The sequence below is a fragment of the Ceratotherium simum genome, chromosome 27, assembly GCF_057802395.1.
Source record: "Ceratotherium simum simum isolate JZ-2026a chromosome 27, ASM5780239v1, whole genome shotgun sequence".
Taxonomy (NCBI): domain Eukaryota; kingdom Metazoa; phylum Chordata; class Mammalia; order Perissodactyla; family Rhinocerotidae; genus Ceratotherium; species Ceratotherium simum.
The window spans coordinates 40,771,512-40,843,385 of record NC_141926.1 but is presented as its reverse complement, the minus strand read 5'-3'; the positions used below and the strand labels follow the sequence as shown (position 1 = coordinate 40,843,385).

At 37.2% G+C, this 71,874-nt stretch overlaps 1 protein-coding gene and 1 long non-coding RNA gene across 3 annotated transcripts; one reads left to right on the top strand and one right to left on the bottom strand.

The window, feature by feature from the left end:
• The first annotated feature begins 11,603 nt into the window (after positions 1 to 11,603).
• On the top strand, positions 11,604 to 30,512 carry LOC147913486 (uncharacterized). Of its 2 annotated transcripts, none has more exons than XR_015548685.1 (4): positions 11,604 to 11,921; positions 12,854 to 12,981; positions 22,892 to 22,985; positions 30,128 to 30,512. It is a non-coding gene; the product is annotated as an uncharacterized LOC147913486 (long non-coding RNA). The 2 variants fall into 2 exon arrangements; XR_015548684.1 differs by lacking the exon at positions 30,128 to 30,512 and adding an exon at positions 23,082 to 24,206.
• HTR1F (5-hydroxytryptamine receptor 1F) lies at positions 27,397 to 28,524 on the bottom strand. Its single transcript, XM_004440071.3, has one exon. It carries the CDS (start codon positions 28,495 to 28,497, stop codon positions 27,397 to 27,399), a length of 1,101 nt encoding a protein of 366 aa, XP_004440128.1. The 5' UTR covers positions 28,498 to 28,524.
• Positions 30,513 to 71,874: the final 41,362 nt, after the last annotated feature.

Genomic DNA, 71,874 nt, shown 5'->3' with positions numbered 1-71,874 from the left:
CAGCAGAAAGGACAGCGTGCCTGTGCAGAGTCCAGTCCTCCAGCAGCCTCACATGCTTCTGCTTGCTCTCTTACACAGTTGTGCTTTCTCATTTTTGCGACCCTGCTACCACACTGTAAACAAGGCCAGGCCAGCCTGCGGTCCAATGAGAGACTGCAGGGAACAGAATTAAATCATCTCGGCTGAAGCCATTCTAGACCAGCCAGCCACCTGCTGACCAACAAGGCTCACCTCAGAGACTCTCAACTGCCTAACTTATTTTTAACATCTATTTTTAAACAATTTTTGTTAAAGTATAACAGATATACAATCAACTGCACATATTCAACATAGATAACTTGATAAGTTTTGACATATGTGTACACACATGAAACCATCACTACGATGATTTACAGATGTATGCATCATCCTCATTTAATTCTATCATGATCAGAGAACATATGCTGTATAATTTTAATTCTTTTGGATTAATTGAGACTGTTTTTTGGCTCAGAATATGGTCTTTCTTGGTAAGTTCCATTTGCCCTTGAAAAGAATGTGTATTCGGCTATTGTTGAATGAAGTATTCTATAAATGTCTATTAGGTCAAAGTGGTTGTACTCTTTTAATCTTCTATGTCATCTATCAGTAAACTTTTCTTTAAAGAGAAAGATAGAAATATTTTAGGCTTTGGAGGCCATAGAATCTCTGTCACAATTATGCTACTCTTAAGGTGGAAGTTGAAGTCATTTATTTGAGATATTTTTTCTTTTTTTATGTTGGCACTTAGTACTATAAATTTCCCTCTAAGTAATGCTTTAGTGGTGTTTCACAAAGTTTGATATGTTGGTTTATCTTCATTCTGTACAAAATATTGGCACCTGGTGCCATAAACTTCTCCCTAAATACTACTCTTCCATTACAGTGTGAAAGCAGCCACAGACAATACATAAATGCATGAGCTTGTCTCTAGCCCAATAAAATCTTACAAAGCCAGGTGGGACAGACGAGGGGGTGGATTTAGCTCCAAGGCCATGGATTGCTGCCCTCCCAGAACAGAGGTCATTGCTGATTTTCCCTCTAATTGTTCCAGCAGTTTTTGAGAGAGTGGTATTGAACTCGCTGAATATCCTCATGGATTTGCCTATTTCTCCTTACAGTTCTATAAATTTTTGCTTCCTGTATTTTGAAGATCTGTTATTATGGGAATCAACATCTAGGAATGTTTTGTCCTCTTGATAAACTGACAATGTTATCATTGTAAAATGACATTCTTTACCCTGGTAAAATTCTTTGCTCTGAAATCTACTTAGTATGATATTAATATAGCTCTTCTAAATTTCTTTGATTAGTAATACCATGACATATCTCTTTCCATTCTTTTAGTTTATTTGTATCTTTATATTTGAAGTGTGTTTTTTGTAGGCAGCATAACATTGGGTCTTAATTTATTAATCCAATCTGACAATCTCCTCCTTTAATTTGGACATTTAGACAATTCACATTTAATGTGATTATTAGTGTGGGTAGGTTAAATTTACCATCTTGTTATTTGTTTTCTATTTGATTCACATGGTCTTTGCTCCCTTTTCCATCTTTTTCTCCTTTTATTTGGTTTAATTAAATATTTAATGTGATTTCATTTCATTTCCATTGTTTCTTTATTAGCTATAACTTATTGTTTTGTCATTCTAGTGGTTGCTTTACGTTCTAGAGCCATACACCTTTACTCTATCACTGCCTACCTTCAAACAGAGCTGAGGAACTCTACAATAGGATACTCTCCTTCCTCCCCTCCTCTCCCTTGTGCTTTTGTGGTCATACATGTTACTCGTATATATGTTATAAACTCCACATTACATTGTTACTATTTTTGTTTGAACAACAAATTATCTTCAAAAAAATTTAAATAACAAGGAGACACTCCTATATTTACCCATGAATTTACTATTTCAGGAGCTCTGCGTTCCTTGGTGTGGATCATATTTCCATCATTGCTCTTCTAACTGAAGGATTTCCTTTCATGTCTCTCATGGTGTGGGTATGTTAGAGATCTTTCAGTGCTGGTATGTCTGAAGATGTCTTTATTTCACCTTCATTTCTGAAACATTTTCACTGGGTGTAGATTTGACAAATTTTTTCTTTCAGCACTTGAAAATTGTTGCTCCACAGTCTTGCCTGCATTGTTTCTGACAGGAACTCTGCTGTCATCTGAATTTCTCTCCCTCTGTACATAATGTGTCTTTTTTGCCTGGTTGCTTTTAAGATTACCCTGGTTTTAAGCAATTTGATTATGGTGTGCCTTGGTGTAGTTTTCTTCATGATTTTGGTGCTTGGGGTTTGTTGACCTTTCTGGATCTGTGGCTTTATCGTTTACACCAAATTTGGAAAAATTTCAGCAGTGTTTCTTCAAACAATTTTTCTGTCCCCTTCTCTCTCTCCTCTTGTTCTGGGGCTACAAGTATGTGTACATTAGTCTGCTTCAATTGTGCCAGAGCTCATAGCTTTGTTCATCTTTTAAAAAATTCCCTGTTCCCTGTGTTTGTTTATTTATTTATTTTTTAATTGATATCATAATAGTTTATAACATTGTGAAATTCCAGTTGTACATTACTATTTGTCAGTCACCATATAAATTTGCTTCTTCACCCTTGTGTGTTTTAATTTGGATAGCTCTTTTTCTGTATCTTTAAGTTTACTAATCTTCTAATCTTGTCTTCTGAAATGTCTAACCTGCCATTAATCACATTCAACATTTTCATTTCACACATTATAGTTTTAATTTCTAAAAGTTTGGTTTGGGTCTTTTTAAATATCTTTCATGTCTCTACTTAATTTTTTGAATGAATGAAATACAGTTATAATAATGTTTTTAATGTTCTTGTTTGCTAATTCTAACATATGTGTCCATTCTGGATGGGTTTTGATTGGGCGGTTTGTTCCTCATAATGGGTCTTATTTTCCAGCTTCTTTCCACACCCAATAATTTTTTATTGGATGTCAGACTATGTAAATTCTATGTTGTTGGATGTTGGATATTTTTACATTCCTATAAGGATTCTTGAGCTTTGTTCTGGGTTATGATTATATTACGTGAAAACAGTTTGACCTTTTGACTCTTGAATTTAAGATTCTCAGGTGAGACCAGCTCAGCGCTTAGTCCAGTACTAGTTAATCCCTCCAGCGGAGAGGAGACGCTTCCACGTACCATTCCCACAGCTTTATGCGTCATGGGGCTGCCTTCTCTGGCTGGTGGGGACAAGCACTTTTCCTGGCCTTGTGGGAGTGGCAGGCACTGTCGCTTCTACTCCTTTCGGATGATTCTTCCTCCAGTCTCGGGCAGCTCCTCACATGCAGCTGCTGATCAGTCCTCAGCTGACACTTGAGGAGGTACCTCCCCAAGTCTCTAGGGTTCTCTCTATGAAGAGTTCTCTCCCCTCTGGGACTGTGTCCTGTGAACTCTCGATTCTCTGCACGCCCTAGAATCTCCATGACATCTCACCTCCGGGAGTACTCTGGGATCTGTCTCAGTTCCCCTCCCTGTGCCATGGCCTATAAAGCCCCTCAAGTCAGTGTGGGGGGCATTCAAGCGGCTTGCCTTGCTTGTTTCCCCCTCTCAGGGTTAACTGTCCCTTGCTGCCTAATGTCTTACGGTGTCTTGCAAACTGTCGTTTCATGCATTTTATATATTTTTAAGAATTATTTTAGGCAAGAGGGTACTCTGGGCCTTGTTTCTCCATCTCAGCCGGAAGCAGAAGTGCTTTATTGTTTCAAGCTATGAGTTTATAGGGGTGGGAGATGGAGAATTTTTTACCTATAGCAGCTAATGGAGACAAATACCAACACTAACTGGCCACTGTTGCAGGATGCTAGTAAACTTATTATTTTGAAACTTAATTTAAAAAAAGGGAACCAATCAAGCATTTATCTTGTCTTTCCTATATGAACTTTATTACTGGATAAGCAAACAGTGAATGAGGGTAAGTTTCTCTTTATAGAAATACTCCAGTTAATAAATTAAGATGGAACAATAGAATTGGAATTTATCATTTTGCTACTCCTAATGCATTAATGGATCTAAGCAATGCCCATGAGTGTCTGCCTACATCACAAAAGCAGATAGTATGCTTTCTGTTGGAAGAACACCACACCCCCTACGAAGCAGCTTCACCAAGAAGACCTCATATGATCCAACCAGCACTGCACAGGAGATATGGAAAATGGGAACATAGTAACAAAACTCATCAGCAAAATCCAGACTGTGGGAAACTCTGTAGGACAAATGGTCAAGTGTTTTTCAATAAATAGATTGCAGGGGAAGAAAAGAGGGGAGAGCGCCAGAGAGGGAGCCTGTAGATTAAAAGAGAATTAAGAAACTTATCAACCTGTGGGAGATCAAAATTTGGCCACCCTGAAATCTATCTCTTTACCTTGGTTGTTTTCTCTAGGGACATTTGACCTCCCCCACTAACTGCCTAAAGAATTTGACATGGTGGCTCCTTTCTAGAACAGATCTATCATGATGGCTGTAAAGATAACATAGGGTAAATGTTACAATAGGAAAGGCACCAACAAGCCCCTCTTATCAAAAGTTCTGTCTCTGGCCACATTCTCTAGATGACCCTGCGAAGAGTTGCCAGACAATCATTTACATTTATAAGGGAAATCTCCATTTGTAAAGATATCTCCCTCTCTGTTTGGAGAAGAGAGGGGGATGAGCTCATTTCTAGTGACTTATCAATGTGGAAGGTGAGGCCTTGGGGCTGTATAATAAACCTTACTCTTGTTTACTGTGCTTTAGTGGTAATCTCCTATAACTGACTCCCCCCACCCCCAAAATCCTCCTTTGTCATTAGCTGAAAATGATATTTAAGACGAAAATTTCTGCTATTGTGTTGAGAAACGCAGTGTTCCTGCTTTCTCCCATGTATACATGTTATTAAACTTGGTATTATTTTCTCCTGCTAACCTGTCTTGTTGATTATTTGGCCAGCCAAAAGAACCTTAAGGGAAAGGGCAGAGGGTGATTCTCCCTCTTCCCCCGACAGTTTTGGCATAGTTGGCAGGATCCACACTGGCTGGCAAGTTGCCTTCTCTGGCTGGAAGACCTGCCTTCTCCCTGGACTACTGCAGATGATGAGATATGGGAACGCCTGACGAAAGCCGGCAAAAGGTAAGACTTCTTACCATGTCAGCCTCCCGGAATCTCTATCTGCGGAGTCCGGCGGAAGGAAATGGTGAGAACTTTTTCTCTTTCTAAATTTAGATTGGCAGGAGAAAATATTTGGGAAACTAGTTTCTTGGGCTTTTAGTGACTCTTGGTTTAAATTTGGTAGAGTACTCTTGGTTATGATCTTGATCCCTTTTCCTCCAGAGGTAGTCTCTGTTTTTCTCTTTTGTCTGTGTCTTTTGTCATAAGAAGGAAATACCATAGGGTAGGACGCAGGCATAGGCCCTATAAGCCTGCTCTCTGGGCCGGCCCCACAGACTGGTGAGTTTGCAGGTCTCACCAGACCGGCGTCTACAAACTTTGCTGTGGGTAAAAAAAAAAAAAAAAAACCAGATGAGGTTTTTCCTTCTGTCTTGTTCTGTGTCCTGAGAAAACTTGGCTTTGTGACCAGTGAGAATATTCTCCTTGGTCTCCACCATACGGAAGGTGCATTTACCGGGGTGCACCTTGGTGGCCAGTCGAGTAGACTGGGGTTCCGAACTGTCTCTTTGTCCGGCTGTGCCAAGCTCTCAGGGGAGTTTGTCATAAAGGGCCCAGTTCATAAGGGCTTTTGTCGTCTTAACCATCGTTGCTTGTTAGTGCTGGAAAAATCCCATTCCAGTATCGCCTGCCCGGTGTCACAGATTAGCGGGTCTGTGACTGGAGGCATCCCACACTATTGTGGGAGACCGGAGACACCGTTTTCACTACACCATCCTTACCGCCTATGCAACGAAGGTCTTTACTTTTTCTGAATATCTTTGGGAGTGAATTCTGTGGATCATGGGGGCTACATCATCTGCGCCCTCACCAGGGACGCCTCTTGCGTCCATGGTAGATTTATTCTAAGCGTGGAAAGTTACCTCCGGGTCTTTCCTTAAAAAGGCTTATTGGTTCGAGTCACTATTGGAATAAATATACAAATGAAGATCCTACTCGTCAATGGCCAGACGATGGATCCTTTGAATTGGAAAAACTTCTAAATTGGGGGAAAAAAAAATGTTTTGAGAGCTCTCACATAATTATTTATTTGGTACCTAAGAAAAGGCCAAAAAAAAGGAAGGAAAAAAATTTGACTAGCCTTAAGACCTTGACTCAGGTTACAATTGAATTGAAAACATAAAAGTATAAGTGTTGATAAGATTATAAAGGTTGGAATGTTTGAGCTAATTTTATATAAAGAGGTTACATCAACCTTGCCTGAGTATGTTTTAAAATGTCTGACTGGGAATGCTCCCCTGGTCCAAAATTATAAGACCAAGACCTATTGATAAAAATTTTAATGATAACTATGTTTAGAGTTATAAGAGGTGATGAAATTTACATGAAATTTTGTGGAAAAAGACTGATGTTATTTCTATTACAGAACTGGTTAACAAAAATAGTAATTTAAATGATGGCTAATTTTATCTAATGTCTTATGAAGTCTTACAGGCAATCTAAATAATTATTGGGAACAAGTAAATAGTTGTGAAAAAGATAAACGTTGGATGAACTTTAAACAATATTTATGTGTTATGGTGGTTACAGCTTCCAAACTCTTTTTGGTGACTTAAAACTTTAGCGTTTTGCTAAAATTTATGATAAAAAAATTCTCTGAGTATCATCATTTCCAAATAAGATAAGATATTAGACATTGATTGCTAAATGTACGTTTGTCTACTTTTGGCTTTTCATTACAGGAAAACTAAAAGGTGTTTTGGGTCTATTGGTAAACATGTGTTTTATTAAAAGATTATACTATAAAGTAACATGTTTCTAAAAGTTATGAAGTGTTTATAAATTTTCCAAGCCACAAGATACTAATGTAAAAAAAAGTTTATAACTGTTTAGTTTTTACTTACAAATTAAGGTTTCTAAAGGTTAAAATTTCTAATTAATATATGTGATTGAAGCTACTAAATATTAAGAAAAATATGTCTGTGTACAAAGAAAATAAGATGTATAAAAAAGGTGCAAAAAATGGAAATATTTTGTTTGTTTGGTTAAGAAAGATAAATTTGTCCTCAAGTACTAGAAGAGAAAAGAAAGACATGGGACAAATTCTGAATGTAAAAAAAAGGTTATAGAAGGTTTGTGGAAGAGGAATTCTGGAAAAAGAGTTTTTGCATGGTCAAGTTGGCTAAGATTGAAATGAATTTAATTAAGTAAATGAGTTTTAATAGCAGAAGTAAGCTGGTGCAAAATTAAAATTTCTTGTAAAAAGATAATTTGCTTAAACTTGATAAAGAGGTTATAAAAGGTTTTTCTTTACCTTTGAATAAGTCTACCTAAAAAAAAAAAAAACTGTTAAAATAATTTCCTGTATTCAAAAGACTGAGGTCTCTCTATTAAGGCTTTTTAGACTATTAATGCTCTGTTTGCTTTGACTTTTTATATTTTTGACAAGCTCCCCAAAATTCATATCTTAAATAAAGTCTTTCTTTTCTTTGAAAATTTTCAAAGGGCCCTGGAACTTCTCAAAGAAATTTGCTCTCTTCCTATAAGGAAAAAGATACTAAACTTATTAGGCTTATTCAGTATGTTAAATTACATGGAAAGCATTGTCAGACAAGTGATGATAAGCCTGCTTAGGTGGTATTTTGTGGGTTAATGTTATTGATATAGGCGTTTTAAAATTGTATAACATTACTGAAATTCTGATCTGTCCTGGTTATCAGTCATAATTCTGGTTATTATTATTTTAGAGTGTTGTATGTCACAAAATTAACCAAATTTCCTTGTCAATTGCCATTTTGAAGTCTTGTTGTTTACAGACTTATTTCTTTACACCAATGCTTTTGCAAAATTTGTTTCATCTTCAGAAAAGTTCATAGAAAAGACTTTAACACTTACTCTAGAATACAAGTTTCTGACAAACTTTCTGATCATAAAACTGAACTTGGTAAAAAATTACAGAAATCTGATAGAGAAACTGACTTCATGAAGCTGCTAACAAAAAGATTGGGATCAAGAATAGATTACACAAGACTGAATGAACTGATAAGGATGATTATAATTTTTATGATTTTTCATTTGAAGTATTGCTGAATTTTTAATGTTTTGTTTTTTCAGATTTAAGGAAAACTTTTTCTCTTTTCTCCTGAGCTAGCTATGACATAACAATTTGGTAAATGATACTTTTGTAAGTAAAATTGAAATATTTATCTTTTTCTCTCTACCTGATCCCTCAAATTTAAAAACTCTTAGTAAGTGAGTATTGTTGTTTTCATGAAATATAGTTATTTGCATAAGTTCAATAAGAATCTGTTCTCCTTATAACAGGACACAATTAGAAACACTGGTTATATTACCAAGGCAGTGACTAGAACATCATATTTGCAATATAACCATACAGCTTTTGAGAAATGAAGATTGGACTTTATAGAATAAAGCCACGTAGAAATATTGGCCTGGTGCCTTTATGTTCCAAGCAGCACTTACCAGGATAAGTAAAGAATGTCACTTATCTGGCAGGTACAAGGAACCTCAAAATATTTTGGAGAAACCTTGGAAGAGAAGAATTCACCCAAATCTATAGGCATTACAGACAAAGTCTGATGACAAAATCCTTGGCTTGGCTTTCCTGGCCTCCAGAGACCTTTAAAGTTCAATCTGAGATTCCTTATAAAAAGTTCCAGCAAAGCAGATTTAAAAGAGCCTATGTGATCAATTACTATTCTTGCTGTACTTATGTAAATAATTGGGCCAACTCTATTGGAACTAGACTTATTTTACAAACTAGTTAGTTTTAATTTGGCTATCTTAATAAAAATGAGGGTGATTTTAGAGAAAAAAAATTATATTTCAGTAAAAACTATTTCAGTATAAATTTGCGGATATTAGATCCTAGATTTGTTAATTGTCTTTTGAGGTTTTTGTTTTATATCTGTTGACTAGACTAGATCCTGATTTCTTCTAGTCTCCTGAACTATCTGGCTACAGATATCCAAACTAATGTTTTTGATTTTTCCCATCATTTTCATTTAAAATCACTGAGAACTAAACCTGCCCTTTTCCTGAAGCCTTACAAACTAAAACTGATGGACTTGATATAAACTTGAGATGACCTGACGACACCATATGAGACATTTTAAACTACAAAAGATGCTTTGACGCTGACATCTAAAATTCTTCTTCACTGGCTGTCCTCTAAACTCAAAAACTGCTTTACAACTTGCTCCAACCATTAACCTTGTTTTTCTTTTATAAAAATGCTTCTATTAAATACTTGATTGCTTACTTCCACAATATAGGCTTAACCTTGAGAGCCCACCTACATCACCACCTTCCAAAAAGAACTTAATTGAACTGATCTATTATCAGGACTAAGAAATGGGTTCAGTGAGATGAAACAATCTACCAACTCAGCTTCTGGACTATGAAACTTCTTTAAGTTTCAAAAGGACTGTGAAACTTGTAGTTTCAAAGGCGGGACTGTGAGAGATCAAAATTTGGCCACCCTGAAATCTATCTTTTTACCTTGGTTGTTTTCTCTAGGGACATTTGACCTCCCCCACTAACTGCCTAAAGAATTTGACATGGTGGCTCCTTTCTAGAACAGATCTATCATGATGGCTGTAAAGATAACATAGGGTAAATGTTACAATAGGAAAGGCACCAACAAGCCCCTCTTATCAAAAGTTCTGTCTCTCTGGCCACATTCTCTGGATGACCCTGCGAAGAGTTGCCAGACAATCATTTACATTTATAAGGGAAATCTCCATTTATAAAAATATCTCCCTCTCTGTTTGGAGAAGAGAGGGGGATGAGCTCATTTCTAGTGACTTATCAATGTGGAAGGTGAGGCCTTGGGGCTGTATAATAAACCTTACTCTTGTTTACTGTGCTTTAGTGGTAATCTCCTATAACTGACTCCCCCCAACCCCAAAATCCTCCTTTGTCATTAGCTGAAAATGATATTTAAGACGAAAATTTCTGCTATTGTGTTGAAAAACACAGTGTTCCTGCTTTCTCCCATGTATACATGTTATTAAACTTGGTATTATTTTCTCCTGCTAACCTGTCTTGTTGATTATTTGGCCAGCCAAAAGAACCTTAAGAGAAAGGGCAGAGGGTGATTCTCCCTCTTCCCCCGACAAACCAATGTATCTTATTTAAATTGATTTGAACTAGAAAGGAAATGACATTCATGAGTAAACTGGTAATTTGAATACTGACTGGCTATTTGCTATATGAAAAATTTATTATTTTGTTCTCAGTTGTGACAATGGTATTATAATTATCCAACAAAAAGAGTCCTTCTCTTGCAGATACATATGAAATATTTATGGATGAAAGGATATGACGTCTGGGAATTACTTCAAAATAGTGTGGGAGGGGAAAGTGGGTGTGGATCTAGATAAAACTACTTTGCCCATGAGTTTGGTAATTGTTGAAGCTGTTCTGTGTACTTTTCTATATTTGAAATTTTCTATAATAAAAGTAAAAAAGAGGATAACGTCAGGTAACGCGTGTGTGACAATGAGCACTGTTTTCTTAGGTGGAGCAGGGAAGGCCTCTCTTAGGCACTTTTGAGAAGAAGCTCGATGGGAATGAAGTAGCAAAATGAGGATTAAAACAAGTAAATCCATAGCATTTTTCAGTTCGGAAGCCACTGATGACCTTTACTATTTTTAGTGGAGTGTAGGGGATGGAGTTTGAATGCACTAGCTGAAAATGACCAAGAGGAGCCAGCTTGATTCTTTCCAGCAGCTTAGTGTCAAGGGAAGAGGAGAGACGGTGGCCTCTCTCTCCCTGGAGCAGGAAGACACCAGGCATCTCTGAACTAGCACAGGATCTGCCATGTCTCTGCCTGCAATTACCATCTGACTGTGAGCCCTCTTCCTGGGCCCACTTTCTCTGATCCTGTTTCCCTTTGGCTTCAGGTAGATTTTTCCCTGCCCAGCTGTCCTCTTCGGTCCTGCACAATTCCTTTAGGGAGCTGCCTTGAAGTCCCCTGTGGCATACCAGGTACCACAGAGAGGGGATTGCCAGACTCTTGTGCTGCTGGAGGCTTTTTTTCCTTCAGCTTTTGCACAAATCTACTCTTCAATTGCTTCCTCCTGCTGTCTGTTCTTCCCTCTCATGACTTCTGACTTCACTGTTCACTTTCCATTTTCAACCTTGCCTTGCCTTTTAGACTAGACTTTCAGCATTGTTTTCTTATCTATAATCTTGCCTACTTGTTTACCGAGAACTAGATCCTTTCTGTACACGGCTTTGGGCTGCTTATCTCACCCCAGTCCCAGGACCCATGCTGCTTACTGAAGGTGCAGCAGTGGAAACCCCACATGAGGTTGTTAACCTCCGGTTCTGGATCACCTCGTGGTGAAGCCATGGCCAATTCATGCCCAGATGCAAGTCCCCCATGGCTAGCCAACCTGGTGCTAGAGGCAGAAGAACATTAGTAAGTGGAATCCCTGGACTCGTGGACGATTAACAGTGCCCGGGGCAGAACTGCAGGCTCTGCATCGAGGCCCAGCCCCCGCTGCTCTGGAAGCCCTCAGAATTCTGTGGTTTATCCTAAGGCAGCTGCTGAAGCATTTTCCTAGCAGCTCAGCCCTGTTCCTCTCAAATGTTCCGTGTGTGACATGGCAAGTGTGCATAAAGCACTCCTGCTGAAGAACGCAGTACTGTGATGGCATCTTGAGAAAGGCACTTGGGATCTAGTTTCAGATGCAACCCGAAGGCGCTGCTGCTTTTCGTGGAACGCCATTTGTACCGGAAAGAGTGACTGGCAGACAAACCACAGGTATTCAGATGTGGGCATTCGGCAGATATTTTCTCAAAAATGAATGAAATGAGCTTGTCACTTCAAGGAAAGCAAACTGACAATATTTGTTGCCAATGGTAACTTTCAAGTTTTCAAGCAAGGGAGTGCACCTTACACATATGGGGGTTGTTTTAGTATTTTTCCTACTTAACCTTTCTCTACAATTATCCAAATTGAAGGCCAGAAAACGGCCTTCAATTAAGTGACTCTTGCCATATGGTGTTCAGTGTCTACGATGATTCACTTGTATAATTCTTGTTGTGGTAAAGGGATTATTTCCTGTAAAATTGGATTTCAGCGCCAAGAACTACACTTTTAAAATGTGACTTAGGAATTTTATTATCTAACCAGTAAGGGGCAGCAAACAACAATGCTTGTTTGAAATACTAAGCTATTACCTGAAGTTAATTTGGAATTTGTCCTCTTATTCTCGTGTTCAATGCATATGTCTCTGACCCCTTACCCACTCTTAGGAGTGATGCTAAGCCAGAGACACTGAGGATGAGAGAGACATCCAAAAGGGAAAAGAGTAAATGGTAACATTTAAAATATAGTTCTAAAAAAAAGGATAACATCTGCCAGTCCTTTGTGTTGACAAGTGGTGAATCTCGCACAATTTCTGGGTTGGGTCCTAAGTAACTGCCACGTACCAAGCTACGTAGCCACAAAAATTATTCCCAGTGCATTAATAAGAAGGAAAGGGTGAAAATAATATTTTGTATTAATTCTGCCTTTCTCACAAAAGACTGGTTTCTCATCTGAGCTTTAGTCATGTAGTTTTTTTAAAAAAAATTTATTTCATTTTAATGAGTATTTTTTGAGCATGTACTGTAAGCCAGGAGCCCGTCTAGGTACTGGAGACAAACGATAAAGTGAATACAATACCTGTCCTTCTGCTGCTCTCTTTTTAGCTGGGGGGAGTTACCAAACTGAGAAAGGGGCTAGAGGGAGAAGGGAAGAGGAGAAATTCTGAACTCCAAGTGTGAACGGAGAGTGAGACGCTCGTGAAAAGATGGACAAATGCCGAGTCCCAACAATGGTGAGATTTCTTCAGAAGCTTCTTTTGAATCTTTCACTGTTTTTTTCCAATCACAAATGCAGGTGTGAAAAGTGTAACTTTGCTTTTCTTATATCTGGATGAAATCTCTATCTTAAGACCCTATCTGCCTGAAGGGTAAAGCTTAATTATTTCCAACAAACTCTAGTGCTTTAGGGATTTCTGAATATTTCATGCTTTATTCAAATTCAGAACCTGCCCCCCGCAGCACTCTTTCTTCTCAGGTTTGGGAAAGTACATCTACTTCTCTTGTTTGATCTGTCTCAATGCTGTGCTGCAATCTTTGAAATGTAACTCATTTTATACAGTACTCACAGGTTCTTGTTCCATGCTGACAGCAGCATCCAGATGGGATCACAACCACATGATCTACTGTAGTGTCTTCCTGTGCCCCTAAGGCCCCTGCAGGGCAGCTGCTTCTCTCTCTCTGTCTCTTTTTCTCTCTCTAACGTCTGCATCCTATCTCGGGTCTCTGGGGAGAACTCTCATGCCAACACAGGCCACAGGATGCACACCGGGCCTCCATCAGTCCCATTTCTGGCCCCATATCTCATGCAACTATCTTTACAAGATTGCTGCTGTTCTCTTCTAGAATAGAAAATTCTGTGGGAACTCTTAGCTGCTCAGGGCCCAGAGGAAAGAAAGCTCAGAAACCCTTCACTTTCAGAGTGCCCTCAACACCTCCGCGTTTTTATTATCCACTCCCTTACTTTGCAACTTAATCACTGGAGGGACTGATTGAGACAAATATATATATTTTTAACTCTTATGTTATAATTGCATCAAGCCTTCCAAATTTGAAGGCCAATATTTAACATTTATTCCAGAGAAATTTCCTTGAATGAGGGAGTGTCAATTAATGAAAAAAAATGCAGGAAAAAAAAGTATCAAGTCATGTTTCACACACTGACCTGTATGTTCAACCGTGCTGTTATTTAAGAATCAAAACCAAACCAATACCTAACTTCTACCTCAAGCGTATTTCTGTTTTCCTTTTAACACTAAACTCCTGAAAAGAGATCTCCATTTCTCATTCATCTAACAAGTAATAGTTCCCAGTCTTACGGCATCTATGCAAAAGAAATAGAAATACTTTGAGATTTCATGAGCATTCTTGTTTCAAGTTCACTAATGTACATCTATCCTGGAAGATAGGGAGTTTTGTTTTTTCCAGAATTCCAATATTATCTGTGAGTTTTAAACTAGCCTGCAGAGGGCAGCAAATAGTAGTGCAAATCCTGTGTTTTAAACCTCAGGCTTGTAGTAGCAGCTGATTATGAATAAAGCATGAATGTTATTTAGTTCACATTATATAAAGCCAACACTGAAAAATTTTCTTGACATAAGGAAAATTTTTGTGGCTACTTTTTTTTTTCTTTTTTAATAAAAATAAGTCCTGGGCTGGTTGTTAGTGAAAAAGAAGTAGTCAAATTTATTTTCGGTACCACTTTATTCCTCTGGTACTTCTAGATCTTTCTTCCAGACAATCAGGACCTGCTCACTACCTCTAAGTACTGGAAAGCCTGGCTCTCCCAGTGGGCTATCACAGAAGTCCAGCAACCAGAATTATACCCCTCCCACAAAATAATTATCTTGTATTTCATTCCTACTTGTGTTTTCTTCTACCAGTAGTGATAATTTATACAGAATAAATACTCTTGTTACATGTACATTATTCTTCACAGACATATATTATTGAAATGTAAATATTTAAAGTGACCGCTATTCATAAAAAGAATAATTTTTATTGCAGGATAAGTATTTTTACAGTAAGTTTTATTTGGCTAAGGGCAGTGGAATGAAGCAAGATTCCCCAATACTTAAGTCAATGATCAAATAAATAATTACAAAAACCTACAAAAGGAGGGGAAGTTAAAATTTATGAGCAGCAACAAAACAAATAAAGGGTCACAACCTAATACCTTTGAGAAATGTGATCGACGCAAGACGCGGAAAAGACTGTCATATTGAATTACACTTCCTAACCTTGCCTTCACATCCCAGAAGAATTATTGGAAAAAATGTGTCTAGAGTATCCTAAAAATTCTCACTAACGTCATCCAATTTGGAAAATATGTAGACTGAGGAGTTAAGTAGGTAGCCCTGAGAAAAATAAAGGAGAAACCCAGAAAAATACAACCTTATATTGAGAATTCATTCATCAGAGATAAGAAGCGCCGATAGGCTTATTATCTTTAACGGAACTGCCCAACATTGCAGTGACAGCCGATCTAAGAATCCACTCGCGACAGAATCTCAGAAAAGAGCTCAGATGCCAGATGTTCAGCAAGGGTAACACTGCCTCCTCCGCAGCGGTGCTCCAACCCTGCCATCCCCGCATGCTCAGGCCCTTGAAGGAAAGACCAGCTGGTTATAGATGCGATCGAAGTGATTCAAGGAAAATGATCTATACTATTTTGACCTGGGCAGTAATCCCTGATGATAAGTGTGATCCAGGCAAAAATAAATCACATGGTGATTATGAAACTATAGTAGAGTAAAAAAGAACAAACAGGAAGGAAGGAAGGAAGGAAGGAAACAAGCAAGAAGGAAAGACACGTTTCATAAGATGCAAAAGTCTGGAAGTAAGCGAAACTCAGACTACAGAGGGAGAGTACCCATGAGTGTTTTATGCTATGTAATAACACCATAACAAAATAAATAATCCAATAAGAGAAGAGCTAAAAACCAAGATTATTAGGATTAAAAGGTTAAAAAGAGATTTTAGGAGAGGAAAATCTGAGAACCGACCCATAATTGTAGATCTAAAAAATAAATCGTAGCTCCCCTGCTATCTGAAAGATCGCTTTATGCCTCTCTGCTTTTACGGAAGACCTATATTAGCACCTGTTTTCGCTAACTGTAAGAAATCTGAAGAGATTAATGGCGTTCAGCGTTTGTTTTGTAGCGGGCACGGAGTGGCGCCGCCAAGCTCCTTCCCGGGGAACTACACTTAGCGTCTCAGCATCTCAGCATCCAGCGCCATAGCTTTGAACTGTCTGGGAGCATCTGTGCTTTATCTTGATTTATTTGGTAGATTATTTTTTGGGCCTGAAAACGCTCAAAAAATTTTCCCATATAAATTAATGGTAACTGCTTTTTGCTTTATGCCATTTCGGGTTACGAAAGGTTTCAAAGGAATGCTCTACTTTTGGATAGCGGGGGAAACCTGTACCAGAAACAGCAAGGGGGGAAATAAATTATCATAAGATAGAGAAAAGGCTTCAGTCATTGTAATGAATGCAGAAGAAAAAGCAAACGTAAAGCAATTTCACTTCTATTACCGGTAACACAGTGAACCGAGTACCTGAACTGATCCTATTGCTGAAAACAACTGAAACTGCTGAGCAAAAACATTTTAAAAATCTTAAATGCAGGCAAATGCTGCAAAAAAAGAGTAAAGACTACTGAGGCCAAAAATATGTTAAAGGCAGGAACTCTGAGAGGTAAGTAATGCCCTAAGGTTGGCTTTTTGCCTTAATGGCACTTGCTGAGCTCAGATGATCTCAAGCATTGATTTTTACAGTTTCAGGGATGGGAGACAAAGCTTACACCCTACTCAAGTTAGGGATTATATTAGGAGACCCCTTTAAAGAAAACTAGAACCCAAAGTGTTATACTCCCAGTTTAAGAATGAGCTAAGACCAATCTGGAACTGAGAAAAAAAGAAAATTGCCCATCTGGAAATTTGAACATTGAATCTTGATTCTGGTTGAAGGTGGAAACGGATTTCTCTTGAAATCTCATAGTCACAATCTGGCTTCCATTTAAGTTTGTATCCTGAATTCACATCACCTGGTATTATGAAACACACACACACACACACACACACACACACAAAAGCAAACAACTTCAAGTCAATAATTTAGGTTAAATTGATACAGTATTGATAATGCCCACAGATGCCTAACAGAAGGAAATGCTAATCCTTCCACGAAGGAATCCAACTTCATCCCAGGTCTCAAAGAATTTCCACAGGTAAAGTTCAAATGAAAATGAGAGCTCAAAGTAAAAAGAAAAAAAATCAATAAACACCTAGGGAAACAAGGCACCAAAAACAACATAAAGGCTCAAAAGTCTTCAGATGTAAGAATTGTCAGACAGAAAAAGTAAAAATAAGTTTGTTCAGAATGCTTCAAGATATAAAAAGGCATAAAATCATGAGTAAAGAATAGATGTGTGAAAAACCCAACATTTCTAGGAATGAACAATTAATAGAAATTTAAAACTCAATGGATGGTTTACATCAAATTGTCTATAACTAAAGTCCAGAGAGACAAAGAAGTAGAAAACATGAAAGAGACATGAAGGACAGAATAAAATGGTCTAACATATGTCTAATTGGAATTCTAGAAGGAGGAGAGAGAGAGAGAAGGGAGGGAGGATGAATGGAGTAGGGGTTATATTTGAAGACACTGAGAAGTTTTCAGAACTTGTGAAAGAAAATAAGCATTAGATCCAGGAACTCCAATGAACACCAAGGAAGGTAACTTAAAAGAAATCCAAATTTAAGATCCACCATAGTCAAATTGCGGATCATTTAAAGAAGAAAAACAGAAAAAAAAAAAAAAAGGAAATTCTTAAAAAGTTCTACAGTAGTTTTTTCAGAGGAAGAAATTTATCTAAATCTAATTTCCTGCCATGTCTTTAAGAAATACTTTGTCTTACTCTTTCCCCAAACACTTGGAAAAGAGCTTAGAGAAACCCATGCTGTAAATCTTATTCCTGAATAAGCCTTTTTCTTTTTGTCAGTTGGAAAGGTTCTATTTTAGTTGACAGTTGTAAGATCCTTTAAGACCAGTGTCAAGACGTGATACGAGCATCTACATCTTCAAAAGGCAAACGTGGTATTCCAAGGGTTCTGGTATCACTAAGTCAAATTCAGCTGATTTAAGATGACAAAGTACAAGATACAATTTGCTCTGAAGACTCAACAAAGAGATCGACTGTGTGGCAAAACGGTTACCTCCAGCCGAGCAGTAGGAAACAAAGACCCTGGTCTTTGCACAGACAGGTGAGTTCTGCGGGAACCGCGTCGCTGATGCGCAGCGCAGAGGTCAGCGTCCCCTCGGGGCCAGCGAGGCTCCTGCGATTGCGCATGCTCCAACTCCACGCCCGCGCTCTCGAGTGGGACCAAGCCCCAGGACGAAGGCTGGCGGCAGAAGCGGGTGTGGGCTTTCTGTCTGCAGAGGTTCGACAGATCTTGGGCTCCGGATTCCGTTTAACACCTCAGCAATCAGGTTGCAGAAACTCTGCAGAGCACCGCTATCTAAATCTCAGTTGTATATACTAAATTTATACCATAATCAAAAGAAGGAGGAGGACAGAGAGAGGGGAGGAGGAGAAGGAGAGACCAAGAACCCAATAACACCAAAGCCACGTCTCTCTAGGAAGTACAGTTATCCATTCACAGATATTTGGGAATAATTGCAAATGTTTGTTTGTTTGTTTTCCTATTGTTTCCTTCTAACAGTTTCCTTAGTAATTAACGAAGATATATCTTTCTCTGTGGAATATGTACAAACATTTTGTTTAACCTGCTCTATGACCTTTTCTTCTCTTCCTCAAGTGCCAACACTTCTTTCACTTCGTGTCTATCAAGATTTATTTTGAGAGGGAACAGTTGAAAGAAGCTGTTTCTCAGAATCTAATACATAATTACACGTGATTACACTCAAAACTGTTCTTGAAAGATTGGAACTCAGAATAAGGCGGTGCAGGGGGAAGAAAACTCCCATCGTTCTTTTCCATTTACACTTGAATGTTATTTAGTAACAGTATTTCAGTAACTACTTTTTACTGATTTTTTTTTTCTTTCAGGAAAATAAAAGGAATTGGCTTTGTTTTAAATGGAGTTTTAAAACTGAGACTGTAAATTCTTTCAGTGAAGTGAGGTGAAGGGCCACAAGCAGAGTGATGGCAGGTGGTACAGTCCAATGAGAGAGACTCGTTTTTTAGTTCAGGCTTCCACAAACACTATGGGAAAACACTTGTACACTTAAAATCCGTGTTTGCTACATATTTTTATTCTTCCTTTGTAGTTTTTTTAATAGAATGCTGTAGGATATTTTGAAATGATACAGTAAAGGCCAACACATTATTTGAAGAATACGATTTATTTCACATTTTACTATGTTTTGGGGCTAAGCAATGTCAAATTCCAGCATACATTTATTTTTATTACCCTCTTAACAGCAACAAACTGAATAGATTCTTATATTTCATAGACTATTAAAATTCATGCTTGAACATTTTCTATAATTTGGGCAATTGCTATTAAAACCTTTAAACTTAAGTGTTTTTTCATGTCTTTGTTTTTTACTAAAGATAATCACTATATGTTGTTTTTCATCAATGGGAAGATTTTGAGAAAGAAAATGCATTTAAAGTTTTGGCATTGGTTCAGTAGTGTACACATATGACTCTAGGTCAGCCATTATCAATGGAAAAGACAAGCATAGGAAGTCGATCACCCAACCTGCACCTCCACACGTTTTGCTTATGACATACTGTGAGAACAGGGAAAAGGACAGAGGATTCCTAGAGTGCGCATGCATTTATAACTGGAGTTATTTTTGTATAAGTATGGCAAGTAGAATAAATAGCATTTAAATCTTTAGATTGGTGGGAAGATATAATAGAAAAGAAAATCAAGCTTAACACAAAAAGTCATTGCTGAGTTCAGGTTTTATATTTTGAAACATCAGCATAAATGAAAACACAAGAGATTAAAATATGAACTTGCAATTCACCTTTTATTCCCTTTTATTAGGAGTGTGTAATTAGAACCTGAGCTTGTGGATGAACGGACAACCATGACACACAGGTCCTTTGGAGAACAAGGGGAGTTCAGTTGGGTCCCTGGAGCTAACACAGCGTGTCCCCCATGCTGGAGAGAGTGTCAGGTGCTTGCTGTAGAGTTCGGCAGTTTTGAAGAGTTGACCTTTCTATGTGTGGTCAGCCTAAGAGTGCTTGTACCACAATCATCTAGGATGGTGAGGTGGCTGTGGGCTCCTCTTTTAAGATGCTTGAGCTGAGTGAAACTGATAAGAAATATTTCTCCAGCTTTTAAAAATACACAGAATGATTTCTAGAATTCCCCAGGACGTAAGAACTGTTCCTTTTGAGTTGGAGAACATCTTGCATTTTCTAGTTCACTGCAGAGATACTTCCTACTCTAAGATGCTGCCCTCTCTCCAACCACACACAGACTGTGGAACAGAGGGAGACTAGGGCCGGGGAGGAAGTGTGAAGAGGACTCCCTGTCAGGTGGGCTGGAAGCCAATAGCCGATATTTTAATATGACCAAGTGTATTTATTTATATCTGTTTTAGAACAGCGATTGAAATACTATCTTTAGAAATAGGCAATTTAAAGCATTTTTATATAGGGCATATATGATATATAATTACTAAATAGTATATTGAAATTTATCATTATACACAGATATTTCCAAAAAATTAATGTTTTATGAATTTCAGTAAAATAGTCCCTAATCATTGAAAAATAAGGACTAGTTTCCTATTTTTACCAAAACACACATTACTTCTCAGTTTCCTTTTTGATAATAAACCACTTGTATTTCTTTGTATTAAACTTAGGAATAAAAATAAATCAACTGTAACTATATTTTAGTTGCTAGGACACAGTGAAATGAACCAGGCTCACTTAGACAAGGAGATCAGTATTTGAAAATATTAGAGACTGGTATGGAAGGAATGGAAAGAACCTATGTCCTCTAAGTAACTTACATTATTATTTTTAGTTGATGTAAAAACTAAACACTCATGAAGAAATTAGAGATATTAAAAATAAATAGAGAATTATTGAAGACAATATTGTGTCTTCACAATAGTGAAACTGAATACAGATTCAGTTTCAAGCGAGAAGGGGAATTTAATCGTGCTTTGGAGGATAAGTTGCTTAAACATCAAGGGCACATCAGGTGGGAGGGAAAAAAAAGCACCAAGAGCAATGGAGACGAGAATGAGCAAGGCATGTTGCGAGGACAATGAAGAGAGCGGCCAGACTGGAGAGGAGAGCATTCATTGGGGCGAGGGAGGATAGTGGGAAGTAAGATTTTCTAGAGGGATGTCTTTTGTTATTAACAGTAAGTCCCTAAAAGTCAAGCAAGGGAGTCTGGATACAAAGAATAAGCAATAGGGAGCCATCATTGAGTAGTTTCTTTAAATATTAATATTTTTATACAAATTAGTAGTGTTTTTTTCTTACACTCAGTACAGCCTAAAATGAAGCCTCCAGTCTTATTTTCTTCAACTTAGGATTCTCACTTCAAATGAAAGTTTCCCCTTCAGTATTTAAAGAATTAAAATAAAACCCTAATCCTGAAACATATGGGAAATCACCTCTGAATATATCAACAGAAGAAATTAATGCTGGACTAATTGCAGTTAAGATTTTAATAGGGTAGAAGGATTGAATTGCATCCTTCTAGAAAGCTAAACAAGTTTTGAAGATGCCGGGCATTCAGTAACAGGGATGGCAGGATAGAACAAGGGCAGGGACTGGTGAGGGCCCAGCAGCATTTCTGCAGCGTGGACAGGGTTCTTGGGAGTTACCACTCGCCAAGGGGACAGCCAGGAGCAGGAGGCCGTCAACAACTTGCTTCTCTCCAGACTTGGAAAAAGGCACGACGCAGAACACCAGGTTCCGTGTCAAGTGCACCCTGACTCACTCCAGACCCACCAGAGAGAAGAATAACAATCTCACTCACATTCTGCAGTCCTTTAGCACTTTTCAAGAGCGTTTGCTTTATGTCACTTTATCTCCTTCGTCTTTCTGCTCTAATCTGAGGCAAGCAGGGTAAATGAAACTTGCTCAGCCTCAAGTTAATGTGTAGCAGAATCAGAACTCCCATATGGCCTTTCTGATTTCAAATCTAGAGAGTTCTCTACTCCAAATTGCTGCCTCATATGTCAGGAAAAGCATTTATTCTTTGCCTTAGCAAAACTTAAGTAATATACTCATTGAAAATAGATTTTAATAGTCTTTTAAAAATAAATACTTTATAATCCACTCAGCAATGTTAATGTGATTTTTACTTCCGTTCAGCTTTTCATTAAGCATTTTTCATGTAGTAGCAAAATAGTTTTCTGGTTTCTGACTTGGCCTCTCCTAGTAAAATGGTGGTGGAATTTCATTTTCAGTTATTATAACTATGTCCCACAGACATTTGACTAGCTAGCTGGGAGCGTTCAGGCAGTGGTCTGTAGGAAAGCTCCAAACTGCACCTTTGTTAGAATAACCAAGAACCTGCTGAAGACAGACTCTGGGCCTCCACTCTGGGCTCACAGACTTAGAATCTTTGGAATCTGCCTTTTTAGCCAGTGTCTCAGGAGATCCTTCTGCACACTGCTTTGAAAATCTATTACTCCTCTTCCTTCCTGTTGAAAAATCCCCCTCCTCCTCCCATTCCTCCTTCACCTTCAAGTTCAACAGTATGCTATGCTAAGAAGATCGTTTCTTTTTTCCAGTTCAGTCCTTCTTAACCTCTGCAAAATCACACACACACACACACACACACACACACACACACTCTCTCTCTCTATTAGGGTCACAGATCCATTCGAATCCTAACCAAACCAACTAACACAAAGAGGAAATGTGTGCCTGCTGGGGGGGTGGGCGGTAGAAGCGAGTAAAATTTTCCTTTATTAATTGGCTTGCAATATAATATAATAATAATGATGATGCAATATATACAATATAACGGTATAAACAGTATACATTTAAGGAATGAATATTAATTACTTATAGTTTAGGAATATGAATAGAATATAATGAAAAGGATATTGGAGAGCATAGGAAGGTGAACGTAGCAAGCCTTGCTGTGTCCATGTGAACCAATGAGGTCGCTTTACTGCCCTTGCAGAGCTGGAAGCTCGCCACAGCCGGAACTGGAATTGTGATTAAACACAGGCTCTACTGAAAGGCCGCTTTGACGAGATTTATTGTTGCTACTGCAGGTAAAGATAATATTATACATCTGTTTCTCAGAAATTTTATGATTTCTGGCCTAACTAGAGAGTGTAAATTCTTTGAAAAATTTTTATCCTTTTCAGGTGGATTTCAAGTACTAACATTTTGTACAGAGAAGATCTTCTATATCAACAATCGGACACTTATTATAATGTTGGAAAATATTTCTCTCAGCAAGTTCCTCATTTTAAATAATGGGAGAAAACATATTGATTCACAAGACCACAAAAAATTATCACAATGTCATAAGAAAATATTTACTTTATTCATGACAGAGATATTAACTTGCCTTTAGAGAGATTTTCTGGCAAAATAAAGGTCTGAATATAATCATTTAGTTGTTAGGAGGATATTAGAAACACATTTTCTGAAACAAATTACTCTAATGTGGACACATTTTGAATTGAGCAGATTATTTTTGAAGGACTTTAGAATGCATTGAGGAAATTTGGTGGAGCAAGTCAACACATTTCTTAGTAATTGGCTTCCAATTAATTCTCCATTTCTTTTTGACATAAAACTCTTGGGTACGGAGGGACAAGCTTAAGATTGAGCCTGTGAATATGGGGATTATACTCTGCTAGGGGAATTTTAAAATTTAGAAAACTGACATAACTGGTATAAGCGAGAATTTGAAAGTGAGCCCAAAAGAAGCTTTTCTTCACTTGCGAGCAAGGAACATTTATACCCCAGAGCACAGGGGAGGGGGATCAAGTTCACCAGAAAAGGGAGAGAAGGATTGGTTTGGGAGTTTCAAAATGGGAATTGGTCCTTCATAAAGATTGACCCGTCAACTGCCAGGACCTGGATAGCCTGTTTATGCTGTGGATTTGACCCTGTGGGTCTACTGGGAAACAGAAGGAATACGCAAAACTCTTAAGTTAGGCAATCCATATTCTTACACCAGTCCTGCAATAAAGACCATATTTCACAAGCAGAAGTGTATTTTCAAACATGATTTGTACATAGCTCTGCTGAATGATAGAGTATTGGACTGAACTTAGTATCCAGTAGTTTGACTTCCTATCTTTCTCTGGTGTATTGTCTCACCGTTTACACATTCTTCATTCAAAAATATTTAGAAGAAGCAGAGCAAAATTAAGACCCCCACTTACTTTTCTGGTGCTGGTATATTTAAAATTGTAGCAAGAAGTTAACTTTCATTATCTAATATTTAACCACTCTCTATGATATTTACATTTTCTTCCTCTACCTTATCAGTTAAATATATACATTATTATATTTTACATTTGTTGTAAATGTGAAAATATATTTTTCTCTGTACAATTTTCTTCTTTTAGTTACTTGGAAAATTTTCATTGAGAGAATAAATCCTCTGTATTCAGGGAATTATATCGTGTTACATATAATCTGTTCTTCATAAATTTCAAAAAAAGTGCAAATTGCAGATTCTGAGCCCCTACATTACCTACCATTTAAGGATATTATGGAGAGATCACTCATATTTGGTCCTGAGGGATGGCATGATCAATACCTTCAGCATGTGAGGGAAACACATAGATGAAGTGATAATTACTGTAATGTGTTGTGGCCCCTTTGAATTAAAAAATGCTTCAGACACACAGAAATAATACATTTGATTCTCTGCAGAAGTCTGAAGGGAGATTTGACTTCCCTGTCACTTACAGTGTTATTTTCCTGGATTTGAGTTTCTGTCTAACTCAGAGTAGAGGGTAGAAGGTGCATTTGCGTGAGCCTCACCCTGCTTAAGATTCGTTCCTTTGGGTTGATGGGCTGTGTCTCTTAGAGTTCTACAATATAAATATATACATTTCTGAGGTGGGTGTAAATAAATTAATTGAACAGATTATTTTCACTCTAGCAAGGCCTTTGAATGAATAAATCAAAGAATCAAATTTTGGTGAGGAGGGGAAAGAGAAGTGAGGAGAGAATGATCCGGACTAGAGCAGGCTTTGGACTGTCAACACAGCATAAGGGCCGCGGGAAATAAAAATGAGAGAAGAGGACAAAAGAGGTGTTGGGAGCCTTAGATGAATCTCATCTATTTGTTAGTTTTGCTTGGACCAGACTACTCAGCAGTGCCAGTGAGCTCTGACGTGTCTTATGCCCGTGAACTCTGACGTGTCTTTATGTGTATATACGCCCACAACAGAAGTCGCCATTTCACTCACAGGTCCCTTCTCTCAAGTTCCTCATTTCAGTTGAGGAGGAGTTATCTCAGTGTCTCTCCATCTCATGTTTCTCCATCTGTCTGTTTATTAATGTATTTGCTACACCCTATAGATTCTGTTTGTTCCTTTACATTCCTGCTGCCAGAATCAAGTTCAGGATTTTATCACCTTTGCCTGGATTGTTGATTTGCTTTCTAACAAGAAGTCATCATCTCTAGTACTCTCTCTACTTGAATCCATTCAGATATATATATATTTTATAATTTCCCTAAACTTGTAATATTCCTGCTAAAAAGCATTAGTGATGACCCATTGACATACAGCAACCAAACTGACTATAGACTTCTTTCTGACATTCAAAGTCAGCCACAATAATAGCCAATTTCTCTTTTAATCTCTTCTTCTATTGTTCTAAATAGCTGCCAAACTCATTGCTATTTCATGAACATGCTCCACCAAATGCTTATAGAATTCAATCTGAACTCCTGATGTTACCACTACTTAGAGTGCGCTTTTCCATTTCTCTTGCCCAAATGCTGTTTATTTAATGTCTATTTTACATATATTCATTATGAAATTTTGCTGATTTTTCTCAGCCAGATGTGATCAATTTTTCCTTTGAACCATAATAACTATGTAAATAACTTCCAGGCCAGATCTTTCTTTTTTCTTATAGTGTTCATTTTTTTGTTTCAGTTTTTAGATTGCAAACATGTTAAGGAGACAAACTGTATTTTATTATTTCCTGTATCTTCTATATAGTATGTCTCAATGACTTATATAAAATGAGAACTCTGTAAATATTTGTTAGATTGAGAGTAATGTGTCATAGATACATAAAAAATTGATGTAATGCACTCTTAAGCACCCCACTGGGAAAGAGTATTTAGAATACACAGAAAGGTGCAGCATAAAAGAAAAGAAATGTATTATTTTTCAAATGATCCTGGTCAATGGTATGCCTTCCAAAACGTGGTCTCTGACCTTGCTGGTTCAAATGAAGTGAAATCTTCCCAGAAGCAGAGTTCTTTTGTTTTCAAACCTTTATAGAGATATGAAAGAGGAACTTATGGAATTGCTTTGGCTCACTAAACTAGGGGAGTGACTGGGAGATATATATATAATATATATTAAATATAATATACATATAATTGGCATAATATGAATCTTTGCCTGTTCATTTCTGCCAGTTGGAAAACCAGAGATTTTTTTGACGTCAGTGGAAAGTTCTAAGGGTTTCTACCACATTGTCTCTACTAAAAGGAAATCACGTGTAAAGGGAAGCTATGGAGCTGCTGAAGTGCTAAGCACCACGGACGTTTTAGTTAGCAGCTGAGCTTACAGACGTTAGCAGGAATGAAATGTATTTTATGCTCTTAAAAAACGTTAGGAGTATAATAACTCTGGTGAGTAACTCAGGGAACTTAGTGCCTCATATTTTGATTCCTAAATAAACATGGAGCAATTATAATACCTCTCCACAGCCCCCTCCTTGAGTAATTGCTACTAGTGTAAGGCTTTGATTTCAAATGTTGATAATATATGGTTAAGAAAATGTTCTTCTGGGAATTCATATTAAACAAAAATAGTATTTAAATATGCACAAATTCAGCATCCAAAATTATTTTGCAGTACCTAACTCACTTTATGAATACTCTTTACTATCTACATACACCAACAGTATCACCCTCTGACTTGTCCTTTTCCTCCTGTCATACTAAGGAACAGTCTTTGTTAGCTCCTTCCCTTCCCCTTTCACCCAGGGTAGGAGGCAGAAGGGACAAGAGAGGTTAGGCAGGAGAACTGTGTGCTCTGTGGTAAATTATATCTTTTCTATAAAATAATAGAATTGTATAATGAAACAATAGGAGTATATAGAAATTACGGATGGAGGTATGTTAATTGAACAATCTTCTGTAATTGCTGTAAGACACAAACCTGGAAAATCACTGCTCTTAATCATACATATATATTTCCAGTTAGCCTCTTAGGAACTTTTCATAGGCAAATAGTGTTTACAAACAATAAATTATTCTAATTTGGAGTATTCTACAATGACAGTTAAAAGAAACATCTTTAAATCAATAAATTTTATATTCATGTTGCTATTAAAATATAAATCATATTTTTATCATTTTAGCAGTTTTAATTTATTTGCTTCTAAAAGTTTAAATGTTTTATTATTTAGCATTCATTTAGTTACTTCACCTCAAAAAACTCCCAGCCTTTTAATAATGAACCTTCTTTAACGTCGACATCGCACAAGTTTTTGGAATGCTTTCTTGAAGTCTTCATTAAAGATTGTGTAAATCAGTGGATTTATAAGAGAATTGAGATAGCCAAGCCATGTCAAAAAATTGGACATTTCCTCAGAAATTTTACACTTTTCACAGACATTAACAACCAATTCTTTTACAAAGAAGGGAAGCCAACATATTACAAATGCACCCAAGATTAATCCCAGGGTAGTGGCTGCTTTGCGCTCTCTTGTGCCTAAGATCTTTTGCTTTCTCCAAGATTTCTCATGCTTGAATTCAGACTTGGGACTTGTCACTGTGCCATGAATTTTATCAAGGTCTGTTGATGGATCAGATAAAGACTTTTCTAGCACATATGGTGTGGAGACCAGTCTGGTGTTTTTCTCACCACTCTCCAAAAGGACCTGGCCATTCAGCTCCTCCTTGGCAATCCTACTTGCTTGTCTCTTGTGGTATAACGTCTTTGCTGCTTTATATATTTTATAGTAGAGGATCAAAATCAATGTTAATGGAATGTAGAAAGCTCCAAACGTTGAATAAATAGTGGAAACAATGTGGTCGTGTTTGATGATGCACTCGTCTTCTCGGCTAGTTCCTTGGTGCCTCCAGAATAGAGGAGGCATAGAGATAAAAATAGATATAATCCAGACGACGGTAATCATAATGCCAGCATGCTTGGGAGTCCTTTTCCTGGCATACTCAACAGCATCTGTGATTGCCCGGTACCGATCCAAAGCTATAGCAGAGAGATGCAAGATGGAGCACGTGCAGCATGTAATGTCAACACTCAGCCAAATGTCACAGGCCACTTGCCCCATAATCCAGCTCTCCCTCACAATGTACACAATGCTGAAAGGCATCACCAGGGCAGCTACAAGAAAATCTGTGACTGCAAGGGAGCAGATTAAATAGTTGGCTGGGTGGTGCAGCTTTCGGGTCACAATAATCGCAGCTATCACAAGGGAGTTGATGGTCGTTGTCATTAGCGCCAGCCCGGAGAGAGTGAGGGACACCAGAATTTTGGATGGCATTCTGTATAACAGTTCTTCTGAGGTCAAGTTTTGATCAGATGAGTTTAAGAAATCCATTTTTTTTTGTTTTGAAAGATTAATATAGCTGAAAACATGGATACCTGTAATGAAGAAGAGGAAAAACAATTCAGAGAAGGTTTCAAAGATTTTTCTCTCCTTTCAGAATAATTTTTAAAAAATATGTGTATGTTTTCCCAGAATATTCTTTGGAATAAAAAAATGGAGTTCAGATTACAGATTTTCTTTTTCTTTTCATTTAATATAAGAAGTCCAACAAGAACAGCAGCTTGAAAAAATATGGCTCAAATAAAACAATTTTTATGGGTAAATTATTAACCTTTTACTCAGTAAACTCTCTACCATCATAGAATTGCGTTTAAAACTGTATTAATCCTGCTACGTTTTTCTCTGTCTACAGCAGTAAAAGTTTAAAAGCACATCATTAATATATATTTGTGCATTATATAATGTAATATAAGAAAATATCATACTTAAAGCAGTATTTAAAATCATAAACAATTTTGTACTTGATTCCAAGTTACATTGAGAACATTATCATTGGGTTCATGGAGACTAAAGAAAGTTTTAACGTATTTTACGTCAGGATATAAAGGTTATAAAAAGGGAAATAAAGATAAAATATTTTTAGTATATCTCTAGCATTCCATGATCATTTTATGAAATTAGGAAAATGTCAGAGTATTTAGTAGTCTTTGTGGATATAAGTAGTTAATTTGGTTTAAAAAGATGAAATAAAATTAGTTGGAGTCAAATAACTGTACGACACTGCCCATTATTACAATGATATATATGACCAAATAACCCACTTAACAAGGTGAACTTGCCAGTAAGGAGAGCTCATAATGGTACTCACCCTGAAATGGAAATTATTCTTCTTTAAAAGTCATCATTGTAACGACCATGTTACCTTACTTCTGAAAGAGGACTCTACAAACATGGCTTGTAATTTTTATTTCAGTCCATGTTATTACTTAATCACAAGTCAAATAAGAGCAATTGGAATGTAATGAAATAAGATTAATCATTTTTATGATAGTTTTTTTTTTGGCCTCAGTTCTTAGTTCTTTCTTTAATAAGTTTAGCAGATACCTATATCTTAGGAAAAGACAGAGAGAAGATGGAAACCTGAAACTTTATTCTTAGTTATAACTATTATTATACCTCCATAAGCCTTAAATTAACTTTAAAGTGGCTATGTTTTATTTGTTGGAACTGATAGAACAATAATTTAAAATACTTGAGGGGCTGGCCCGGTGGTGCCAGTGGTTGAGTGTGAGTGCTCCTCTTCGGTAGCCCAGGGTTCACAGGTTCGGATCCCAGGCGCACACCAACGCACAATTTGTCAAGGTTTATATGGTGGCATCCCATATAAGTAGAGGAAGATGGGCACAGATTTAGCTCAGGGCCAATCTTCCTCAGCAAAAAGAGGAGGATTGGCAATGGATTTAGCTCAGGGCTGATCTTCCTCACACACACACACAAAATAAAATAAAATACTTGATACTTTTATGTCAAGTGCTTCCTATGAAGTGTGTATGTGTGTGTGTGTGTGTGAGTGTGTATGTGTGTATATTATAAAATCTTGGAGTGTAGCATACTTAATATTCTACTTGTGTTTGGGTTACCAGTACTAACTTTAATTTTTATTTTCTCATATTCATTGAAGGCAGGTGCTGATGGCTTGCTGCTAAGCAAATTGAGTGGCAGAAGAAATCTGAATCCTACTACCCAGAATATAAGTAGTTGTCCTGTGTGTACTTGGAAAGGAGTTGTATATCTATGTTATTTATATCAACACTTACCCAATTGTAAAGGGCAACTAAGACAACTCCAGATAAAGAATGGAGGCTCAAGTCTCCCTAGAAATTCTAAACCAGTGGTTCTGGAACTTAGTTTGCTTCAGTATCACCTGGAGGGCTTGTTAAAACACAGGTTACTGAGGCCCACCCTCTGGAGTTTAAGAGTCAGTAGGTCTGGGGTGGGACCCTCAAATCTGCATTTCTAACAAGATCCCCGGTGATGCTGATGCTGTTGGTCCTAGGAATCGGGTTTCTGGGGGAAATCAACATGGTGTTTCTCAGCTGTTTGTCTACTCCCTTTACTGCTATAGCATCTATGAGTTCCTCTCTGTTGAGAGCAGCTCTGACACTTGTGCTGTACAACTTTCTTACATCTCCTCTTCTCACATTCTTAACTTATTTATTGGAGTTTCTCAAATAAGTGATCTTACTCTAGCTTTCCTCCTGATATTTCCCTGACTATTTTTATTGCTGTCTTCGTGCAGCTCTTGGACCCCCGGCTTAGGCCTATGAACTCTCCTTCCCCCACATTGTGTCCACTCTTTTCAGACTGTTATGTGGGTTATGCACTGTGACCGTATTTCCTAAATCAGTGTTGGATCACAGGGCCTGGGACATAATGGTGAGCTCATTGGCACCGTCAGGACCGTCAGGGAAACCCTCCATGTGTGCTTTCAGTATTAGTGGACCTCACGGTCTTGAGCTATTTTCCCTGGAAACATCTTTAGGGTGTCAGTGGTCACAGGTGAAATGCTTACTCCAAACCAATTAGACATATTAGAAACATGGTAGATTAACTAATTTCTACCTTCTGATTTTTTCCCCATTCTCTCATCATAAAATTTGTATTATATACTCAATAAAAACCTAAATATTTTCTTAATTGGTTAATTCCTTTGCAGCAGTGTTTATTTATCATTACGGGAATTGATTTAAAAGTGCTGACACTTTCCATTTTATAAGCAAAAATAACTTTCCACTTGAATTTACCTGATAAACAGTTTTGGTATAAGAGCCTCTTCAAAAGGTAATCCTGAAATTACATTTTGAATAGAATATTAAACAAGAGAAACTGTTTGGAAATAGTTATGTGGGTTTCTATAATAAAAATTAATTCTATAGGAAAACAGACCAGCTTAAAATTAGAACGTGAATTATTTGATAATTCAACTGATTTCTCTAAACATTACACTGTAGCATTTCAATTAGCCTCAGTAAAATGGTACCTAATTCTAAGGGAAAAGTCTAAATGTGTCATATTCTATGGCAGTTTACAAGAAATCTCCCATTATTAAATTTAGAAAACTAATTAATCTGCTGATAGTTGTGTTTATAGAAAACAAAGAAATTGGAGAACAAATAAAGTCAATCACAATTGGGTTTCTTTTTCTTTTTGTCTTATTTTCCTTGCCATTTGCAATTAGGATTTCAATAAACCATCCAGTTTCATTAATTCAGACATAGCCTCTAATCTGATTCTTTCATATCCTTTACGTTTCCCACTGTGAGTCCTCATGGTGCTGGGGACCACCTCTGGGTTACTGGACACAGCCTGTGTCACACATGGTTCTCCTCCTCTTAGAACACAGATTGCATTCTGTATTTGCAATGTCTTCACTGGGAAACAGTCAGGATTACTCTTTAAGTAGAACTTGTAAACCCATCAGTTATATGTAGCCTTCTTGATAATAACAGAGAGAAAAACTTCCCCCAGCTTTACGCAGCATGAATATGTACCAATCAATTGATCTAGCCACATAATGCATTTTACTCCTCTGCTTACAAACAGTGTTTTTAATCTAGTGTTAATTTATATTCAGGTGTCTGATCTTGATGTCCAATTATATTGTTCTCATTCAGATTAAACTATAAGCTCATAGGGGCATAGTTTAATTTACTTTATATTGTAAATAACCTGGGGGGTCATACCCAAATAGTTTTAATAATAACATTGTGGAGAGGCAAGAAAGTAAAATTCAATTCCGTGGAGACCTCATGAGAACCTAGAAGTTGGCAGCTTCAGTTGGAATAATAATATTTGTCTTTTCTGAGTGTTTACTTCTGCAGGGACTATGCTAAGTGCTTTACATATATTAACCCATTGAATCCTCACTGCGAATCTATGAGGTGGGTACAGTTATTATCTCCCATTTCACAGATAAGAAGACTGAGGGGTAGAGGTTTAATAAACTCTACAATGTGTGGCAACAGAACAAATGATTGTGGAACAAACCCATTCCCTTCATCACCATTTTACTGTCTGTGAGAGATTGATTACTTTACTTAATGCTTCTGTTCTAATCATGAGATCTGTAAAGTAACTACTTTTTCTGTAAAATGAAGATTATGTTATAGAGTAAGAAGTATGTTCAAATAGAGACAGATACCCAATAGAATGAACTGCTCATTTCTTGCTGGAAATGTTTAAGATAGCGAACAGTTCTAAATGTATAAATCGTAATAGTAGGAACATGTTCAAAGTGATTTCAAAAATTGTTTTTTACTGCCTTTCCAACTCTGACACTTCCCTTCGGCTCTTATTATATTTCTTTGCTCCCATTTATTCCTTTAACACCTATTTATTGAGTGCTATTTATGTTCTGATTAATCTGCTAGGTGTAAAAGATACCGAACAAACCAACAAACCCACCCCTGAACAAAATGAAACAGCAAGACCACACATTGTTCTTGTCTTTAAGAAACTAGCATGGTAATAAAACAGCTAAACACATAATTATGATACAATAATACAGCACAATAGGGCATTATAGAGGTCCGTATCAAGTGTCCTAGAAATGCTGGTAAGGGAGAATTAATCATACCGCAGTGAGACAGTGAAAGCCTTTCCAGGTAGAGCGAAAAGGACGAGCAAAAGCAGAGGCATAAAAATGAGGGCTGCGTTCAGACCTATGAAGTCAGTAGTCCAACACGGATACTGCAAGGGTGCATTCGGACAGGGTTGGAGGTGAGGGATGAAAGTTAACTGAGGAGGACAATGAAGGGGCTGGCCTGCTATGATAAGACACAGGATTTTATTTTATAGGCAAGCAGAAGTCTTCGAAATGTTTAGAAAGGTAAGTGAAAGGATAAGATCTGTGTTTTGGCAGAGTGAAGTGTGCAGGTAGAGTGATGAGGCTGGAAGAGGGTGGTGCCCCTGCTCTAGGGAGGAGGCATAAGGAAAATGATGACAGAGCACTCATGGATGTAGCTGAAATCAGAACCTTTAGAAGGTCATTGGAATAAAACTGGTCTAGGTGTTTGTTATAATCCATCAGTGCGCCAAAATTATGGGTTATATCCTAAAGAAAAAGGTAAGTGAATTGATTCGGGATTGGATCTGGAATCGGGATGCAAACTGGTGTCAAAGGCAGAGGGAAAATGCTGGTGACGATGCTGGATCAATGCCAGTTTCAGAAAAGAGCAAACCAGAGAGGGCTGTTCCACGAGGAAACAGGCCAAGACTGAGTAATTTGAGGTCTTGATGAGGTTAAGGAACAGGGTTAATGTTGGTTTAGGTAATGTGCAAGCATGAAAAAAAAAGAGAGATTGTAGTTATGTTCAGAGCCTGAGATTGCAGGATTTCAAATTTAGGGAGTGATTCCAGGGTTAGGGTATGAAAATGTCAAGAGTTGCCCTAACTCCTTCATACCAGTGGAGACTTGCTTACAGAGAGCGATGTGGGTCTTCACACAGGTATTATAGCACTTCTGAAGTCAATAGAACATTGCTCACGTTTTCCATGTATATATATATAAATTTTCTTTTCCCTATTTCTTTATCACTACCTGCTAGATCCGGTCTCTAAGTTTCTTGAATTCTGATTCTTGACATACCCTGCTCAGATTTGTCAACTCAACTGCCTTTTTGGCTTTGGTACCCACCTCTTCCATCACAGTTTGCTTTAACTCTGCCCATATCCAACTTAGGTGGTGTGCCTCTGCTTCCCAGATGTCTGACCCAGTCTCATTCTCAGCCTATGGATCATCTTTCCTTAGTTTGTCCACTGGCTCCAATGATTCTCATTTCTCTCATACTCCAAATACATTCACCCACCCTGGACCCCAAAACTCACCCAGTCATGGCACGAGTCTTGAAGTCCATGATCTCATGTTTTGCATCAGGTCAAGAAGCAGAGGAGTCTCCTTGAGGCTGTAGTCCCTCTTGATTCAGAGACCTGTGAACTAAAAAAGACAAGCTGTCTGTTCCCCAGTTCCCAATGGTGAGTCAGGGACAGGATAATTGCAACAGACACCCCCTTTCAAAAAGATGAGGAAACGGTAGGCACGTAGTGGTCACTGATCTGATATCCGCCCAGACAAATATTGTCAGAGTGCTCTACTCTGAGGATCAGAAATATACCTTCATTAGGCCCACTGCTGCTCCCTAACTTGGTTCCCTAATCCACTGTTCTCTGTGGCTCTTGAATATCCCCTCCAGGTTCTTGATTCTGAAATAGTCTGGATTTACAGGTAAGTAAACTTCTCAGCCTGCTTTCTACCTGTAGAAAGTCTTCATTTTGAACTGTTTCCCTTTTAGTCCAAGTTAATGTAATTCTCTTAAAAACTTCATGTTTTCCTATGGATCTCACTGGAAGTCACTACATGCCCCAAATTCCACATGTATAATTTTTTCAAGACAGACTTCTCTCTACTTTGCACAGAATATTAAGGCTGTGGGATGACACTCTTAAGATTCTTAGAAGTCCTTTTGTCTAGCTGAGAAGCTCTGCTAGGCACTCCCTTAAACCTTTCTGAAGTCTTAATAAAGGATTTTACAGCCATACCCGTGGTCTGTTCTTTACCCTGAGGACATTTTTACTTTGAGAATCTTCTGCTATCTGGAGAGATTAGTGATGTGAAATAGCTTTGTTTTCCTACCCAACAAGTCCTGGCTCTTACCTATTTCTTCTAAATTTTGCTTGCAAACTTTATTTCCTCTCTTTCTTTCCACACCTATTACATACAGCTAAAAAGCTGTTAATTGGCACTTTAAACATTCTGCCTGGAAATCCTCTCGGCCAGATCCACAAGTCCATGAAACACATTCTATTTTTCAAGTTACTGGAGGCCACGTTTGAACAAATTGTTTTGCTACTACTTTCAAGACAGTGTCATAACCTCCTTTCCAGCTTCCACTAAAAGCTGTTTGCTAATAGTCTCCTCACTGTTTTGTGAGTCTCTGTGTGCTACCTGGTCCCAAAGCCAGTGTCACGTGTATTGATGCTGAGTTGACAAGGATGGACTGTGCTGGATTGTTTGTCGTCAATTCAGCATCACTATGAGCTCCCAATCCCTACAACATAAAGAAGTAGGGAACTACATTTCCCAGAATCTCCTTCTCAAAGAGTCTGGCTTTAGAGTTTGATAATGAGAGGAATTCCCACAAGGTTTGGCAGGCAGAGGAGGAGAATCGCTGACTCTCTGAAGGTGGTGGCAGCCAGATGGGCAGGCAGACATTGACAGCAGCTACTGTGTTCCCTTGGAAGTAGTTGTTGGGAATTTTCTCAGATATTTTTGAGAACTACAAGTAAGTCTTTGAGAAATGGCTACTTTGGGGCTTTAAGCTGAGGTGCTTCAGTGTCTGCTTCTTGAACTTTGAGCAGCAATTGGATTGAATTTAATTTTGAATTTCCTGACCTTTTCTCCCTAGCTTTTCAAACATTAATATAAAACCCCGATATCTTCATTAAGTCCCTTTGTTCCAGGAATATTTTGAGTGTTTCCCTGACCAGTCCCAGACTGATACAAGCAGATACACTGCTAAGTGATTATTGGAAATTAATAACCAAAGCAGCTTGAACCAAATCTTAAAAATATTAAGCAATATTTTCATTAAAACCATTAATGAAAGCAGCTTAACCATTAAAGCATTTACCAGCTTTAACCAAATCTTACAAATATTTAGAAAGAAGAGAGCAATTCTGATTTTAAATGAAATTTACATATTCACACATTTCATTGCTCGAATGATTTTGGTTATTGTTTTCAAGAGACCCCTGCTTGGTAGTCTGCTACAGTTGGGAAAATAACTAAACTGCAACAATGAAAATCTTAGGGAAAACTGCACTACATTCAACGAACACGTGAAACGAGCTATAGCAGCACCCGCTGTGGAAAAGGAAGCAAATGCACACGCACGAGCTCAGGCTGCTGCACGGCTTCCTTTCGAAAGGCTTCCTTGAGATTTCCTGACGCTGAGATCTCAAGAGGGAGGAATCTGCGTGTGTGCGAGCGGAGGAGGGGCGGGGAGGTGGCAGCAGTGGGACTGTGAAGGCAATAAGAAGTGACGTTTACTCCTGAGACTGGGACTTCAGTTTATTAAGACTGTCAAGTATTGTGAATAAAAGCCACAGTGCTAGAGTTAAACAGAACTTCAGGTGAAGCCCGTCTCCCCCACTTACCAGTATGAGCTCAGGAAAGCCATTTCAACTTTCAAAGACTCGGCTTCTTCTGTGAAGTGAAGATAATAAGAGTCAAACCTTATGAAGTGTTGTTGAAGGATAAATATAAATCCTTTAGGTGCCCGGCACCTAATAAACTCAATATTTATATCTGTCATCTGTAGTACGGGGCTAGCAACCTCTACTTTTAGGATTCTCATAAGCATTAGAGAAATCATGAAATGGGTCTAACAGGGTAAAAAGTACTACCTTTATTTTTACCTCAGTCTTCATATTACAGTGTCTATAGGACCACCATTGTCTAACACCAAGTTTTCTAATTCCACTATAAGAAGGTGGTGGTGGGAGGAAACACATACAATTATCATGAATGAGGAATGAGGTACTCTCCCACTATCTGAGTTCAAATGGAAAACGAGTAATCTGTTAGCAAGCTAGAGATGGAAATTTTGAAAGAACATGTTCATGATCTTTCCCTCCTCCTTGTCTAACTTTCCCTCTCCTTGAGTATTCAATAAGGCAAATAGTTCACTCTCTAGTGACACTGGATATAATAATGTCTTATGTAAGTGGGTATTGCCAGGAACTAGATAAAGAATCTGGAAATTCTATACCCTTACTGGAAAGTTTCTGAAAAGTTGAGATTTAACTGTATGCTAGATGTGAAGAATATTTTTAAAAATTTCTTTCTCAAGTTAGTTAATTATTAACAATATGGTAAATACCGTAATCTAGATACTTATTTTTTTTATTCTTCATCTAGAATAAAATATTGGATGGGACAAAGTCTATCTCAAAATTTGGGGAGACAGTAGCTAAGTTCACCTAAACATGAATAAAAACGTCATGGTACATTATTTGGAAGAAAAAATATTGCATGCTTAGGATATGTTAAAACTCAATGAAAGCTGTTCTTGTGAAGTTCAAAGAGACCTAATTTTAGTCATGATATCTAACTTAGCAACTTTATTTTTTTTGATGTATAATAACAAGTTAACCAAGCTAAGCTCGCAAGTTTCAAGCAATTTCAAGTACAACAATCTCTTTTTTTCTCTCTTTAATTTTTTACCAGCACTTGAAAGGCATTAGACTATTACTTATATTTTACGCAAATGTAACTAACGGAATGAAAGGTATTTCACTTAAGTGTGATATGCGCTCTTCCATTTTATTCTATTTTTCTTTTGTAAATATGTTAAATTGAAAATATCTCTCTCCCTCGTCTTTCATCTTTAATTCACTTTCTCTCTTCTGATCCCCTTAAGCCTTATAAAGCACTTCTTTACATCTAATAGGTTTAGTAAGTACCAGCTGATTAACTGAGTATCATAAATAGAACAAACGACTAATATTGACATTTACTGGGCACCATTGGCTTGGTAGGGCTGGTGTATAAAGCAGAAGTCTAGTAGCATCGTGTGAGTGCTGAATTGCTGCCAGTTGAAATTGGCTGGTTGATTTGTCATCTTCAGTTAATGACATTATAGAATGTTCAGCACTGAAACACAGGGCAGATGTTATATAGCAGTGATTTGGAGCTCTGCTCAGGTGCAGTCTGGTCTTCTAGGCTGCTGGTTAACCAAGGCTATTAACTAAAATATGAAGAAAAACTTAACTTTTAAATTTGGATAAGACAGGCAGTGATTGACTGAGACATATTTAGCTTAAATATACACTGGCTTCATATAAATATAAGGTATAAAGCAGCTACAATTTTAAATAAGATGAGTATCTTTTCATTTTTATTTTATTTAGTTGGCTTTACTTAATGCCGTAGAATATCATATCTTGTTTGTGTTTATTTTACACAGTAAATTATCTCAGAATGCTAAGATACAAATTGAAGCAGAGTATGGATAAGATAGTGACATCTTGAGATTTAGTCCCAAGATGATGAGAAATCTGTCTATATTTGAATGACAAGAAAGGAGAACTCTTCTTAACGCACTTTGACTTAACATTTTTTTCCATCTGAGAATGTTGAAATTACTACCAAAGAGTTTTTTTTTTTTTTTTAAATCTTCTCCAAGATTATTGGGCTGGCTTTTTATAACTTAAAAAACAAGTTCCCACTCGGTAACTTCAGTTACTTCTACCCTACTTTTACTTTGATGACTACTATAGTAGTGGCTATTATTATCTCTAGATTAAAAGAATTTTAATCAATGTACTTGGAACTGATATTAGTAAAGTCATTTACTTTAGAGAAAATTATTTAAAAATTATAAAGAGTGTATTGGCTATTTCAGAAATGACAAGGTTAGCTGATGATGATTTATGTATTAATCATACATAATTGTTGTTACTTAGCATAGACCAAATCTGAACTGTCATCTGAACAGAATGACAAAAAGTTGGAGAACACAATGGCTGAACCTCCTGATTTGTTTCCTAAGTTTTGAGCATCAATCAATAGATATTTATTAAGCAATGCAGTGTGTGTTAGGTCGTATATGTGATATATATGCATGAAAGATGCAGCCCATGCCCTCAAGGAGTACATTGTTTATCAGTAGTTGGGGAAAAGAGATGTACAATAAGAGACCTAGTCCAAAAACATTTATTTGGTTTCAGCATTGCAGTTGGCACCCTGGATACAGAAATGAGTACGTCATAAAACATTTTCTTAAAGAGCTCACTATCAGGTTATACAAATCATTGCACTGTGTAAGATAAGTACATTTTTCCAGGCATCCAAGCCTTTTCTTTCTTATAATAGGAGGGATGCCAACAGCCAGATTTGTTGGATATCCAAAATTAATAATATTGAAATGCTTCTATACCAGTTTGGCAAATAAAATATTAAAAACTGTAATAAGCAGTATATCTAAAATATGCATTCTAAAATGAGGTTTTGAGTTCAAATCAATCAAGACAACTATCGGAAATTGTAGTCTTAGTTTACTGAGAATTGATAATAGCAATAATAAATATGGAAAAATCTCAGGCAGAATTTTGAATACAATTGCTGTTGGTTCAGCGGAAGTTGAGGGAGGACTCAGCACGATGAACAATATTGTTGCTGTTAGGACATCTGTTCTACGTCTTGAGACTAGAAGTTCTGCACAGAGGTTGCCCATTGGTGCACTGAGGTGGGTAACAGGACTGATGTGGTTTCTATGTGGCAGCTGGTTTCCCTAGTTGGCTGCTGAGCAGACCAAGGTGGCAGCAGGGGCAGGAGCAATTGCTGCCTGCTGCTTTACAGCTGTCCAGCATGCCAAGGCGGCACTGGTGGCATTGTTGTCATTGAGACCTGTCCAGGTCATGTGGGAATCTGACGTCTCGGTTCATCCCCGGCCATGGTGCACAGACAGGATGACTAGTGCATTGCCTATGTTTCCCCTACCCACGCCGCTTCTTTGCAAATTAGTCCCTTTGTAAATGAACTCTTTTTGAATTATCCTAATTTGAGTGTGCCATCTATTTCCTGTTGGGAACCTGACTGATGACAAAAATCGTAACTCCTTGGCAATGATTGTAGCTAATGACGATTAGTTCGGTAGTGAGCATGTATCCAAAGACAAATGAACCTTAGTAATTTTGTGGGAGTTCCCAGGAAGGGGAATTTTTATTTTTCCACCGGACATACAGCTGTGATTATTTAAGCTTGGATTTCTTGAAATGCTTTTGCCACCGCATGAAGCCTGAGAATAAAGCCAGCACTTACAACCTGAGGAGCACTGTGACACATGCATTAGTAAATGTGTAAAAAAGACCCATGACTATTCACGGGAGGCTGCAGCAGATCCACCTGGAAGATCAGAAAAGACCTCACACTGAAGTTTCAATGTAAACTGAGACTTGAAGAGTGAGTTTGCTGGGTTGATAGATGGTGGGGGGGAGCAGGCTGCAGAGAAGGCCTTTGGAGAGAGGAAACAGAAAGGAAGGGCATGGCAGGAGAATAACATGAAGGGGTGCGCCAGTTGAGGCTGAAACGCTGGACAGGAAGTGGGAGTGTTGTACACACGGTCTTGGAGGCCATGGAGAGCCACGGACAGCCACGGAGAACGTGAAGCAGAATAGGTAGAGATTAGAGGCTATGATGCTACATTATTCAGCAGTCTAGGTGAGAGATAATGAGTCTCCAGCCAAGGAGTGAAACCAGGGGGTGAGGAGAGAAAACAGTTTTAAACTCCTTTACAGTGTGTGACAGGATTTGGCAGTTAATTTGATTCGGGAGAAGGCGAAGCTTGAGGGAGGAGGAGGAGCCTAGAGTGACTCCTGTGTTCCATGATGGGCAGCCAGTTGGATGATGGGGTCATGTACGTGACAGGGAACACAGGAAAAGGAGGTTTGGGGGGACTGAGAAGGATAGGGAGATGATGAAAGCAACAGTTTCAAACACACTGAGACTAACATATGACACAGCCTATACAATGTTGTCTAGAAGGCAGATGTGGATTGAAAATTTAATTTATAATTCATGCATTATTAGTTGAAACCCCATACATCTATAAAATCACCAGGGATTGGTTAAGGCAATGCACTGAAGAATGCATGGAAGATGAAGAATTGGAGAAAGTCAATGTGAAGTATTCATTTAAGAGGTTTGGTTACTAATGAAAACCTTAAAATTTAGAAAGTTTGAAAAAGACAAAAAATAGATGAAAAGTCTAAGTTGAGAAATTTGACTTTTTTAAAACACAAAGATAATTAGTATATTTATGCAGCATTGAAGCAAAAGCTCCCCAGCAAAGTAAAAAGTTAAATTATAAACTTAACTGCCATTTATTTATTTATTATGTCTTTCCTCATTAGAATGTAAGCTATTTAAAGCAGAGACTTTAATCGCTGGGCCCAGGAGAAAATTTGGCTCACAATAGTCACTCAAAAAATGGTTGATGAATGAACAAATAAAAAACACTCTGTGTCCTCTTACACACTGCTGTAAGTGTGTAAACCCAAAGAGACAATATGGCAGTCATCTTTGAAGCAATCATTCTGTTTCTAAGAGTTTATCCTATGAATATATTTCTTTTTTTGTGTGTGTGAGGAAGATCAGCCCTGAGCTAACATCCACGCCAATCTTCCTTTTTTTTTTGCTGAGGAAGACTGGCCCTGGGCTAACATCTGTGCCCATCTTCCTCCACTTTATATGGGACGCTGCCACAGCATGGCCTGACAAGTCACGCATTGGTGTACGCCCGGGATCCGAACCCGGGCAGCCAGCAGTGGGGCACACGCACTTAACCGCTATGCCACAGGGCTGGCCCCTATGAATATATTTCTATGTGTGAGAATTGAATATGTACATCAACAGATATAGACAAATAAATTATTTTATATACTTATAATGAACAAGGAAGCTCTTTATATTCCGGAAGAAAAAATTTCCAAAACATATTTTAAAATAAAAAGTGAGAGCGCAGAAAAGTATGTATAGTGTTACTACTCGTATAACATAAAGAATATTTAAGAATACACTTGCTGATTTCCACATAGACTATATCTGGGAGGATACACAGGAAACAGTAACTGTGGTTGTCTCTGGGGAATAGAAATAGGAAAATGGGGTTTGGGAAGGGACTTGAAAATTTTACACTCATTATGCATTTGTTATTTACTTTTAAAAGGAATAAAATTAAAACTAACAACCAACCACACACTTATTATTGAGTACATTAGTTTGTGTGAAACACTTACCTAAATACTTTGTCTGTATGGTCTTATTTGAGACCAGGGAAAGGAGACACGGGAGGGAAATACGTTTGTAGCCAGTGAACATTTGAGCATATGTGTATGTGGGGGCGTGGAAAATGGCAGGAACTTGGAGGGTTTCTCGTGTCATAGACTCTGTTTTCTCTTTGAATAGGAGACTGTGTCATCTGTTGCGGGGGAGGAGGCAGGGATCATGAAGGGTAAGATGAACATTTGGTACAGTTGCTATAGACAGTAGGGAGGGAGGTGATCAAAGGCAGAAAAAAGAATTCTGTGTATTGTTTAAAGCTGTAGGGGCATCAATCTTTACTACAGTGCAATTTTTCTTTGGAAGTGCTCAGTAGCCTTGGTAGAAGAGTGGAAAATGAATACTGTTGGATATCTTGTTGTGGGAGAGAAGCACAAGGTAGCAAGGGAGTTGAGGATATTAAGAGAAAAGTAGCTCAAGTCAAATGATAAAGACCCCGACTGGAAAATAAGTTTAGGTTACAGGCAGAGGAGGTTGTGTCTTGAAAGAAGAGGTGAGTTTAATTAAGTGAAAATTTCAAGGCAGAGCTCTTACCTCGCCCAGTTGGTCACGAGAATTCTCCTTAGCCCATAGTTTTATGTTACTCAGCCCATAGTCTCAGAAGGTGGCCCTCCAGTGTAAAGTTCTTTCAGAATGGCTCCAGCTGGCTCTTCCCTGAGTGGCCCTTGCTCAGGGAAACATTTGAATGCTTCTGGCACATTCCCACCTTGGAGCGTTTCCTCTGCTCAGTGATTCTCAAGTATAGTTTCTCAACCAGCAGCATCAGCATCAGCTGGGAACTTTTAGGAATGCCAATTCTTGTCTTCTCCCCTGAGACTGAATTAGAAACTTGGGGAGTAGAGCCCAGCGATCTGTGTGTTAAACCTTCTAAGCGATTCTGATGCATGCTCAAGCTAGAACCAACTGCTGGAGATGTGTCCTCTGCCTGGAATGGTCTTACCTGAGACAACCACTTGGTTAATTAACTCCATCATCTCCTTCAAGTCTTTGCTTAAATTCCCACCACTCTACTTAATATTTCAACCCACCTTTACCTCTCTTCCTCCTTACAGTACCCCTTCCCCCATCTTCCTAATCAGCTTAAATTTTCTTTTTTCCTTAGTACTTATAACCTCCTATGCTATATACTTATTTCATCTGAATGTTTTGTCTATGTCTACCCACTAGGATGTAATTGACTGGAGAGCAGGGATCTTTGTTTTTTTCATTGATATTTTCCAAGTTCCCAGAACAGGACCTGATGGATAGTAGGAGCTCAATAAATATTTGTTGAATGAATATCTCAACAAACAGGCATTCCCAAAGCAGTCAGTCACCTTTGCTGGACTTGTGGTGAAGCAGCTGGCCAGCAACAGTCTCTTAACTTTAGGCTTTCTGGGTGTGGGTCCACCACCAACCCTTGGTCTCCAGGCTCCAGGAATCATAAATCATGCTCTTTGACCAATCTCCTTGAAGCTCCCCTCTCTCAGTTTGAGGTGAGGGGGAAGCACTAACCACATGCTTACCTCCAAACACACTTCCTTATAGAAAAGGGGGGGGGGAACTTAGCAAATCTGTAACTTTCTCCAAAGATCATCTTTACCCTCTTTTCCAATTCCTACTCTCTTCAATTTCAACACTGCGATAAACTCGAGGTGGTGAAGGCCTAGGAGACATAACACTTGGTTTCCCCCTCCTTTCTCAGTCCTGACTAGCAGGGTTTAGTATAGCATCTTGTATTGGAATATGCAGTAGTTGGTGTCTATTTTGTTAGGGTGTCAGTCCAAACTAGAATGTTTAATTTTTATTACATGTTACATGGTCTTCCTGCTTGGCTTTTATAGTCCGTTCTTCATATTCTAGGCAAAGTGAGCCTTTAAAAACATGACTGGATGATTTTATTCTGCTCTTCAAAATTTTCGATGACTTCCCATTGCACTTAGAGTACAGTCTAGATCCTTAAACACATCCTTCCAGGCCCCACGTGAGTTGCTCCTTGCTCACTTTTCAGTCTTCTGTGGTATCAGCCTCTCGTATTCTCACCGTTCTTGCAACCACACAGGCCTTCTTAGTTTGGCTACTTGATAAAATCAAACTCCTTCCTAAATTACAGCCTTTGGACTTACTACTTCCTCTGCTTGGAAGGTTCTCTGCTACAGAACTGGCTCTTTTCCTCATTAAAGTTTCGGACACTACCATATTATCTTATTTTCTTTGTAGTACTTATCACTATCTGAAATTCTTAGGTTTTACTTGTATATTATCTGTTTCTCTCACTAGAATGTAAGATTCATAAAAGCAGGCATCTAGATTTTTTGGTTCAATGCTGCAATTTCAGTTCCAGGGACAATTATCTACTATGTAAGCTTTCAATCAATACTTTAACAAACATTTATTGCATGCCTCCTAGATGCCAGGCTCTATGCTGATAACACAATTTTGATATAAAAAAAATTTAGTCCCTGCCGTTAAGAAACTTTTAGTTAGAGTATGAGAAAGACAAGAAAAGAGCCAAGTTTTCATGTGGCCAGGCAGGTGTTATATAAGAGCAAAGTGTAGGGGTCCTGTGGGAGCTGTGCCAGAGTGGCAGCGGGGATTTGGGGGGTCAGAGGATGTGAGGCAGGGTTTCAGCATGCAGAGACTGTTTCCTGACTTCCAAAGTAGAGCCAAATGAAGGGTGAAAAGAGCTAGGAGCAGAGGGAAGGAGGAAGTTGGGTAGAGGAGAAGGGTGACATTTTCTCTCATTTCTGGGGTCTCTACCCTGTCTGAAGGGCTTTGTGTCCATGTGGGAGCCCAGTCAACCTCATCGTCCAGACTCTGTCCACTCCTGTCACTGCTTACTTTGCATATACCCATATTTCTACACATCTAAAGTACAATAGGCTTGTACTATGTGATGGTATTCTATTACGACAGAATGTCTGTAATAATACTCAGGAAGCTAATAGTCTAAAGTTCCTATTTGTTTCCCAGACATTTGTGTCTAGTACACTTGATTATTAAAGTATTGATCTTTTTACTCAAAAAGGGTTTAAAGACAATAACGTGAGTACTATAAACAAAGAGCTAAATAAGTGTCATTTAACCCATTTCTATTTAAGTTTTATTACTACTAGGATAGACTTAGGTTAATATTTTAATGGTCTGTTCTGTAATAGGAGTTTTCAAAGTCAATGAGTCATGTAAATAATTCTGAAGCAAACCTCATTTGCAGGTTCAGCAAGCAAAATAATTAATTAAGAGTATATGAGTTAACGTATTTGAAAGATTTTCTAAGCCCTGTCAAAGCAGAGTTGTTTTTTATGAGTTTTAAAAAGCACATAAAATAATCTAATTAATCAACAAATATTTATTTTAATTCTTCAATCACTAATAAAGTTGGGTTTTTTTTTGTCATTTGGGTTGAATCATCAACTCAAAATTTAACTTATTTACCATTTTCTGTCAGATATCAATTTTTATAAAATGAGAAAAAGAAGTTACAATGCAAAAGATGTCCATGTGACAGACTGCTATTTTTCTATCAAAGCCGAAGTTTAACACACAATAGAAATGCAGCATCATATTTAGCAATCAGTTTTCTTCTTTGGATGAAAAAAGCTCACAAAAGTGGGAGAAAGAATGATTCAGAGGTTAGTTATGCAGCAGTTCTGATACTTCTCTTGGAGTCCGACTCTTGTCTAGGAAGAAGAGGACATAATATGAAGTCCTGAAGGGACATTTTTTTGGTAGAGAAATCAAAAGGTCATCTGAAATGCAGGGGAACTGAGGGAAAGAGGGGAATCTTAGCAGTTTCAGCCGATGTGGCTATCACCTGGGTAGGGATAGCCTTGGTCAATAACCTTCTGGCATTGACCTGAAGAACAATTCATGGGAACATGGATATTCCTGCCCTGATCTCTCCTGGCTAAATTTTGTATTGCACAAGCCATCTAAAATTAGTGTTTTGTGAGTATAATCTTTGGCATTCATGTTAACTCTGTGCTTGTTTAGTATTCTCAAAATGCCTGCCAAAACTTATTATTCATAGGTATGTTGCCAGTTCTTCTCCTAAAGATATCATTATCTAGTGTCCTTGGAATATGTCTATTGACTTTACTTTGAAGAATGCAGCGTATGATCAAAATGCTTTTTGTCTGTGTGAAGGTCCAGAATGAAATGGCATCTTCTCCCAAATCTTGCCTTTGTTTTTATAGGTCCAGTTCAATCTTATAAATTCCATTCTCTTATTTCATAATTTGACATTTGCTCACCTCCTTTGGACTGAAGTTTACATTTGTAACATGTATTAAAAAGTAATCTTACAATTTCCATTCTCCTATTTCATAATTTGACATTACTTACCTCTTTGGACTGAAGTTTACTTCTGTAATATATATGAAAAAGTAAGTGAATAGTGCAAAAAATGATAGGAAATGTCTATTAAACAGCTTTTGGAGCATCTTTTTAATGTAGCATATTATTTGCATAGAAATATATGTCACTAATTCAGAGTTCCTGCAAATTCATGTCATTAATTGAATTAATATATGTTATTAATGGAATTAATCTGGGTTTATGACTGCTTATGAAAAAAAGAAATCCAATCAAGCCAGCTTAAGAAAAGAGGGTCATTAGAACAAGTGACTTCATATCACATGAGGTCAGGAAACGAAGTATAGTTGGGCTGCACAGGGGACTGGAGAGGGAAATGGGAAGGGGACCAACTTTCTTTCCAGATTCAAGTGGTCTCTCTCATCTGCATTTTTCTCTGCTCCTTTCTTTACTAACTTTCTCGGCTTGCATGTCATCCAACACGAAGCCCTGGCTCCAGGGATGTACAACCTTTCCATTCAAGTGCCTGCTTCATCCAGCAGTTCATGGTCTCAGTATCTTCCCACCCCAGTGACACATTCTGAGGAGAGAGTTTGAATTGGTTTTAGAGTAGGGTGCCATTACAGATGGTGGCCATTACCCCCCACCATGTCAACTAAATCTAAATGTTAAATAGTATTGAAGAATTAAATTACTGATTACTCTATGTTGATAATTGTTATTGATATGTTTATGGCCAGGGAAAATAAATGACATCAGAGCCCTAAGAGTGACTTACTTTGGCCTGATGTATACTGAGTTGAAGAGGAGAGGATTCAGAGTAAGGGTCAGAGCTATACTGCATTTTTATACTCTAGTATCTGTGGACAATTTTATAGCATTTGAATGCTTATCTGCCATTAGAAGATTCCTAAAAGACACTGAATACTTAGCATTCTTCCAAGGCAGGGAGAAAACCAGATCTGATGAGTACTTGATGGCCATGATATTTTGGGCAGTTGGTACAGATGTCGCCCCAATCTCTTTGAGTTGTGGTTAATTCTTCCTCTCTAGGTCACTTTGTATTTGCAGGACTATATCAAGTCAGCCCCAGAGGAAATCACTCTAATTAACTGCTTTGTGCCAGCCTTTTTGCCTGCCCTCCCTCCCTGTCTCGCTTCTTTGAGAAGAGTTAATCCAAAACTTGAAGGAGAAGTAGGGAGAGCACTGTGATGATTGCGTTCTACTGTCCAATCAATTTTAGAGGAAAAGAACCTCAAGGAGCTTGTGTGGGTGCTGGGGAAAAAGAAATTGGTTTGAGTTTCTGCATCCCACTGCAAGGAGGGAAAAGAAAGTCCAGAAAACTGGCCTGGACCGGAGGATGCTCCTGGTGCTAAACAGAAGAGAGATGCATTTGACTCCTTAGTAGTAATCTCTGAATGCTTAATGAGCTCCTAGCAAGCATGAAGTCCAGTGCTCTGGGGCTGGGAAAACTGAGAACCAATTATAGACCTTGCCTTCAAAGGGTGTACAACTGAGCCTGAAAGACAAAGGAATATTGCTAGATAGGTTTGGATAAGACGTACCATGAACTTCCAGAAAGTTAAGATCTCTGGCCCTGGGGGGCAAGCATAGATGCTTTCTCCCGAATCCTTTCAGCCTCATGGAGTTTGAGGAGTCATAAACCCAGAGGGTCTTAGTCTAAATTACAAAATCAGAGATTTCCTACACAGGACCCAATGTTGTCGGTAACACTTTGAGGCCAACAGAAACATCAAAAAGCACAGACTCTGGGGTTGCAGCTTTGCAGGGGAACGGTGATAGTTCAATGTCACTGTGGAGGACACAACACACGGCAGACGGCTTGGCGTTGTCTTCTCTGCGAGCTTCCCTTTAAGAAAGATTTTGTGAGGGTAACTGTGGGTTTTTTTTTTGTTGAGGAAGATCAGCCCTGAGCTAACATCTGTTGCCAATCCTCCTCTTTTTGCTGAGGAAGACTGGCCCTGAGCCAAGATCCGTGCCCATCTTCCTCCACCTTATATGGGACGCTGTCACAGCATGGCTTGACTAGCAGTGTGTAGGTTCACCTGGGATCAGAAGCTGGGAACCTGGGCCGCTGAAGCAGAGCGAGAGAACCCAACCACTATGCCACCAGGCTGGCCCCATGGGTTTCTTAAACTCCTCACATTTAGGTAATTAGGCAGATCAGGACAACTCAGCACCTCCTTCCTGCCTAATACTCTTTTATGCTATAAGAAGCTTTTCCAGAGATAGTCACGGCAGGAACTGTTTTTTCCATAATGCAATATTTTTCAGAAGTAGTATAAATGTTTCTAATTCTTGTCCAAAAGCAACCGTTATTGAGGAGTCACTGCATGTTAGTTCTATATACATGTTCCAAATGTTTGAAGCAAATGCAAATGTTCTTCTGTAAATTCGGCTTATTCAGTAAGTAATCAACTACGAGAAACAAATTGGGAGAACAAGGATGCTCCGATGAATATGGAGGCCAGTAATTCACATTTGGTAGACTTATTTGGTTAGAAAGGTTAAATGTGTCGTTAACCTCTACCTAAGACTACTAATTTTCTATTTATTGAAAAACCTAGTAAAATGTCATTATCAGAGTATAAAATCAGTATTTTAATTAACCTTGAGCAAACTACTGAAAAAGGTGAAATCACACACAATTATTTGATCTGTTGTGAATTTGTAAAGAAAGTCAAAAAAAGGAAACATAATTTTTGGTGTTATTAAAGTGATATTTATTGTACATAAGGATCAGTAGGTTAAATTGTAGGACCAGAGAGAGAATATTTGGTGGTAGGGCTGTCTGCATTTGCTTAAGAACTATTTGGAAACAATTTAATTTTCATTATTTTTAAATGATCTTTCCAAACAAGACCAAAGCAAATTGTTAGTTGTATTCTGTGTTTCTGTTTTTTTCCCGCATTCGTTAGATACTACAGAAATTCTGTTGATATAAATCTGAGGAATATTGAATACAATAAAATATTGAAATAAAATGCCAATAAATGTAGTTGACATAATTGTTTTCAAAAGAATTTCTGATTACTTTATATCTTGCTAATTGGAATACAAAGAAAAAATCTATTGTTTGTAATCAATTAATTCATAATACAGATTTATATTTAGTTTTCTTTTTTGTTTTCAGAAACAGCTCTCTGACAGTACAATTCTCATATGTTGACTTAAGTATAATGAAGTCTGCGTTTTCTTTATGCATAAGAATTTCTCTCTTGGCTTATCTTTAGTTCCATGCTGAAGGAATTTTACATTTATTTAAATAAAAGCTGTTTATGGGTTTATGACTGAAAATAATTGCAATTTAAAGTAGCCTTTGTAGCTATTTATCACACTATCAATCTTCATTTCCCAAAGCAGTTTCTGCAAAATTTAGTTGAGATTTGCTTATTAGTTTTCCGTTTTTTTCCCTCTTAAATACTGCTGTCCTAAATAGTTGTCAAATCAGCTTATCTGAATTCCTAGACTGATCTTAATTTTTATCATCTGTTTGCAAAAAATTGAAGTTGCCTTTCTTTCTCTTTCTCTATTTTTCACTGTAGCACGTCAATATTTGAAAGCTAAAAAATTATCTATTTTCATTGCTTGTATTCTATGCATGTCATTATTGATGCAGTTTGGATATTTAGTACATTTAGGCTGCCAGATTTAGCAAATAAAAAAATAGAGAATATCCAGTTAAATTTGAATTTTGGATAAACAATGAATAATTTTTCAGTATGTCTAGACTACTTATACTGACAAAAATATTAGTTGTTTATCTGGAATTCAAATTTACCTTGGTGTCCTGTATTTTATCTGGCTACCCTAACACATTTTACTGTATTTGGTAGCATTTGTGTAAGCATTCCATTCCTTTTGAGATCCTATCTCTTGTCTTTTATGTTGTTTCCTTTATTTTCCATTTTTTAAATTACAAAATGAGAAAACAGTGAATTCAGTTGTTTAATTTTTGCTGTGCAGAGAAGTTGACTTGCCGGGTAAGACATTAGATACCATGTTTACATGTAATACACAATGAAAATAATAATAATAATAAGTTTTCACATATTGAGGTATATGGGCAAGCCATTCTGGTTTAAATCTGATTAGGCTTAAAACTTGTTTTCCAGAGCAGCCTGACTTATGGCCCACCAAACATGCATTGTGCATCTGCCTCAAACATTTTCCCAAAGCTAAGAATGCACTCTTTAAAAGATAGGGATGTAATGTCTCCTTCTCTCTGACGCCAATACCAGTACTTTTTTGAAGATAAGCTCTTCTTCCCAGAGAACTAAGGTCAAGTTGACCTGCTGTGTATGTGCTAAACCTTGGCAAAACATCTCCTGTGACTAGGGAAAAAAAATTATGTTCCTGTCATGCTTGATGTATGTTCTTTGTCCTGAAATGGTACATAACCATACTGTAAACAACGCTTCCCTGGCGTGCTTTCTTCCCTGGGGAAGGGAGCACTTCTAGACTAGTCCTCACATTAGGCTCATAAATATCATTCTATCTTTCTTATCTATAGATTGGTTATTGATTATTTGTGTCAACATACATTAAAGTTACAAAAAAAAAAAATTCAACAGTACAACGAGTAGCCACAATCTTGATGACTCTTGCAGCTCTAAATCTCTAGTTTCATCTCAGAATTTACTTCAAAACTTCCCCCACAGCTTTTAGGCTTTCTCTCTTGATCAGAGTTGGCTGGAGGTGGGCTTTCTTCCAACGGCAAGGAGGGGCAAGTTACAATTACTTGTCTGGCTTTTGACCAGTCATCAGAAATTTCATTCAGCGATGTTTCTCATGCTGTGCTCATTGGCCTTGGACCACTAAAACGGTTAATGGTGTCTCTGTGGGGGAGGGCTGGTCCAAAAAAATTAGGGTGTTCTGGGCTAAAGGCACATCTCTACTGCAGAACTTCTCTGAAGCTTCAGTATGCTGCTTTGTGCATCTGTAAGAGGGGACCACAGTATACTGCTTTTCCCTAATTTTTTTGACTACAGACCTTTTTGTGTGTGTGGCACACCAAGTACATTTTGTGAGACACTAGAGTTCTAGAAAACACAGTTTGGGAACTCTGGAGAAGGTTCCAACTCATTTTCATCTGATTTCCAGATCACAAGTGATTTGAGATTTGAGGACTAGAAACCAGCCTACCACAATCTCAGTCAGGCTGCATCAACAAGACAGATTTCAAATTGTCCACTCTGATCATTGGTGGGTTAATTTAAATAGAATAAACTCAATTAACAAGTAACAGGGAATAGGCACTAGGAAAGGTATAGGGATTGGAGAAAAGGAAAATTGGAAATAACCTTTGCTGAGCACCTGCTATAAAAGTAGAAACCAGATGAGATGCCTTATATAGCTTGTTTGTATGATTTTCATAATATCCTCACAACCGCAGTGTTTTACGCTTTTATAGATGGCAAAATAGGCTCAGAGAAGTCTAGTGATTTGTTTATTGTCACATACAGTTGAGTTGGCACAACTGTCATTCGATACAGGTTTTTTAGGCTTCAAACCCATATTCTTTCCCTACTCATAGGAATAGACTTCAAGTCAGTTTCTTTTGGCCTCTGCTGTCCCTAGAACCACCCAGGCTACTGAAGGAACTTCAGTTTTGAGAATTACCTCTCTACGGCAATAATGATTCTTTCCTTTATCAACCACCTGGACAGCTACTATTTCCTGGTAACTTGCAATGACCACTTCTTTTAGTGATTCATCCAGGATGTTTTACAAACTGCAGATCAGTAACCACTCACAAGGTATATAAAAGCTCATCAAGGAGGGAAAAGGCAGCTGTTCTCAATTTGCTGGCTGCCACTTTGAAATCACCTGGGGATTTTCAAAACGATTGATGCCTGGGGCTCAGCCCCAGAAATCCTGATTTAATTGATCTGGGGCGTGGCATGGGCACTGCGATTTTAAAACACTACCTAGGTGACTCTAATGTGCCGTCAGGCTGAGAACCACCGTTTTTAGGGATCAAGATGAACATTATAACCATTTCCATAAAGAAACAAAGGAAATGTGTCAATGATACTTTTTATTTGACAAACAATTTTTTTAAATAGCTGCTGAGTCAAAGAATTTTTTCAAATAGAACATGAGCAAGTTAAAACTTGGCATCTTTTCTTATTTAAATGATATTTGGGGTACTGTGGTGTAAAATATGTACTTATTTCATTAGTTAGATTACGGAGTCATTCCTATTTAATCTGTAAAACTCATAATCCTCCCCAAACCATGGTGGTCTCACATCACATCTCAGAGTAGATTTAATTATTGCACTAAGAAAATCACATTATCAAAACAGCATGAAATGTCCCCACAGCAATGTCTTAAATCCTTTTACTAATGCACTTTTTGCATCTCATATTTGTCTCTCGCAGACTAACCCTCTCAGAAATCTCATAAAGTGGACTTAAGCAAACTACCACTTTCTTAATGTAACTATAACATTTTTCAAACTATTCTTTAATTTTGAATGTTATTTTGTTTTTCTCTAATTTGAAAAATGGAAGAAAAAAGATTTTATTAGATTTGTTCTAGAAACTATATAGTATAACTTTTAAAAGCAAATGCTAAAGTAATAGTAATAATAACAATGGGTGTTTATTGAAAAGACCCATTGCGAAACTGCCAGACTGTGGCACTGAATGGGTATAGGAAGCAAGGGAGAATTTGGATATAATAAGGCTGGCAAAAGTTTATGGTGCGCTGATTGCATTTTAGTCATGATCTCATTGAACCCTCCCAACAATGCTAGGACTTAGGAACTATTACTGTACTATCCCAACTGTACATCCCAACAGATGGGGAAATTGAGTCTCAGACAGTAGGCTTTGAACTCCAAGAGTTTGGCTCTAGAGGCTGTAGTCCTCACCACTATACCTTATTGCTTTCCTCAAAATGTTAATGTTTTCAGCTTTAGTGACTGAGAGGCTGGTTACATCAAACAACGTACTTACATAACTAAGGTAAATTAATAGTTTCAGGGTGTGTGTCAAGGTAATGAGGTTGTACTTAGACATATGTAATTTGGGGTGCTGGACTTTTACCTTGAGGTATGTACTTACTATTCATCAGGCAGTTGACAATACGGAGAGACTGGAGAAGAAGATGTGGGTAGCACAGGTATGGAGGTGGTGGTCAAGAATGTGGGGGTGGGTAAAATAACCAAGAGAGGAAGTATACAAAATAAGAAGAGGCTTTAACACTGGACCCTGGGGAACACCTCCAACTGTGAAGCCGGCAGAGCACAGACAGGCTGGGGAGAGAGATGGCAAAATAACAGAGAATACACCATCACAGAAAACACAGGAAGAGATTTTAAGAAAGAAATGGTGATTAGCAGTGTCAAATGCAGCAGAAATGTACTATAATAAGGTGTAGATAAAGGGATCCTAGATTTTACTGTTCGCAAATTATTAGGAATCTTCTAAGGAATGATTTTAAAGTCCTCGTAGAGCTAGAAGAGAGACTGTGTTAGCTTCTTGAGTACATGAAGGGTGTTAGCTTAGATGTAGCTAATGTTTGTGGAGTGCTTCCTATGGGCCATGCACTATCAAAGGGCTTTGCATGTTTTTAAGGAAATTAACCCTACTTGGGGATTCTGTGTGATCAAGAGCTCACGGGCACACAGAATCAAAGAACTACAGAGAGAAACAGACAACACAGAAGTTTTAAAAACCCGTCTGTCAGCAAATGATAGAGCAATTAGACCAAAAAAAAAAAAAAAAAAAGAATAAGAATGCAGAGGATCTAAGCAACATAATTTTCTACCTTGGTCTAATTTATGTTTACAGAACACCCAACAACTGCAAAATACACATAAGACGCCCAGTAAAACCTTAAGCATTTGGAAATTGAACCAAACACTTCTAACCAATCCATGGTCAAATAAGGAATTGCAAAGGAAATTTAAAATATTTTGAACTAAATGATAATAAAAATACTATATACCAAAATTTCTGGAGACAATTACAAAGTTCTTAGAGGAAAATTTAGAGCTTATTTCTTATATTAAAAATGAATGACTTAAGGTTCCATCTCAATAAACTAGAAAAATATGAGCAAACTAAATCCAGGTAAGTAGAAGGAAGGAAATAATAAAGGTAAGAGCAGAAACTAATGACATAAAAATAGACAAAAATAAATAAAATTAACAAAGTCAAGGATGGCTCTTTGAAAAGATGAATAAACATGATGAAATTCTAGACTGATCAAGAAAAATGAAAGATTAAAACCAAATCAGCAATATCAGAAATGAAAGAAGGGTTTTCCATACAAATCATGCAGATATTAAAAGGATAAGAGAATATTAGAAACAATAATGTCAAGAAATTAGACAATTTAGATAAAATGGACAAATTCCTTGAAAGACACAAATTACCAAAGCTCACTCAAGAAAAAAATAGATAACACGAAGAGCCCTCTATCAGTGAAAGAAACTGAGTTAGTCACTAAATACCTTCCCACAAGGAAAACTCGCAGTCCACATGGCTTCACTGGTGAATTATACTAAATATTTAAAGAAGAAATAATATAAATTTAATTAAAATCCTTCCAGTAAATAGAAGAGGAGGGAATATTTCCATCTAATTTCATGAAGTCAACATTATCATGATACCAAAACCAGAGAAGGACACGGAAACCAAACCAAAACCAAAAAACCTGCAACATCCCCGCCAACCCAGATGTTAAAATCCTTACCAAAACACTAGCAATTGAAGCCTGCAATATTTAAAAAGGATAACACATCATGAGCAAGTGGGATTTATCTCAGGAATGCAAAGTTACATTAACATAAAAAAAATCAATGTAATTCAACATATTAACAGAGTAAAGGAGAAAAACCATGTTATTTCAATAGAAGCAGAAAAAAATATTTGATAGAATTCAACACCCTTCATGGTAAAAACTCTCAGAAAATAGGAATAGAAGGGAACTTTCTCCATCTGACAAAAGGTATCTATAAGAAATCTACTGATAACGTCATACTTCCTCGTGCAGGTCTGGATGTCACTCTCCTAAAACGCGGACAGGCACAGAGGCTTGCTCTTGCTGCTTCTGTTCAACATTGTGTGTCAGACATGGCAAAAAAGGCAAGAAAAAAAATTCATAAGGATCTGAAAGGAAGAGGGGGAGCTTTCTCTACTTGCAGATGACACATGTGTTTACTTAGGAAATCTACAGGAATCAAAAATCAACTAGCAGGGCCGGCCCTGTGGCTTAGCGGTTAAGTGCGCGCGCTCCGCTACTGGCGGCCCGGGGTTGGATCCTGGGCGCACACCTACGCACCGGCTTATCAGGCCATGCTGAGGCCGCGTCCCACATACAGCAACTAGAAGGATGTGCAACTATGATGTACAACTATCTACTGGGGCTTTGGGGAGAAAAAGGGGAAAAAAAGGAGGAGGATTGGCAATAGATGTTAGCTCAGGGCTGATCTTCCTCACACACACACACACACAAAAAATCAACTAGGAGAATATGTGAATTGTGCCAAGTTGCAGGATACAAGGTTAATAAAATTAATTGTAGTTTTATATACTGGTAAATGAAAATTTAACAAGTCGTTTCCAAGAACACTAAGAACATAAAGTATTTTGGAATTAATTTTACAAAAGACATGCAAACCATCTGCTCTAAAAATTACAGAACATGGTTGAAAGAAATTTAAAGAAAACCTAAATAAATGAAGAGACATGGATTTGAAGACTCAGTATAACTATGTTAATTATCCCCAAATTTATCTGTAGATTCAATAGAGTCCCAGTCAAAATTCAAGTAGGATCAGTTTTAGAAATTGGCAAAGTGATTCTAAAATTTATATGGAAAGGTAAACCTACTTTAAAAAAGAACATAGTTTAAAGATGTACAGATCATGACTTCAAGACTTACTCTAAATTTATTGTAATAAAGACAGTGTAGTATTGGTGAAAAGGCAGACATAGAAATCATAGGAATACTTCAAGTAGTCTGGAAATAGACCCAGACATATGTGGTCAGTTGATTTTTGAAGAAAGTGCCAAGGTAATCCATTAGGGGAAAGGAAAGTCTTTTCAATAAATCATGCTGAAATACCTGTTATCTATGTGGAAAAAAAATGAATATTGATCCTTCACAGATATACAAAAAATCACTTGAAATGGATCATAGACATAAAATTTAAAGCCGAAACTTTAAAACTTCTTAAATAAAACATAGGAGAAAATGTTAGTCACTTTAGATTAAGCAAAGCTTTCTTAGCTAGGATAAATTAGTACAAATCATAGTGTAAGAAAATCATTAAATTGGGCTTTATCAATGTTTTAACCTTTTGATTTCTGAAAAATACTGTCAAGAAATAAAAAGTCCAGGGGCCGGCCCAGTGGCATAGTGGTTCGATTCACATGCTCCGATTCAGCAGGCAGGGGTTTGCAGGGTTCGTATCCCCGGTGTGGACCTATGCACTGCTCATCAAGCCATGCTGTGCCAGGCGTCCCACATATAAAGTAGAGGAAGATGGGCACAGATGATAGTCCAGGGCCAATCCTCCTCAGCAAAAAGACGAGGATTGGCAACAGATGTTAGCTCAGGGCTAATCTTCCTCACGCACACACACAAAAAGAAATAAAAAGTCCAGCCACAGAATGGGAGACAGTATCCATTCAACATATAAATAACAAAATATTTGTATCTAGAATATGTAAAGATGTCTTACAACTTGGTAATAAGAAGACAAAGAAAGTTTTAAAAGTGGATACCAGGTTTAAACAGAGATTTCACAAAAGAAGATATTTGATTAGCCCATGAAATATGGTCAACATCATAGTCATCAGAGAAATGTAATTTAAAATGATAATGAAATTATCCTTAGAATGGCTAATACTAAAAAGATGAAATATACCAATTGTTGGTGTGAATATGGAGCAAATGAAATTCTCATGCACTATTCGTGGGAGTATAAAATGATACAACTAATTTGGAAAACTATTTGCATTTTTTTTCAAGTTAAACATATGTAAGTCATATGACCCAGCCATTCCATTGCTAGGTCTTTACTTTCATGAGAAATGAAAACGTATGTCTACAAAAAGCTTTATACATGAATGTGCAATCCACTTTATTCATAATAGCCTCACACTAGAAGCAATCTAAATATCCATCAATAGGTGAATGGATAACAAGATATGCCCTTCAGTGGCTGGCCTGGTGGCGTAGTGGTTAAGTGCGCGAGCTCTGCTGCGGTGGCCAAGGGTTCACTGGTTCAGATCACAGGCACGCACTGATGTACTGCTCATCAAGCCATGTTGTGGCGGCGTCCCACATAAAGTAGAGGAAGATGGGCACGGATCTTGGCTCAGGGCCAATCTTCCTCTGCAAAAAGAGGAGGATTGGCATCGGATGTTAGCTCAGGGCTGGTCTTCCTCACAAAATAAAAAAAAAAAAAAGATATGTCCTTCATACAATTGAGTGCTACTCATTAGTATAAGGCAACAAACTACCAATACAACACGGATGAATCTCAAAATTGTGCTGAGTTAAAGGAGCCAAACGAAAAGGGTACATTTTGTATTGTAACATTTATATAAAATGCAAACTAATATACGTGCCAAAAAGCAGATCAGTGGTTACCTGGGTCCAGGGACGAAGGGAGGAAAGGACTGCAAAGGGGCACAAGGAGTCTTGTGAAGGTGGTTTAAATGTATATTTTGATCATGGTGGTGGTTTCAGGGTATATACAATCATTAAAACTCATAGAATTTTACATTTTAAATTGATATAATTTGTCTTATGCAAAACTTCCCTCAATAAAGTAGATAAGGCAAAAAAAAACCCAAAAAAATAGATGGAGGCATAATAAATGAGACAGTAAAGCAGAGATAAGCCACAGCCCAGGATATTTACTACGCAGAATATAGCACAGAGTAGAGCCAGTTTATCTTGGAGAACCTGGAAAGACTGATGCTCTACAAACACCAGGTATGATGTAGGATGGAGTGAGATGAGGGGTTGAGACAGGAAAATTAATTGAAAGTTTAGTAATTTTCTCCCACCACTTTTTAAAAATTCAGGTTAGAAATAACCTATTGATTTTTTGCTATGATAGATTGTGATTTAGTTTATTCACTCCATTCTCCAATCTTCAAAGCCCCATTCCATCTACATATTTATACAGTTACAGTTATTTGAAACGTTTTCATTGGTTATCTTTGTGGCTTTCAGTAACATTCTATCAATTTTCTCTTTGCTTTCATTAACAACAAAATATTTTTTGACTCTTTGCTGTGTGAAATGAGGATATTTACACTCCTATTGATCCCTTAAATTTTCTTTTGTCTTGTACCTTATGACTTCTGCTGTTACCTTATTGAAGTTCATAACATTGCAATTCAAGTTTATCATTATTAAGTTCACAGAGGTTAGCACAGGTTGATTCTAAGAGTTGGAAATCAAATACGTAATTGTGGCTATGTACTTGATTTACATATATTTACATACACATATAAATATTATTTATTACAGAACCAATGATTACTAATATTACGTGTCTCTGTTATTTCGGCTTTGGCTTTTCCTGGAGTTTCTAGTTTCCCTTCTTTTTTCTTGCATAACTTGCTTCATGATAGCCTCATTTTTCTGGACTTAGCCATCTAATCAAATTTTGTATCTAGTCATTTTTTTCCTTCACAGATGACCTTCTGTGGACCCTGCTGCTGCCTCTTGCTCCAATACAGCATATTTGTTCTCCAATCTTGCTACAAATGGTTACCCTGGACCTTCCAATAGTTGTTTTCAAGGGCTGGTTATATGGTTTTTGGGAACCCATATCTTGATGTTTCTTAGTGACTATTCTGGTGGAGAACATACACAAATAATTTTTTAAAAAATATATGTATGAGGTCATTTTTCTGTGTCCTTATATGGCTGAAAATAGTGTAACTGCCAGGGGAAAAAAAGTTAAAAGAGGTCTAGGTACTTGCCTCTGGAGAAAGATATTGGGACTAAGAAGAGGACGGTGGAAACCACTGCTTTCACCATCCTAAAGCATGCCTTATGTTGATTATATATATTTAAAAAATCCCCAAAACAACTTACCAGTTCCTGGTAATTAGCTCTGTTCTATGCACTATTCATTTTCAGAATTTCATCAGATAGTGCATATGTAAGTTGCAAAATATGCAAAAGAAATTGGGAAACAAATTTTTAAATTTCCATTGAAGGTATTGTTTACTTATCAGGTTCAGGGTTGATTGCATCTTATTGATTCTTTCCAGCAATGTTTTAGCTCTTGTTGTAAGCACCCACCATTCATTTATTCCTGACAATAGTCTTACGAGGAAGATACTACTTTTAATCCCAATTTTACAGATGAGAAACTGAAGCTCAGCGTGGTTCCCACAGTCTGCCTGTTTCCATATCAACATCTTCACTGAACTGGTGGATTCTGAAATGCTGGTAGGCTTGGGTTGTCCTTTAGGGATGGATTCAAATACTTTAAAAACTAAAAGACCAGGTATAAAACTGATAAATATTAAAGGTATATTATTGCTTTATAAAAAATGAAATAAAGTAATAAAATTTTGATATTATGTCTTAGTAAAATGTAAACAACATGTCTTATTCAAATCTTACCTATTGGAGTAAGTTTAGAATGTGACCTTGTCTCCTATAAATAAATCACTGATATCGGGACCCCGACTTGAGAGGATATGAGTTAATGCCACTTTGAAAAAACAATTCTCAAACAAGATGTTCTTCAGTAGGTTAATGGAGCAAAGTTGAAATAACCTATGTTACAATCTTGATGACACCGCTCCAGTAGATGAATGGATAAATAAACTGTGGTGCATGCAGACAATGGAATATTACTCAGCATTAAAAAGACATGAGCTATCAAGCCATGAAAAGATATGGAGGAATCTTAAATGCACATTACTAAGTGAAAGAAGCCAATCTGAAAAGGCTACTTGTTGTATAATTCCAACTATATGACATTCTGGAAAAGATAAAACTATGGAGACAGTAAAAAGATCAATGGTGGCCAGAAGTGAAGGGGGAGAGAGTGATGAACAAGTGGAGCACAGAGAATTTTTAGGGCAGTGACACTATTTTATGAGATACTATAATGGTGGATACGTGTCATTATAAATTTGTCCAAACTCATAGAATGTACCACACCAAGAGTGGAATCGAATGTAAACTATGGGCTCTGGGATACAATGATGTGTCAATATAGGTTCATCAGTTGTAACCACTGAACCAGTGTGGTGAGGAATGTTAATAATGGAGGAAGCTATGTGTGTTGGGGGCAGAGGGCAATAAGGTAAATCTTTCTACCGTCCACTCAATTTTGTGTGGACCTAAAACTGCTCTCAAAAATAAAGTCTATTGAAAAAAAAGGTCTGGGGTAATGTACCAATATACGTGAGTTTCTTTAGCAAGTATTTATTAAATGGTATCAACTTCTTTGTGCCTCCTTTATCATTTTTCCCATGAAGATAGTAATAGTATCTGCTTCCTAGGGTCGTTGAGAGGATTAACTAAAATGATACATCTGAACTGTAGAGTACTTAGCACATAGTAAACTTTAATATATTATTATTATTTTGGTTGTTGTTGTTATAAATATCTTAACGGTCCAGACACTCTGCTGGATGTCTGATAAAATGCTATGTAAAAGTTTATAATCTGAAATTACAGTGATCATTGTATAACTGACTCCACTTGCACTCAGCAGTACTGTTCCCCAGGTTTTGGAGGCTGCCCACCATCAGGGGAATTTGAGACAGTGGCGGGCTTGTGAGAGCATAACTAACGCTGATCCTGAGGTCTAAGATAAACTCAAAAGCAAGTGAAACCAGGGGCATACTGATGAACTGAAAGACCAGAGAAATTACTATTTGGTTATGTATGAATGAAGAATTGAAAGAAGGTAAGGAGAGATGGTTTTAGAACACCAGGTTTTGGAATTAGAAGGTTTTCTGATGGACTAGATTGGAGTAATAGAAGTGCAAGTGTGCAGTACTTGCGAGAGGATAAAACAGAATGTACATGAAAGTTGTTCAAACTGGGAACTGTGAGGCCAGAGAGTCTGGAATTCCCAGGAGTTCTGACAGGGAATGGGAGACTCATATAAACCAAATTCTAAAAACCTCTGACCTCTGACCCTTAGGTCAGTAGATGGTAATAGTGAGGTTACAGGAAGGGTGACAGAAGGAAGAGAGTGTGGACTTCAAGACGGAGAGGATTTTGGAGTCAGGTGAGAGTCACGGTCTGGAAGTGGCAGTTAAGAAACACAGAGAAGGCCAGCCTGTGCTCCTGGCCCCTTGAGACAGAAGAAAGATGACAGCGGCTCTCATTTGAACTTTATGTCCTGCCATTGAATGGTTTACTTTTCCCAATGTCGCTTTTTCCCTCCACATGTATATCAGACTTGAAGGAATTTGGCCGTCCTTTGCAGGAGCCTGCCTTCTGAAGGAGTTGTCCTTCCCCAAGGACTGGGGAAAAAGAGGCATTGATTCATTGCTTGAGGCGTAGATTGCTGCGTGCCAGCTGCTGCTCTGCTAACTGACTGACAGATCTGGATCTGTCAGCAGCAGAGGCACTTACGTCATTAATTATTTCCTAAGTCTTTAGGAGGGAGTTATTTGTAGGGCAGTGTCAGAAACTACCCCATAAGGATGACTACTTGGCAATACAATTAACTTCTACTGTTGGGTGCGTGCTTGAGGGTGTGTGTGTGAACACCAACTCTTTTAGCTTTGAAGAACAAATTTACACGCACACTTTAGAAGTTAGGATCTAGTTTGCGAACTGTCTTTAAAAACTGTCATTTCCAAAACCTAAGCAGTGCTAAGGTAAACAATGATTGAATTTAAAGAGCTACAAAATTTAGTTTAAAACAGAATAGTTTATGTAACCAACCTGAAAATAAATATATTTCCTCTTTTACAGAACTTATAAATATGCTCAGAGTAAGGTTTTAGTGTTTAACAACATTGACAGCATTTTTATTGTGGTTTGTTAAGTACTTCTAAAGCAAGGTTTTATAACATGGCTGTCAGTATTGCTATTGAAAAGCAAACATAATACTAAAAATTAAAGTCTTCACAGAGTAGTCCTGAAATAGTGATATTAAAAGATCAGTATATAAAAAAGATACCAGCTGGCAGGAGAACTGAACTGTGATTTTCCTTAAGTCCTCATCTTACTTGAGACTTCCAATTTATGCATAAACGGATTTCATGAAGAAATAATTTAACATGGCAAAGATAAGAATTTTTAGATACAGTACAATGTCTTGGAGCCTTTTTATCCTTGTGACCTCTTCCTTTTTAAGTAAGGGGAGCTACCATTTAGTTCACAGAAAGTATTATAATAATTAATTAGGCTGCTCTGAAAATTGGGGGCAAGCCAGCCAAAATGAATGAAGCAGTGAAAACAGTCAATCTGAAATTCAGAATCTTTAAAATTGAAGGTCAACTATATTTACTTTATTTCTCTAAGATGTTAGGATAAGCCTTAATGTTTTATAATATTTTTCTGAATGTAATTTTTTCAATGAAGTAAGGATCTAAGAAGATTAGTCTTACTAGATAAAATTTGTTTTTCATTCTTTGACAAACTGTACATATGAGTGGTTTAATAAATATTAAAACAGCAGAAGACCTGATCCTGATAATCTTAAACTTTGATTTTGCAGAATTAAGCCAAATTTAAAGTAACATATCAACATTATTCTAGTTGAGTGTTTTAAAGGAGAGACATTAGTATGTCATTAATCAAGTTTGATGGTAACTATACTTGTTAACTAATAAACATAATAATAATTATGATAATAAGTATTAAAGATGGCTAATATTTTTGAACAGTTGCTTTGTGCTAAGCATTTTAGTTTTCATGTACATTATCTCCATTAATCTTCACCAAAATCCTAGGTAGTAGGTGTTATTATCCCATTTTACAGATGAGGTAAATAAGGCTTTGAAAGTGTACATAATTTTCCCAAGGGCCTGCAGCTGGGAAGTGGCTAGTGCTGGCCTTTTGGGCTCCAACACTCAAGCTGTTAGATACCATCCTACAGAACTTCTCTAGTATTTTCTGTGCCTTTGACATTTGTGATCACGGCTAACAAAAATATGTCAGTCTTTCTAAATGCTACAATTTTGTGTAATAATGTATGTGAAAATAGTTCTTCTAAAGCTCATGGGCCAAAAAGAAAAGTATCAATAATTTCCTCTTAGACTCACAATTATGATGTAATACTCTGAGGATGAATTTATTTTTCATTTGGAAATTAAAAGAGAGAACTATTCTAGGATTCCACATATAATCATGTTATCTTAAGTTTACCCAAATCACGTTTTTTTCCTGTACTTTAACATTTAACGTGAAGACAATTTGAAAGCAAAAGACCTCCATTTAGCATAGTCTTACCAGTAATAAAAATTTCAAATTACTCTGAATGAATAACAGGGAGAAAATATTGTGATGGCATTAATATTACTTTTAGGGCAAAAATAATTGTATTGAATAATACTGTAAATTGCTGATTTTAAAATACGGATTTCAGTTTAAAAGAGGTTCAAAGATACTCATTCAAAGAAATACTTGAAGAGAAAAGCCAAATGTGTTCCTACACTCAAAATGTCCATGACCATTTTCAACATAGCCATTAAATGATAAAATTAACAATTCAGATTATTTAGGGACAGAACTTGATTGTTTTTTTCCTTTTCACTCCTTGCTAGACTTACTAGTATATATGTGAATTATCACTATCCTTTTATCCTGTGCTACAACATTTGATCAGAAGCATCACAGATTTTGCCTCCATTCTGTGGTCAGTCTCTCGCTGGAGTGTTACAAAAAAGAAAAATTATTAATTTTTTCTATGTCATTAATTCATTTATTTAAATATAGTTAATCCTTATTACAGTCTGTAGTAAAATCAATGACTAAAATGAATTAAGTCAATGAATTAAAAAAAAAATCCAAAGCTGAAATTTAAGCAGGCATGGAGACACCGATTGCTGAGAGAAATAAATTATTCATCTTTCAATCAAGACACAATGTATTCTATAATGTCATTTACAAATTATTCACTTTTATTTGCTTAATTTTCCATATTAAAAAGTGATAACAGAAGACAGTACATTTAATTTTAGATACTGAATGCACAACTGAGTTTTTAAAAAAAATTCTCCACTGTGTAAAACTTGTCAGAATACTAGTATATTATTTAGAACACGTGATGGACAGGGGGCATCGGCAAGCACTGAAAAACCCTAACAATGTGGGAAAATGTTATTAAGCCTAAATTTCTTAAAGACAGTAATTTCTTTGCCCTAATCATTTCATTTGCAGCCATTAAATCTATTTCTAACATTTGACTTGGCGAGAAATCCTTAGCGAGGATAGGCCAACTGCAGGAGCCTCACCCTGGTGGAATTATTTAGGTGAAAACTCGGGAAAATGGGACAAGTTGCCTGCCCTCCTCTCTTCTGAGAGGGGAGAGGAGAGTGAAGAGTCAGGGTGGTGCCAATTACCTCATGACAGAGCCTGCTGGTGACACGCGGTGACGTGAGAACGGAGGTCAGGTGCTGCCCGAACTCCCATTCTTTCTTCTCTGAGGGTTGTGGCTCCTTGTCAACAGCCCTCACATTGTTGTTCTCTGCCATTAGGGTCCCGCTTTTGTGAAGTAACGGTTAAGAGCCTGAAGTCAGACACCCTGAATTTTTAATCCAATTTTGTACTTCTTAAGGTAAGTTGCTTAACTTCTCTTTTAGGGCTGATATGAGTTAGAGCCACCCAAATAAAGCCTGTTTGAATCACATGTTTCACCATATAGATGAAGAAACCATATCTGTACTTTTCAATTAGAAGTAAGTGACGATTACCTGAACTACTGATATTTGTACCCACAATTTAAGGCACAGACAGTGATTTTAGAAAATCACTTGTTAAGGTACTAATGGAGATTATCTACACATTTCATGATGAACTCCGATGCAAAATTTTAAAAAATGCTTTAAAATTAATGCACTGTAGAATCACCACTTGTAAAATTAGCTGTGTTAATGTGTTCAAGTCATTGAAGCCTTATTTGCTACGCACTGTTCCCAATCTTATTTACTTTTGTATCTCCAGTATCTAGCCCTATACTTTGCACAAGGTAGGCATCAATAAATATCTGTTGCATAATAAATGAATAAATGCAATAATTCAGTTGAAGTATTTGCAAATCCTGATTGGTATGTGTACAAATAGCACAAATGGTTAGGAAGAAAAATCAGAATAAATTTGTGCCATAAAGGCTCATGTTAATTTTTCTTTCCTTATTCAAAGAACAAGTAGTTTTATAAAATGTAGCATTTGAGATTTCCAAACATAATATACTATTTGCGGTTCCCAAATAGTGCAGAATACAAAGATTAATGAGCAATGTTTCATCAAAAGAAGTCCATAGAATAGGGGACGTGTAAATAAACTAATAATATTATAAATGTTCTGATAAAGAGAAAAATAGGGTGCTATGGGAGCATATAGAAGAGGCAGCCACCTGAGGCTGTGCTGACAAGTGCCAGACAGGAAAAATATTGTTCCAAGAATAGTCCTGTCTATATTCATGTCCTAATTTGATCCACTGTCTTAGGTAAAGTATCTGGTTATTCTGAAGTCCCTGTTACACTTGAGAGTGTAACACACACGGAGTACTTTTAGGGGAATCATGGACATAACCTCCAAGGCTCAACTTCACACAGAAGCTCTATTGGTACCAACTTTATCCACCTGGATACTCTCATTTCAGCAATGTCAAAGGAATATGAATATGTGAATATGACTGTACTGCTATGAAAGGACTCATATAAGCTCATGCCTTAAAATATGAAATGAATGTACCTGCTTTTTGAAAAAGCAAAGGGTAAATAATATATTTCAAATTAAAATGTTCATGACCTTCTAGGGGCTGCCGCAGTGGTGTAGTGGTTGCATTCAGTACTCTCTGCTTTTGCAGCCTGGGTTTGTGGGTTCAGATCCCGGGCGTGAACCTACACCACTCATCAAGCCATGCTGTGGCAGCGTCCCACATACAAAATAGAGGAAGATGGGCACAGATGTTAGCTCAGGGCCAATCTTCCTCAAAAAAATAAAAAAAATGTTCATGAGCTTCTTTCTGGAAACTGCCTTACATGTTGCCTTAAATTAAACCAATATTACTTAGTATCTTGCTGTCACAGCAAATTTCCAACAAAAACTCTGTTCTTATGATAAATTATAATCTCCTCACATGAAAGAGGGTAAGTTAAGTCCAATCAATATATACTTAAACACTAGGTGCTCTGTCATTTTCTATTTTGTTATAGGTTGTTAACACAACAGAGTTATGTTCTGATATGTTATATTGGTTTATTCTTAATTTTAATGATTCCTCTGAATACCCAGCAACAGATATCTTCTACTGGTGAGTCATATTCAAATATGAAAGATAAGCTTACCTTTCCAGTGATAATGAAAAACTCACTTGTGTATATATGTAGAATTATATCAAAGACCAAGCTTTGAGCTGTGGAGGACACCATGTGAGACAGTCAATGAAAACAGAAGGAAAGGCACAATCAGAGAGGGAAGAGGAGAAGCAGGAGGGGGGAGTATCATTTCAATTTGGAAGAGTTTCAAATTGTAATGGGTGCCAACAGGATTTGGAGTCAAAAAGGATCATTGAATTTATCAAGAAAAGAAAAAAGTATAAAACTTAAAGAGAGTAATGTTAATATGTATATGAAGAATGAATAGGGATAGAAGTTGAATCTTAAGGGGTTAGAAGAATATTTACATAGAAAATTATAGCCAATATAGGATAGAATCCTTGGCAAGTAGTGTGGCCCAGGTTGTAGTTCCCATCTAACGTTCATCCTCCTGTTAATTCTAGCTAAAAGACTGTATTCCCAAGCCATATTTGCAGGTTGGTGACCAAGTTCTGGCCAATGAGACGTAACAGGAAGTGTTGTGGGGAATTTCCAGGAAGAACCATGAAGGCTGCCTAAAGAAAGCTTGATAGGACACTCTGGTGTCATCTTCCTCTTTCTCCTACTGCAGGCCTGGATGTCAGAGCAATGGGTGGAGCTATAGTAGCTATCTTAGGACAAAAGGTTGACCTTGAAGATAAAACCGTGAACTGAGGGAGGTGGAACAGAAAGCTAGGAACTTGGATTTCTGAAGCCACTGTGGATTTGCCATGCAAGCCCTAGATTTCAAGCTCAGCTTCTTTTACATGAAAGAAAAATAAACTTCTGTCATGTTTAAGGAAATTTTATCTTTTATGTATGTTTTACAGCTGACCTTAACCGTTCTCATAGAGACTGATTCTGTATCTCCAGGGTCCTTGAATTTCTACAAAGTAGGCTTCTAAAGGGAAAGAGAAAGGGAAACTACGATTTGATGATTTGAATCTTTTAAACACACATCAACGAATTGTTCTACTTTTAAATCAAGGAGATGAAGCATATCATGAACTGTTTTTTTCACTGTTAGCGAATGTATGCGTGGTCTTGAAGAAAGACTTTGTATATAGCGATCGACCACAGGTATCCTGAAGCACGTGAGCTAGGTTATCCTGTGGCAAGGAAAAAGACCAACATTTCAATGGCTTAAAACAACAGGGTTTATTTCTTCCTCATGGCAAAATGTCCAACTTGGGTTGATGGCAGGCTCTTTTCCTTGTAGTCCTTCCATACCATATGACATCTCCTTAGCACAGAAGGAGGAGAATGAGCTGGGTAGTTGGGCACCAGTATTTACTGCTGTGGACAACAACTCCCCTCACATTTTGTTTGCCAGAACTACTTCTATGGCTATGACTGACTTCAAGAGGTAGGGGAGTAGAGTCTTCCTCCTACTCAGAAGTAGAAGAAAAGTGGGTATTGGGGAACATTAATAATACCTACTACCCTAATAAAATGTAAAAGAATCTATACAAAAACTTTTAATGCACAATAACAATGTTTTTACCTTTTGGTTACAAAAGTTCACTATAGCTAATTTAATTTCTTAAAAAAGGTTTTCCTCCAGAAAGAAAAAAATAAAAGATTTCCAGATAATTTCTACAAAACTAATCTCTTTTTGGCAGGTGTAAAGCAATTTAACAGAAAAATAACAAGTCTCTTTGCTTGAGAAGGAGACGAGCACCAAATCATAAAGATTCACAAGCATCCACACACGTTTGTTCATCCATCATTTAGCAGACACGCATGGAGCATCTCTTAAGCACAGTTCAGATAAGACCTATTGAAACCAAGGCATAGGGAGAAGGATTTGAGAAGGGAAATGGACATGACTCTAAATATTTCTAGAATTCTCTCTCAAAATATAATTTTATTCAGAATATAGCAACTACATTATAGCCTCCAAATGCATTTAAGTTATCAGATAGTTCTTGGAAACTAATTATGTCATCATGATTAAATATTGTAGTGACACTTATCCCAATTGGGGGATTTTAAAAAGAATTTATCTATGTGAACCAGTAAGATTTCTCTGTGGGTAAGATCCCAAGAAGACTTTCCTGACCAGCTGATGCTAGCTAGCTGCCTAAACGTTTCGTGACAGTAATGTAACAACGTGGCTATTTTTCACAAAATACAAGATTCACTGGCATTTTAATTCAAAAGTCATCAAACTAATTCTGTTTCCTTAAAATGGTATTTATTGAGCTGCTCTAAATAAAGTATCACACTGTACCAGAATTTCTCATGACAGAGTCATGGCAATATAAGGTGACGTTTAAAATAATAACTTGGGAAAAATCTATGATGGGAAATATCTCAATAAAAAAGTTGCCAATTATGCTTTTATGTTCTAAACGTGTTGGCATAACACTTTGGAAATATTTGAAAAGGTATTTTTTCCCAATTCTGATTATTCTTTAGGACAGATAACTTGAAATAGAAATATTATCTCTTTTCTTTTTTTTTTTAATTTTTTGTTTATTACAGTAACATTGGTTTATAACATTGTATAAATTTCAGGTGTACATCATTATACTTCTATTTCTGCATAGATTACATCATGTTCACCACCCAAGAAATATTATTTCAAAGGGTATGAATACAAATTTAAAAGAACAAATTCAACACACACTTTCAAAATGCTTCCAGAAATTTATACTAATTTATACTCCATTATATAATCAGTCTATTGATAGCTCTTTATTTTGGTTTAAAATCTTATCAAAAATGACTCTATTTCTTTGCTATTTCTTCCACTGCTTTTATGCTAAGAAAGTCCCTCCCTATTCAGAAACCACATTATTATTTACCTATATTTAATTCTAGTATTACAATTTGTTCTACTCTCTTGCCTCCAATCTAGCTATTTAATATTTACTTATTCCTTCTTTCCTGCACACCATTTAACCTAGAATAGTGCATTGTCATGGTAGATATGGTATAAATGTTTCTAGAATAAATGTCACTACAGTTGTTTTTATCTTTAAAACATCTGATGAATTTGCTATGGCTTAACGGGCTCTTCTAAATCAATTTCGTTTTAGACAACTTATGGTTTTTCTATTATGAAAACATAGCTACTTTAATTTCATGGTTTTTTTCCTGTTGTCTTCAAAGCATTTCTTTATTCCTACTAATTAAAACTATAATAGTTCAGTTTGGTAAGCAACATTATCAGGAGAGTGTCAACAGAAAAGGATTTTTATTTCAAAATCGAATGTGACAAAACAATTTTGGCATAGCATTCCTATAGTGACTTGTTCAATTGTTATAATTTCTGGTTCCCTAAAAGTGATTGCTTTTTACAAAACATACAGTTTGATAACAATACAGATAGAGAAGAACAGGTGTTTCATAAGACCCTACAATTAAACAGTTTCAATGAATGCTAGATACAGAAGAACAATTTTGAAACGTTAGTCTACAGCCTTAGTCGTTGGTATTTTCTCTTTGAATCATATATTGGGACACTTTTTTTTTCAAGGGATAATTTAAGTATTTTATTTTATTTTTCCCTTTTTAATTGTAAAATAAAACACAAAACAAATATATACTTCAATGAATTCTTTTAAAGAAACAGGACCTTGCCAGCAATCCCAGAAGCCTCTCATTGTTCCTGATCCCCATCACAGTCCTCATTCTCCCTCCAACAAAAACTATCATCTTGGTTTCCACAGATTTCAAATCCTTGTGTTTCTTTGTGGTTTATCCCCCAAATATGTATCTTAAATCTACAGTTTATCTTTACGTATTTTATTTCAAGGCTTTAAAAAATGCTATCTTTGTGCCAGTTTCTTAGAGGGAAGACTGGAGTGACAGTTTCCATTTTTGCTAAATAGAAAGTCTTTAAGGGGCCGGCCCAGTGGCGTAGCAGTTAAGGGCGCACACTCCGCTGCCGGCAGCCCGGTTCGATCCCAGGCGCGCACCGATGCACTGCTTGTCAGGCCGTGCTTTGGTGGCGTCCCATATAAAGTGGAGGGAGATGGGCACGGATGTTAGCCCAGGGCCAGTCTTCCTCAGCAAAAAAAAAAAAGAGGAAGATTGGCATGGATGTTAGCTCAGGGCTGATCTTCCTCACACACACACACACACACACACACACACACACAAGTCTTTAAAATAGAAAAGGTTATACCTCTAAGTCCTTCTTGAATGGAATTTACATTGCTTTCCTACTCACTCAAAATAGAGACTATCAGTAATAACATTCTTTAGAAGAAATTCATTTAAAAATGTTTCAGTGATGGTCAATAGGAGGAATCCAAACTCTTTACAGTTTATTTTCATAGCACTTATTTCTTGGTGCAGACCACACAAAATTTTTGTCACTACCAATGATCTCTACCTATATACCATGAGGGAAAAAAAAACCATGTGTTTTAAAAATCAAGGGACAGTGGAGAAAAGAAGTCAGAGAGAACAGTTAGGTTTTGAGTAGGGAGTATTAGGTGAGCCCAGGCCAACAATTAATGTAAGTGGCACCAACGTCTTTTTTTTGAATTTTTTATTTTTTTAATTTGCAATGGGTATCTCATTACGGTTTTCACTTGTATTTTTCTGATGGCTAAGGAGGTTGAATATCTTTTCTTCTGTTTATTGGCCATTGGTTATCCCTTGCAAAATGTTGGTTCAAGTCTTGCTCATTTTGTGCTTAATTGGATTGTCTGTCTCTTTCTTAGTTATTCGTAGAGTTTCTTTATATATTCTGGATATAAGTTTTTT

Excerpts from the sequence above, each read along its gene's own strand:
- HTR1F (XM_004440071.3), bottom strand. The coding sequence starts at position 28,497 with ATGGATTTCTTAAACTCATCTGATCAAAACTTGACCTCAGAAGAACTG.